The 72,089-nt window shown below is 36.1% G+C and overlaps 2 long non-coding RNA genes across 2 annotated transcripts; one reads left to right on the forward strand and one right to left on the reverse strand.

The window, feature by feature from the left end:
* Positions 1 to 21,287: 21,287 nt before the first annotated feature.
* On the reverse strand, positions 21,288 to 26,934 carry LOC149919479 (uncharacterized). Its single transcript, XR_016463602.1, has 3 exons — positions 26,841 to 26,934; positions 26,024 to 26,130; positions 21,288 to 21,349 (listed from the first exon to the last, which is right to left on the reverse strand). It is a non-coding gene; the product is annotated as an uncharacterized LOC149919479 (long non-coding RNA).
* Positions 26,935 to 26,942: 8 nt separating this feature from the next.
* LOC149919480 (uncharacterized) lies at positions 26,943 to 35,242 on the forward strand. Its single transcript, XR_016463601.1, has 3 exons — positions 26,943 to 27,078; positions 27,742 to 27,801; positions 33,600 to 35,242. It is a non-coding gene; the product is annotated as an uncharacterized LOC149919480 (long non-coding RNA).
* The last annotated feature ends 36,847 nt before the right edge of the window (positions 35,243 to 72,089 follow it).

The following is a 72,089-nucleotide window of genomic DNA, read 5'->3' on the forward strand; positions in this document are numbered from 1 at the left end:
CAAAAATAAAGTTATTTCATCCTAATTTCTGAACAAAGAGAGGCAAGAAGACACATTAGATATCCATAGTCAAAGCATTAAGCAAAATGGAAGTATTGATTTTTAAAAATCCCTAGACCCAGGCAACTTGTAAAGCAGTTTCATTAAGATGTTTCTGAATATGGATTAAGGTTGGTATAGACATCAAGTTTTTATATGGCAGAAATTAGTAAATCCAGTGTAAAAATTAATTCACTGGAAGATTAGTGTTTATACTGGGGTTCTAGAGTATGCTGTTACAGCTCTGTTGTATTATAAACACTGCATACTACAGGTTTAATTCTAGACTTATAAATGCATGGACAAAATTTTCTTTTGTTTTTAATCTCAGAGAAATTGCAGGCAAGCATCACCTTCAGCTCACAACAAAATGTTACTTTTTCAGAAGAAATGATCATTCTTTCTAGGCCTGATTGAAACTCAACTGTAGTCAATAGAGAGATTCCTTTAGACTACAATGAATTTAGATCAATCTAAGATGATCTTAGATGAATCACACTAGGACAGCATTTACTTAGCAACAACCTAAAGACTTTCTTCTGATTTTTTCCCAAGGTATGCTATTCCGTCTGGCCATTTACATCGGTGGAAGTTCTGTACACAAGACTGACAAGAAGCAGGAACTCTGATTACATTTCTTTCATCAGTCACAGTTTCAATCTTTTTCTCTGTCTCAAATCTCAAGTCTCATCCTCAGTTCAGTAACCATCCAGTTTTATATCCTGAACACCTTTGTCTTGTCCCACTGCTGTCCTGGTGTCTAGACACCACTCTCACTCATGAGAAGCCTGTACCATGTACATGACAGATATAAAACTATTTTGATTATAGAATGCCCTATTCTTTGACAACACAAAAATAAAGCCTTCAAGACATGCAGAAATCCCAGTCTGGTTTTGATATGCATGCAATGCCTCATCCATTTATGCCTAGAGGTATTCAGGATCTTGGTGGCAAATCTGAATCCAGATTTCCTGTAATCCAGGTCTGCTGGTTCTGTGAGATAGCATTCCTGTTCTGCAGATTCCTGGAGCAGAGATACATGCAGCTTTGGATATACAAAGAGTAGTATGCCTGGGACACTGGGGCAAGATGGACAATTCCAGGAGGATGCATATTTCAGAGTGAGCTGATAAAGCAAATGGAAGTGCGCATTGTCACAGGAGAACAGATTATGAGGAGAGGAATTTTTTGTAGGCAAGTGACTGAGTATGGCTAAAGCAGTACATCAGTAGATCCAGAAGTAAATAAGATTCACATTTTACATTTGTACAAACACTCTTCTGCAGCTTGTTCCTTATCTTTCCCTTCAGACTTTCTTCCCCCATCCCTCCATTCTCAGGATTACAATATCGTTATCAGATTTATTGATTTGGAGACCTACTCTACTCAAGAAGCTTGTTTTCACAGCACAGATTACCATTTGAGAGTTTAAGGCTATTGAATAATTGAAAGTGTAGACATTCAATTAGGTAAGCATGAAAACAAACTGAGTGTTATCTCCCAGCCTCACACTGTTTGAATTATAAACTACAGATTCACAAAAATAAATATTTTTTTCTTCCTTAAAATAATAGCTTTTTTTTTTTTTCTATTACTTAGAAGACTGAGATCTTGGTCAACACCTGCATAAATTGTAGCTGCTGTATGATCAGCATTTTAAGAGCTCTTTATTTTACGTACTGAAAAATAAAAAAACACATTAGAATGTCAGGATAACACAAACTTAGAGATCATGACAGGTTTTGCCACAATGGGCTTAAATTTTCAATTATTATTTTTTTAAATAGTGCTTTTAACCATATCATGATATTATTCTGTTCCTGTCTCCTTTAAATTTTTAATCTGAAGAAAACATGAAGGTAAAAAATCAGCATACTTACATACAAAATATACATATAGGTAGATATATACATGTGTATACAAACACTAATACAGATATATAAAATACATTCCCATTTTATTTCAGAAACATAAAAAGAAAAGTTTTTGTTCTGAAACCATACTGTATGAGTTATTCAGTTTTTTTTTTTCTTCATAAGTACTGACAAAATTCAAGAATCTGATAACATATTATTAGATGTAAGCTTAAACCTCTTGTATTTTGTGTTACATTATGAAAGCACAAACATTTAATATTTGCTTTCTTAATTTATTAATGATCCCCAGTTTAATTTTTGGTCTCAGAAATAATAAATTCCAGGGGTTTTAGAACAAGGATATCACAGAATGTCAAGAGCCTTTGAGATTCTTATCCACATAGGTCATCATATTCGATTAAGTTTCTGAGTGAAATGCTCTTCCATGCCAGGAGACAACTGAACATGAGGGGAGACAATTTGGAAGGTCATTGAATATAGTGATATAGAGGCTATGTGAATTTAGTAGACTGTATTGAATGAATCTGGCTGGAAATCTGGCAGAATCTCTCAGAACATCTGGACTGCAGTAATTCCTGACTGTATTTCCAGGCCCTTGGTCCACGCCCATAGGCCAATACCTATGAGATCGAAAATATTCTGCTGGAAAACTGGGCCTTAAAATGCCCTTGGAAAAATGGCATATTTTGTCTCCCATGAGCTGCAAGACATACTGTAGTCCTCTGCATTCTTCAAAAGCTACATATCCCAGGGGCATCACCAACGCAGTCAGAACTCTCTGTGCACAGAAATCCCTCCCTTTTTTTCTTAGCATAATAGATGACACCATCAGGACGCATGCAGACGTTCAGGGCAGAGCCTCTCTCTCTACTAAGGATGATTCCAATCTTCAGCCTTTGTATGTGGCTCTTCACTCAGTTGCTCTGTGCAAATTGATTCTGTTCAAGAGAACACTTTAGTGAGTATTTTGCTTTTTAAACAGTCTCTTTTTGGCTTGACCAGATCCCAGAATCAAAAATGGTTATGGTCATGCCATCTCATCTAAAAAATTGTCACAATAAATCTGAAAGTCAAGTAGTACAACCAGACTGACAAGGTTCCTGGAAACAAATTGATTTCATGACCCTTGGGGAGAAGCAGATTGAGACATGACAGCAGGATACAAGGGACCTCATGAGAAAAGCCATTGGAGTCCGTAGGAGGTATCTGCCACTCTGACTTATCTCACAGCTCATCATCATGTGTGACTGCCATAAGGATAATGAAAACAAACTCATTTATGGAAGGGTTATCTTGATCACAGCTGGGACAGAATGTAAAACTTCACGTGAGTGACAGTATTTTGAAGTGTAAGGAAAAGTCACATATTTACTTCTTCAAAGGCTTGGAATATCCCACCAGGCAAACCAGGGAAAAAAAGAGAAAAACATATATATTTAAAACTAACATGTAACTTAGCAATGTAAATCCTTTAGCTCTGGGTTTGCCTAAATAAAGAAAATTTCTTTAATTTATTTTGTAATTAGAAGGATATCATTTTTCACCACAACTAAATTCCTTCCCAAGCTCCATCAAAAACACTGCATCAAATCTAGCCTGAGACAAAGCAGGCAGCTCATTTGGAGGCTTTGAGGAAATAAAGTGGCTGTATCTTGCCCATGACATTTTGTGATATTTCAAAGCAGGATCACCACTATTGTTTGATTGCCTCTATGTAGCTTCATCACCTAATTCTGAGATGCTCCCCTCTCAGCAAACCTTGTAATGCTTTCTCTCTGCCTTGCCAGGCACAGAATGTCATGTTTATGTCCCTTGCAAGACAGATCATTTTTTCCTCCTATTTTTTTCCCAGCTCACTACCAAAATGTAATGAAAATATCTAGATTCATTTACACCTACTTTTGTCACCCACTGTTTTAGCCCCCACTCTGCCCACACTCAGAAGTAATTGCAGCCACAAGCTCTGTGAGTAAAACAGTGAAGGTGAGGGGAACTCAGGGGATCAACAAGGCCATTCTCCAAAGGTGCTGCAAACCTAAAGCACGTATCTATGTTAAACATTACCTCAGCTTTATCTCTATAATAGCTAATCACATTTTATGCCCTCTTAATCTGGTGCAGAAGTTTGAACTAGATCCTCAGGGGTTTTCCCAGATCTATCATATATATATTTCTTTCTTCTGGATTGTCACATTTTATTTTCTCTTGGTAGTTAACATAAAAATGAAATACTACAAAACATAAACTTTAGTTCCAAGAGAACACTACGTTGAAAAAAAAAAAAAAAAAAAAAAAGACAATGAAACAAGAACACAGCAGAGCAGCTAGGATTTAGATATGCCTAGGTGCTAAATCCTGTAAGAGGCAGAGGAGCTTGAAGGCAAATTTAGGTGGAGCTAGGGTGCTCCAATCAAAACTGACATCTAAAATACCCCCAGCACAGACCCATATCAAATAAAGACTCTTTGTGCTATATAACTGTTTCTCTAGGTACTACAGTTCTGTTTCTGTGCGAAATTGAGCTGGTCTGAGCAGTGAGGTATGTGAAATAATCCTTAAACCCTACCAGAATCCCTAAGAATCCCAGAATCCCATCCTGCTGGACTATAGACAGTGAGCAAACAACAGTGGAGATAGCACAAACCCCTAGCTTCTCCAACTCAGCACACAGCACAAAAAGCTGAGTCTGCCTTGGGTTCATCCTCTCAGAAGTGCTTTTGTGTATTTAGAATCATAGAATTGCTCAGGTTGAAAAAGACCTAAAAGATCATCAAGTCCAACCCCAACCAGACCATACTACCCTAACTCCCTCCTCTAAATCATGTCCCTGAGCATGACATCCAGATGGTTTTAAAATATATTCAGGGATGGTGACTCAACCATCCTGGGGAGCCTATTCCAGTGCTTAACAACCTTTTCTGTAAAGAAGTTTTTCCTGACATCCAACCTAAACTTACCCTGGAGCCATTTCCCCTCATCCTGCCACTCATCACCAGTGAGAAGAGACCAGCTCCGCTTTCACTGTAAGCACCTTTCAGATACTGGAAGAGAGCAATAAGGTCTTCCCTCAGCCTCCTCTTCCCCAGTCTAAACAGCCTGAATTCCATCCAGTCTCTCCTCATAGGACATATTTTCCAAGACCTTCACAAGCCTTGTCACCCCTCTTTGGACCTGCTTTAATTATTTAATAAAATATTTCCTCTCATGTGCTTTATATTGTGATTCTAATAATATCATGTGGACTGCTATTTTCTTTCAAGAGGCTGCTACATTAATTTCTATTTGCTTACCTAACATTAGCTATCCACAGGGCATTTCCCTGCAAAGGAAATAAAAAAGCAAGAGTCCTGTGGCAGAAGGAATCATTCTTAACAAATATGTATCTATAAACTGCTTATCAAATAGGATATCATTTCTCAAACAAAATTTAGGATGTTTCTATAGAAAGTTCATGTTTCTGATTAGAAGTGAGCTTTTGTCCTATTACATGTACAATGTAGTACAATATAGTTGTTTCTCAGAAGAGCCTGGGAAGAACTGTGTAGAAACAAGCTTTCAGGTAATGTAAGCAATGCCCAGTTAAAGCCATGTTGATTACTATATCAGTAGAAAGTCTGACAGAATCATCAAATTCAAATGGTTTTCATTCAGATATAAATGATGAGTTTTCTGAGAACTTTGTTCTCGTTTAAGAACATTCAGGCCACATTCTTCTACCCACTTGCACTTCCATATTTCAGTTAGTAATCTCCAGACTTAAAAAGAAGAAATACGTCAAAGACATAAGAGTGTTTTTGGTGTATTTTTTTTCCTGAACTGAAAATAGAACTTAAAAAAAAAAAAAAAAGCAGACAAAAATGACAACAACAACAACAAAAAACAAACAAACAAACAAACAAAAACAAACAAACAAACAAAACCAAGAGAAATCTATAGCTTCAGATAGAATCTGGAAACTATTTTTTGGTTGTATTCTTGTATTCCACAACTAATGGAAAGTCCATGCTGGAGCAGTTCACAAAGGACAGCATTGCATTGGAGGGATCCTGTGCTGAAATAGGAGGAAAGAGTGAGGTGGGAGGAGCAGCAGAAATGAAGTGTTGTTAATTGATTGCAGCCTCCATGTACCATTCACCTGAGCTGCTTTGTGGGGAGTAGATAGGGGTTTGAAGAGTGAAGGAGTAAGGTTGAGCCTGGAACAAAGCTGTTTGGGGGGGACATGCTTTTTGTTTTTTCTTTTTTCACTTTCCTACTCTATCTTTAATAGGTAATAAACTGAATCAATTTTCCCCAAGTAGAGTTTGTTTTACCTGTGATGGCAATGGCTAAGTGATCTTCTTGTCTCCACAGGAGTCATCCTGTAGCTGTATGGGCTGCTAGTGCAATGGATGCCAGCACCAGGAGCAAGCATGGTGTGTGAATCATGGTCCTGTGTATCCATGCTGCTATCCCTCATATACCTGTTGCTTAGATCTAATAAATGCACAACATCTTCATGTAGGTTTGTGTAAAACATCCTTGCACAAAAACATGATGTTGTTGGCCAAAACACACTGTAAATGGGCTTGTGCTTGAGCCCATACAAAGAGGAAAAGTTTACCTCAAACATGAAGCCTTGCTCCAAATTTCCTGAGTATAGGTTTGAATGTAATCTACTCAGACAAGATCAGAGCAGACTTAGTTCCAAGTCTAGAACTGTACTGAAATGAAAGCACTTCAGATTTCCCATCTATGCACTTCTTAGGATAGAAGAATACTTTAATGTCTTAAGTCACTTATTCTTAAGACCTAGGTCGGCTTCATCTTCAAGAATATTACTTCTTTCACAACCTTCAGCTGAATAATTTATGCAGTATAACCAAGGGAAGATTTCTTAAATCAAATATAGTAAAAGCTACAGTATGAAAGTATGAAGTATGCATATTATATTCAAAGAAGTTGCTAAAAATCTCAAAATTCTTAAGAGGTTGTACCCTTACTACCTAGTGTTGTTAAGTGGGATCTTCAAATACTCAGCATATGGATCTTCTACTTAGGAGAGATGAAATACCAGAGTGTGTGAGAATTGAGTAACTCCAGGTTATAGTATTGACAGCGCTCAAATGGTTATTAACCTTTAATCTGTCCTCCAAAACATGATTCAGCAGCGTTACCTTCTATCCATTGGCACCTGGCATTTTTACTATCTTTTCTCTGACTCTGTTCTATTCAGTCCTTCCCAGAATCTCAATTCTCGGCCCTCAGTTCTTGACATTTTTACTCTTGATCTTCTCTGATAAATTTCCATTTCTGCCAGATCTTGTTCCTATCCTTGCCTCTCCAATGTCACTTACTCAGTATCTCCTAATGAAGTATTCTGTATACATCAGCTTCTTCTTGACCTTTCTGTGGGTCAGTTGCCCTGTTATCCATTCTGTCAGCAATAAGGACTTGCAAAAGGGTTCTCACTCAGACCACAAAAAGACATATGCTTCACAGGAAGAGTAGCTTTGAGGTACCTGGCTGTCTGGGATATCTATAACAAATACATTAGTAGTCTGTAACTACATCACTGTACATTCTAACAGATGAATGATGGTCTTGTAACTAATCAAGAACGCACAGTGAGATGCATGGAAAATGACACTTAACTAAGTGACTCAGAAAAACTTTGAATATGACCAAGAAGCATTAAGAAAGAAATTCTTTCTGGATTATTGCATAATTAGCAGTGGTTTGATTCCTTCTTCTATCTCGCTGAACTTTATAGTTTTCTTTTCTTCTCTTATCTGGATCAATGAGATAACTTGTTTAGAGATACAAGGCTTGCATTTCATTTTTTATTTTACAGTTGTATATTTTCTGCTCTAAAGGATTCTACTCTTATCTTTATACATAAGAGTTGTGAGTCTCCTTATTTTTTCAGTATCTAAACTATATAAAACTTTTGGTACCATATTAAAAAAAAAAAAGTAAATAATTAAAAAAAAGAAATAATCACTGAACTAACTAAAATGCAACTTGGTTTAATGAAATCTTATAACACCTAAACCATATCTTCACAAAAAAAGATTAGTAATGCCTGTGCATAGTGGTTTCCTTTTTCTTCAATTTTATTTTCATTATTGTTTAATATTTCTCTAAAATATTTTTTATTGTTTCCATGAAAAGCTTTAAATAACAACTATTTTGACATCCCTCTGTGTTTTGGAACTTCCTATTCTGTTTCATTCATATTAAATTTATGACCAACTAATATTTTGACTTCACAATGAACTGTGAGACGATAATTTGGTTTCTGATTTAAATTGATGTCTGTGTAAGTATCTTCTCTCTGAACTGTGAAAAACAATTCACCATATACTTTCTTAACATAATTTTACTTCAAGAACTAGAAGTGTGCCATTATTATCTTTTTCTAAATAAGTTCTACTAGACGTAGTTGTTAACATGTAGAAGTTCTCCAGACTGCTTCATCTCTTTCTATCATTAGACAGATATTATTTGCAGTAGTTACTGATTTTTGCACACTCATCTATTCTTTTATAGTTTCACTTTAATAAGTGTTTAAAGCTGATCATTGCTGAGATGTACTATTTTCTTACATATTGTAAAATTAGGAAAGGCTGAGATTGTTGCTTGGGAAAAAAGCTGTTAACAGTGTGAGAGTTAGGACAAAAAAAAAAAGCCAAGATTATTACTTTTGTAGTATTTCTTGAACATGATTTGGACACTGAGAGAAAAATAGAAGTGTGTAGTTTCTACAAAAAGTTTGTATTCCCTATATGATGTAAGCAAAAAAAAAAAAAAAAAAAAAAGTTTTATGCTCAAAATAATTGGCTGGAAAATATCATTACCCATAACAGAAAGCTGAGTAAGGACTGCAAATCAAGCTTGTTATAAATAAAAGATATTTCATTATAATGGTAAAAAACAACAGAAAATTGCTATTTTCAGTGATCACCATCCTGCAAAATCAGATTTAAAAAAAAAAAAAAAAACTTTTTAGCTAATATTGGCTATAAATTGTTTTTCACATAAGGATGGATGAAATTTAAATTAAATAAATATAAGCAGTTGTAAAGCTACATATGGTCTATAGCACAGGTCCTGTTGACTGATTCTTGGGTGAGGGATCTCAACAGACATGACCTTTCCTGAACTCCACAGAAGAGCAGTAAGGACTTCTGATTTTGATCATAAATGAAGTTTTGTTGTTGTTTAAAAAGATAAATGACTCAGTCTCTTTAAGGCATTTACTCATGATTCAGAAAAAATGATTCCAGTAATTGCCTGATTCAAGATCATTGTTCCCAAATTGGCATCCCCAAACACCCCAGGAGAATAACAGTCACTTGAATCTGAATCAGCTTTTCTGTTGCTCAGTAAGTATTTACTAACAGAAAATGAAATGGTTTCAATAAAAGATACAAATAAATTCTCTTTGATACCTTGCAACATGGAAAGCTGCACTTCAAACCCCTGGAATAAGTTAGGCACAGTGGGGCTCTTGAGTTCTAACTGTGTATACCCCTAGTGTATGTCAAAACCACTTGGCTGTTGTGTAGCTGTATGGATGGTTTCACAATCTCAGCTTTTCATCTCAGCCTGAATATAGGACCATCCTGACTGAGTATTCAAATAGCTGTTGCAATCTCCTACCTGCAGTCATAAATGTCAATAAGTCATAACCAGCCCATCATGTGCAGCTGAATGTTCTTACTGCATTTGTGACTGGGTAGCTAAGAAGCTCAGATATACAGACATCATATTTTAAGGAAACATGTTTTGTATGAAGTATAAAGAAGTTCAGTCATACTTCTTAAAATCCCTTAATAGTAGCAGTATAAGAAGCTTACCACCTGTCTTTCAAGCATCACCATAGTCAGCAATAAGGATCTGAAAAATTCAGTAAACAAGCGAGGGAAATTCCAATTAAGATTCCCAAGAACAAAATTAGACAAGAACATATGTAAAACCAGGGTATAAACTAGCAATGCAAGCATACACAGAGAAAACTAAGACATAGAATATGAAAACCCCTATGTTACATGGAAGGATGAAGAATAGTTTGTTATTACTAAAGAGTAAAATATCTGTCATACAGTCCACTAAAAGTGTAATTAAAAAAAAAAAAAGAAAATAAAAAAAACATTCCTAGAATCAAATAAGTTTAGGTAATGTATCATACACAAATCATTTCTTATAACAAATTGATAAATACAGAAAAGAACCAAGAGAGTGAAAGGAGACAGATCACTAAAACTTTTTGATAGAAATAAAACTAAAAGGCAGACAGATTATCAGTAAGACCTCAGTCACCTGTTACTAATTATTTTAGCTTCAGGTTCTTAAGCAAACACAGATGCAACAAAACTAATCACTAGTGAAAAAGAAATACTCAAGCAGAATGTAGAAAAAAATCTTTATCCATTACAGTTCCCCGATATCACCCATCCTGAGAGATAATTGTTTTGAATTGAACAACTAATGAAGTCTTTTCATACCAAGGGAAATTACTCTATAATGAGGCTTAATGTGTTAGGATTAAGGTGGAAATTATTAAAAAATAAATAAAGCTTTATCCAAGATGACAAGGTAGTATATTTGATAGCTAGTGATGCTGTGTTTTGAAGGGTATTACTACCACAAGTTGTCAGAACACAGACAAAGCAAGTGGACCAGTTAAGCAAGAAAAACTACACAACAAATGAAAGCTTAAAAACAAAAGAAACAAGAAAAAAAAAAAAAAAAAAAAAAGCTTAAAAAATCCTAATCTACTTTGAATTTCTTATGATGTGATATACTAAGTTTAGCTACCAGCCTACTGGGTGAAAGGGGATCTCTGTCCTTGTGTGTCACTTACTTGATCTGTGTCGTGTTTCAGGAATATTTTCATTCTTCATAGAATTTTAGTCAAGACAACTGAGGACTTTCTATCATGAAAAACTTAATTTGAGTCAGCAGTGTGCCCTTGCAGTTCAGAAGGCAAATGGTATCCTGGGCTCCATCAAAAGAGGAGTGGCCAGCAGGGACAGGGAGGTGATTGTCACCTTCTACTCTGATCTTATGAGGCCCCATCTGGAATACTGCGTCCAAGTGTGGAGCCCCTGGAGCCCCCAGTACACAAAAGACAGGGAGCTGTTGGAGAGGGTCCAGAGGAGGGCCACGAAGATGATCAGGGGACTGGAGCACCTCCCCTATGAGGACAGGCTGAGGGAGCTGGGCTTGTTCAGCCTGGAGAAAAGAAGGCTGCGGGGTGACCTCATTGCAGCCTTTCAGTACCTAAAGGGAGCCTACAAACAGGAGGGGAATCAACTCTTTGAAAGGGTGAGTGACAGCAGGACAAGGGGAAATGGTTTTAAGCTGAGGGAAGGGAGATTTAGGTTGGACGTCAGGGGGAAATTCTTTACCAGAGAGTGGTGAGGTACTGGAACAGGCTGCCCAGAGAGGTTGTGGATGCCCCGTCCCTGGAGGTGTTCAAGGCCAGGTTGGATGGGGCCCTGGGCAGTCTGGTCTAGCATTAGGTGGGATGGTTGCTGGCCCTGCGTGTGGCAGGGGGGTTGGAGATTCATGATCCTTGAGGTCCCTTCCAACCCTGGCAATTCTGTGATTCTGTGAAGTTGAGGGAGGGGAAATTTAGGTTGGATGTCGAGGGAAATTCTTTACAGAGAGAGTGGTGAGGTGCTGGAACAGGCTGCTCAGAGAGGTTGTGGATGCCCCATCCCTGGAAGTTTCAAGGCCAGATTGGAAGAGGCCCTGGGCAGCCTGGTCTAGCATTAAATGAGGAGGTTGGTGGCCCTTCATGTGTCGGGGGGGTTGGAGATTCATGATCCTTGAGGTCCCTTTCAAACCTGGCCATTCTGTGATTCTGTGATATGACTTCTCACTAGGGAAGCTAGGAATATTAACAGTGTGTAGAATTACAGTCACGTTCTATCTCCATTTCATGTGCACCATGATGCATCACATCACTCCAGCAGAGAGGAAAGCTTTCCTCCATCTTTGATGATGCTCCAAAGCAATTCCCCACAGATGCTTAGTGCTACAGAAATCTCAAGGCGTGCAATAGGTCTTTGTGAAGGGTAAAGAAAAATTAGAATGAAAGAACAAAGTTTAAAGATTATCAGTAAAAATGCAAGGTTGACTAAGACCAAGCCAAACACAAATGAATGGTATTTCAGCACAAATTGGAATAGTAGAATCTTATAATAATGCACTCAGGGAAATAAAAGAAGATAAACAGTCAATGAAATGGATTTGAAATGGTAGAGGTCTGAAAACACTGTAGATGAAATCCCCTCTGTGCAGAGCAACACCGAAAGTTCTGTGCACTGAATGACTTGGCAAGCAGAGCACAAGTAGGGTTTATCTGGTTCTGCAGAGGAGTGAAATTCATTCAAAATTATTTGGGCCCTGGGAATATGGCCAAGATCACCAGAGCATATCTTGATATAGTACTTATATTATTTCACTGCTACTTAGGACATGAAGAATGTACAGTCTATTCATTATGGTTTTAAAAATATATGCCATTTTAACGGCTTAGAAAAGTCCCCCAAGTAATTCCAGTATGAGATCAAACAGCAGTCACGGACAGTGAACATCAAAGTTTGATTGCTATCGATACATATATAAAAATGAAGGAGTGCTATTTTACTTATCTTAAAGGAATAACATCAGTAATTAGCATAAAATAATATTTAAATCTAGACAAAGGTAATTCTTTGCACTTTTATGAGCCCTAACCACCCTCATCAGTCAGTTGGGAAAGGTATAGAAACCTTAAATGTAGAAGGCACTCTTTGAAATGCAGCTGCTTTTAGGATGCACTCTGATCACAGTTTTGATGTTCCAGTAGCTTTGGGCAAGAGCTGGTAGAAGAGAGAAGTGAAATTAACTGAAGAGAAATCAGAGGGGAAATTATCATAGTTAAACAATAGCCAAAATCTCTAATTAAAATGTATCCACAGACACTGGAGCTCATACTTACACTTCATTAAAGAGGGACCTGGGATACTTGGTAAGCATGTTTTCAGTCTCTTAGCTGTGCATTTAGTATGGATACAAGAGTCTGCAAATGAGAATTTAGATATATGTAAATAGATTGTGGAGTACATACATAATCATTTAACTACTTCTCAGTAGATTAATGGTAAAAACAGATTAAAAGTGGACAAAGCCTTAGTGTGGGGAGCCTTGCAACTAACTAGTGTGGTAGTCTTGATTTAGAGCTAATTTTTCATGAGAGTTTTAGCACATTTTTATGATAAGGGGAAAGCTAAATGTAAGTTTGAAAGCACTGGGCTTACTTGAGAGTGGAAGAAACACAAATGGAAATGTGACGTGTTTCTTGAAAGGAAAATTATCCGTCAGAACCATCTTATTTAATCTGGTTTGCAAAGTAAAATAAAACTCATTCACATTTTTATTAGATATTTACTATGAAGTCTCTCATGTCTTGGTCTTGGAACTTTAACCACTGACACAATGAAGGAAGAAAGTCTAGTATTAGGAAATACTGCTCAGTGAAGAATGGAAATTATAAAACAAAAACATGGAGGCAGTGCACTAAACTCAAGCATAACATTTTTATTTGCTTCATTTCAGCCTGTACCAAGATGCAAAAACTTCCACTGGTCAAATAAATACTTTTTCAAGTTGTGATGGGAGCAAAAGGGAATTACTATTTTTCTCCACAGATTAATACACTTCCTATTGAATGTTCCACAAAGGTGAAAAATAAGGAAGGAGTGATTCATATAGTATCTCAGCTCAGCTGAAGTTCATCTTACTTACTGAAAATGTTGGATCCTCTTTGAAATATGAAACACTGAATATTAACCTTGCACATCTAGGAGGCAAGTGTTCTCAGAGTGAGAAATGTTTGTAGCAACACTGCATGTTTAAGTTGTTAAATTGGCCAATTATTTTTTTTCTGCTGATTTTCCAAGCTTGTTTTTTTCATCTAAGTATCAGATGCCTATTTGGATAATGTTTTCAGAGAATAACAATCTTAATAGAAATCTGGAATATCTAAAGTGATAAGTTCAATGTCAAACTACAGAAAGCAGTAGCCAGAATATATTCCAATTTGTGTTGGTCCCTGAATTGTAATTATCATTTGCATTTCAATTGCATCTAGAGGTCATTTCTGTTTGCAGCAATACTAAACTTTCTCCAGAATAATTCTGAATAAATAATCTTAAGATCAAAAAACAACAGGAATTAGGAAGTTGTATTGGCTTTATTTAGAAAATGGAAGACTAAAATTAAATATCTTTGCGTACAAGAGACGTGTCAGAACTGGATTCTGGACTCACATTTTCATCACTACCGTTACACAGACCACTACATGTTTAACATTTTAAAACATTTAAAGCAAATTCTTATAGTCTGCACATTACTTGCTAATACAGATTGTATTTTCATCTTACTGCTGGAAAAAAAATAATAATAATAAAAAAAATTCAAAAACAAGTGTGAAAAATGCATCCTTACTGTAGTAGAGACATATGGAACATTAGCCAGGTGGTTTGTACCCTTTATTTATTGTTTTGTTGTGTTTCCCCTTGGAAAGCAAATAAAATTATTTGTCAGGACACAGTTTTAGAAGTTACATAAATGCCTTTAAATAGAAAGTATGTACAATTTAGGTTTTGGAGAGGCAGTGTGTGAGATCTAAATATCAGTAACATCAAACAAAGAGAAATTAAGCAACAGCAACAGGTATAGATCTAAGGCAGAGAACTACATCAGGCTGCAGAACCCAAGATCAAATACACACGATTTTCTTTTTACCCTTTGGGGTCATTTCTCTGATAAATAATTCACAGGCTGCAGTGCAAAGTAGTTTGCATACTGACAAGATTAAAAAGAATGCTTTGTCTGGGTTAAATTTACAATCTGAAACCTTCCTTTAAAATGTCAAGCAGGTAATTAATTTAAGATGGTTTGCCAAGAAGAATCTCTGACCCTGTCAGAATAATTTCATTTCTTGAGGGTGAAGGGGATATTACATTTATCTTTGTGGAGTCTCACGTTTGTTTTCTTCCTCCCTTCTCCTCACTTCTTGCCATTTATTACCTGTTTCATAACGTCATGTCAAAGTAAAAAATTAGCACTACAATCTTTTCCTCGTTAATTTGTGACAATACAGCAAACACTGGCTGCAAATTGCCAATGAATAGGGAATAGAGTACAAGTCAGACCTCTTGACTCAAGCAGAAGATGAGCATTTTCTGCAGAGAGAGCTCTCCCCTTCCTGAGCATTCAGACAAGCATTTTGAGTAGCAGTGGGAAATGCATAAATTCAACAGCATGAAGATTTGCTTTTGGCATAGCAAAACATCCTGTCCCACATATGCACAGTATTATGAATGAATGCTTAAATGTATGACAATCAGCAGGATTTTTACATCTGCTCCTCAAACCAGGTTTACTGGTGTAAAATTTTATTAGAAACTGTGTCACCTCTGCTAATCCCTGCAGGCAGTGTGGAAGAGATTAAACAATGCAGTGACACTACTTGGAGTCTAAATCCTAGGTTTGTGTGGTTAAGCAGAAGAAAGGGGGAATGGAAAACAGAAATACACCAAGAAAATTGAAAACAACATTCCTGAATATGTAGTGAACTTTCTCTTAGAAGCTGTTTGTGACATTCTATACTAATCAGTTTGGGTTTTTTTATTATTATATTCAAATTACCTCTAATTAAGAAACAATAAGGAAATCTCGGTTTTCTCAGGAGGAAGAAATTACATCAAGCTTGGCTTCCTCTGAAATCCAAAGAAAAATAAAAAATCAGAAAATCAAATATATCTAAATTGCAAAAGTAGATAGCAAGAGATATGCTAAAGTACTTGAAGTGCTTTGGACTACTTAGCTACCCTCCATATTGACTGATCTTTTGAATTTTACCGTAATTTATCATTCATATGGCTACCTGATAAATACCTATTTTTCTTTTCAAGATGTTTATTACATCCAACCAAATCAAGAATCAACCTATTGATACATTCCTTTCCCTTTTGGAAATAGCTCTAAAAAGTGAAAATAAGAGAGGAACCTTCTGCATTCTTTACAGAAACTTTGAAATGGACAGCAAGAACCCCTACTGGAAGGCTATAATTTTCAGTGGCACCTGAAAAGGTGGACTGAGACCTCTTGAATGCTGCTGTTCTCCCAGTGTTTCAAATGATGCCTCTCATACCTCCTAACAAGATTATTTTGGTTCAGTGTGGGTACTCAACCTCTTAATAAGGAGAGATCACATAAACTAATGAAGACAAAACCATGTTTCTTTTTTCAAACATCACTTATTATCAGTTTTCGAATTGCATAGCAACATAAAGTTAGGTTTTTCTTGTTCTTTCTTGTTTTTTTTTGTTTGTTGGTTTGTTTTTTGTTTTTTGTTTTTTTGTTTTTTTAATGGGTGCTGGGGTGTTTTAGAATATCACAGCTTTCACTGGCCATTATCTCTGTCTTATCCCAGAAATCTCTTTTCAGTTATTAGCTTACACAAAGGAAATCAATGAAAGTTCCATCAGAGTAGAATGAAATTTAGTTGAAAGTGTAGTCATTTCCTTCCGGGGCAAATATTTTCCATTTGGGAAGAGAAAGGATGGAGGTGGATGCAAAGCCAAAACATGATATGCTGATGAGAAGTTCTATTTGATTTCAGATGAGTGAAGATAAAGTATCTGGAGGACCTTTTTTGTAGACTCACTCATCTGAATGTCTCTCATGAGCTGTATCAATAAAATGCCTATAAAAATGGGAAAAGGGTATTGTAGTGCTTACTCCTTAGCAAAGAGAATACTTTTTACTCCACTGAAATGAACAGAGCTCTGCTACTCAATGGAAAGTGACTTCTTCATGTCCAGTGCTGTAATGCAAATCTTCATGCTGGAAAAAAAAGCTCTCTTAATCTTTCTTCTTCACTATACCAGATTTTGGAGTGAAACCACCCCATATATTTTTCACAACATTTTCAAAATATGCAAGTCTCTCTCTAAGTTGTAATTTTTCTTGATACTCTGTACTAAGGAAAGTAATTCCCCAAATCATACCCACATCTGAATTACCTCTAACTATTCCATGGTAATTACCCTACATTCAGGCCTTGATTCAGTGAGATTAAAAAAACAAAACAAAACAAAACAAAACAAAACAAAAAAAACACCTGATCTAATTTCACCCCATAAAAAATAGTACTACCATGAGTAGAAAATCTTGTGTATTCAAAGATATAATTTTTTAATAGCTAGCTTTTTGGGAATGCCTCTCTCTAAAGATCTTCAGAATAAACCTGCTGCTCTATCACAGAAGTTATCATTTTCCTCTCCATTAACAAGAATTCCAAAATTGTACAAGGAATTCCTTATTCAGTGGCAGTCATGAAGTGCTTGACTGTTTTAGAGCTGTAAGATTACGTCCCTGTTCCACTACAATAACTATACTGCAAGGTACACATACATTGCTTTAAAGATAACCAAAGCTGCTCAAATCTATTATAATGTAACAGTCATGTTGCCTTAAGAAGGTAAATTTGGAAATTAGTTTGTAAACTTTGATTTACAACAGGAATAGCTTAAACAAATATGATTTACAGTGGGTATTTACAGAAATCATGAACGAGTGATAGATCAAGGAAAAAAAATCCTTTTGTTGTGTGAATGGTAATATTGACTGTTTATACTCATTCATGAGAAAGTGATGATAACTCGTCCAGAAGATAAATGTACTTAATTAAACAAGAAACTGCATATATAGGTTTATTAGTTTTGTAAGTAGCATAGACATACGTAGCCTACTCTGTAATGATTGTTTACAGAACATTTAGCACTCTTATGCTAGATGAATTATTAGTTATGTCAAAATACCTAGGAAAAGAATAAAACAGTTTTCCCCATGCGTGAAAAGGTAGATACCCTAAGAATTTAAATGTTTTCAGGTATTCCAACAGAACACAAAAAGGAATTCTGTGATGTAAACAAACAGCACCTGGGGGATAGGAAGCTGAGAAATTATATTTTATCTATGAAAAACGGTAAACGTACTAATGCAATTAGAAAGACAATCTCAATTTATTGCACTTTTCTATTTTTCTTATGACTTTTAGCCTATTATTAGAAAATACTTCCCAGTAACTTTATTACGATCCAGTTTTCTTATCACACAATTTTATTTGCAGTGCATACTTTCAGTAATGACATCCAATAATGTCTCTTTTCAATAACAACTTATATATCCACAAAACTACAACAGTCCATTCGCTGCAAACTGTTTAATAATGCGAGAGTGAGTTCAACATGTTTCTTTCCAGAGTTTTGATCTAAATAAATACCCTGCTTAAAAACTGTGTTGTCAGAGGGAAAGTTAGCTGCATCAGAAAGATGCTCCATTCTTCCTCCATTCCACTGGTGCATGTAATGTTAAGGGAAAAGAAGGAGTAAATAGGCAAATCCATGCTTTGGCTTTCACAGTCGTAGTACAGACCTCATTTCCATTCCTTGTGTACCTGAAACCTGATGAGGAATCTTGTAAAACTAGCCATCTGATGAAGGCTTGACACTTCAAATTAAATAGCAAAATTACCAAGTAGTTTGATATTAATGCAGGTGAGAAGGAGTCTCTTAAGATGAGCAACAGTACAACTATAATACATCAGGTTAACAGATTGGACAAATCACAATGTAATGTGTTGTAGCAGCTAATATTCACTGATATTTAATGAGATGTTTTGAACTATATATCTCCTTTGAATCCTCACCTTCTCTGGAGCTTTTAGTAGTTTATGCTTTCCTTACAGGTTTTCTGTCAATGAAACCGTGAACAAATATTGTTTTATATATCAAGTTTATTAAGTCTGACAAAAAATAACCAAACTGAATTCTACAGAGTTTATGTATTTTCTAACAGTTTATAACTGATCTATTTTTACCAAATTTTCATTCTAAACTTCCATTACATACAAGAATAAATTATCATCACTAACATTAGTTTACACCTCAATATAGTTTTTAAGCGATGTTTTGAGAATACCAGAAAAGCAAAGATCTTCAACAAGAATGCATAAAGAATTAAGTACAATAACTTTATTTTAGATGTCTGATGTTATTTTACATCTTAAATGAGTCTTAAATGAGATTTTTCTGAAAAAAAAAAAGTCACTACTAAACAAAAGATTACAGAATCACAGAATCACAGAATCACTAAGGTTGGAAAAGACCTATAAGATCATCCAGTCCAACCACCCACCTATCACCAATGGTTCTCGCTAAACCATATCCCTCAACACAACATCCAAACGTTCCTTGAACACCTCCAGGGAAGGGGACTCCACCACCTCCCTGGGCAGCCCATTCCAGTGCCTGACCACCCTTTCAGAGAAGTAGTATTTCCTAATATCCAGCCTGAATCTTCCCTGGCGCAGCTTGAAATCATTTCCTCTAGTCCTATCACCAGTTATACGGGAGAAGAGGTCAACCCCCAGCTCGCTACAACCTCCCTTCAGGTAGTTATAGAGAGCAATAAGGTCTCCCCGGACCCTCCTCTTCTCCAGACTGAACAATCCCAGCTCCCTCAGCCGCTCCTCATAAGGCCTATGCTCCAGACCCCTCACCAGCTTTGTTGCCCTTCTTTGAACACGCTCCAGGGCCTCAATGTCTTTCTTGCAGTGAGGGGCCCAGAACTGGACACAGTACTCAAGGTGCGGCCTCACCAGAGCTGAGTACAGGGGAACAATTACTTCCCTACTCCTGATGGTCACACTACTTCTGATACAAGCCAGGATGCCATTGGCCTTCTTGGCCACCCAGGCACACTGCTGGCTCATGTTTAGACGAGCATCAACCAACACCCCCAGGTCCATTTCCTCTACACAGTCTTCTAGCCACTCCGCCCCAAGCCTGTAGCGTTGCTTGGGGTTGCTGTGGCCAAAGTGAAGGACCAAGGCAAGCAAATGTTGAGATTTGATTTTCAGAATATATTACCACATTCATGATGAAAAAATATCATTCATTTATATTAAAAAAATGATATGTTCTCCTGTGTACAGGTACCATACTAAATCTAGATGTGAAAAGTTGTTCTGGTCCAGAAGTTAAAGATAGTTAAAGAACAGATTTCAACGATTGACAAGTTTATATACGTTTCCCCCAAAACTCTCTTTATTATTTGTCTCACACTTTCTACAGTCTTCACTTATTATTTGTTACTTCTGTAATATCTGAGATATCTAAATAATGTGCAGCATCCAAATTCTTTAAATGAGAGCTTTCTGAATTAAGTATTCTATTTAGATTTGCACTATAACTCACTCCAAAGAAAAGCACACAAAAAATCTATTGCTTCAGAAAATAAAAACAGAGGTTTTCAAAAGTAGAAGTTAAAACTCTTCTCCCAACTTCCTCAAACTCTCCCAGATAATCTTCATCTTTCCGAAGAAAGAAGAAACAGAAAACAAAAATAAATTTACACATACAGACAGAGAAAAATTAAATTTATGTTTATTACAAGTATAATGAGACTTATTCTCACTATCCTGCTGACAGGAAACAAGACAGATGTATGTGGAAGGGTTACAATATAAAGAGAGTTTTCTGTATAGTTTTTGGCATATTCCTTTGCTCGGAGAACTTTATTTTTGGATAAGAAGAGATTCCTGAAAGAAGCATCCCTGTACGCAGTTTTTTAATCACTCTTTTACCAGGCAAAAATCACAAAAGCCTGTAAAAGACAGCAATGAACACCAGTGCAGGGGAATATTTTATTCAATCTGGATTTAGCTTGAGTTTGGCTAACAAACCAGTTCCTACAGCCAGGTGTGCCCTGTGCCCATTGTACCTATTATCTACAACAACTGACCCAGGAACCATAGAATTCCCATGCTTACATTGAAGGGCACTTAGCAGTTTGTTTGGTTTTCTTGTCATTTCACAAGTTACTTTAGAGATGCATAGACCAAATCTATCTTTGTTAACAACTTTTTCAGCTAAACCCATACGGTTATCATTGGTTTCAGTGTGTCATTCCTTTTAAGCTGAGTAGAGAAAAGTTTGTCTCAAAGGCATTACAAACCTTATGTGAAAACTTTTGATCCTTTTTCAAAGAATTCCTTATTCTCAAACCTAAGAAACAATCTTACTGCTGTTAGTCAGCTGAAATTGCCCACTTATCAAGGTAATAGAGATTTCTACTTATTTATTAATTAATTTGGGTAAGATTACAGACCAGAAGTTCAACTGTTTATGTTCTTCGTCTTTCTCTTGAGGTACTGTGAGGGTTTACTAGTTTTCATTATGATGTGTATCAAAGAGTGCAGCTATTCTCCCATTACAAATTAGGCTGAAATAATTAAATTCTGTCAATGAGACTGGTGAAGAGTAAATCATCAACGGTGATCTTCTACTGCAGCTAAAATGTGTTGTAAAATTGAAAGCAGAAATCTGTGGATAAAATAAAAATGATGAATTTGTATTTAGCCTTCTTATCTCCCAGTCATATAATAAATAAACAACTCAGTTCTCTTTATTCATCATTGAAATTTTCATAAAACATACAGTCCTTAAAACGCCTATTCTGCATCTTAATAGCAACAATTTCAGATTTTAAGTGAAAGGACTAACTCTGAGCAGACTTTTGGATCTGTAAAGAACAAACCTATTTCACTCACTGCAGTGCTTTGCAAAATCTTTGTAATTCACATATCAGACCTTCAGGAGGCATTTCTCTGATTTGTCACAAAATTCTCAGCCCCTGCAGTGAAGGAAACCTCCAGTACTATGAATATGATTAAGTGCAGAGGAATCTAAGGAAACCATCAGCAGACGCTCAGCATTCTTCACGCCCTTGCAATGCTGCAGCTAGAGAGAAGGTAAATTCTGACAGCTGATTTCACAGAGTTTTACCCAAAGCAAGATATATCTTTCCTACCAGCGATATCAAATCCTTGACCTTTGCTTCTCTTTTCTCCTTTATCTTTGATTCGAAAGATCAGAAACCCCATAAAAATACAATCTTCTCAATGCCTTGACAAATACATTGGAAAAATCATATAGAGGGAATAAAAGCATTCTGCTTAGCACATAAATAGGCAATCCACTGGGAAGCAGATTATTTGGAAATCTCCAGCCCCTCACGCATCCTCTCCTTGAGGAGAGAGAGATTCTTATATATGAGAAAGTTTCAGCTTCCACATTAGCACATTTTTCCTTGTTGTTTATTACTACTGTATTGTTACTATAGTTATTATTACTTTCCTTCCTATGCTAGATAAGCTCTTAAAATATTCCACCTGTAAGAACTCTAATATTTAGACACCAGATGGTGATAACTGACTGTATCCAAGACTGCAGGCTAAAGATAACAGCTTTTTAGTTATGTCAACAGCATTTGACTTGTCTTCAAAATCACAGAATGAAGGTGTGTCTATGAATCTATTGAGAGAGAAGTAGAATGTTCTCTCTTTGTGAGAAAAACTGCACAATATTCTGGGTCCACTGTGATTCCAAAGAAAGAGTTGCTTGTCTCTACATGTGACATCTGTTGTTTAAGAATCTCAAAGTTCATATTTGGAGGTCCATAGCTTTAACTCCAAGTATCTGAAATGCATCCCCTGCATTATATAGTATTTTTCACCACATTTTCTACGGTCAGTCAATAACATTTGTACAGGTTGTGTTCAAGAGCTGTTGAGACATGGCACTGAGGGACATGATTTAGGGGGGAAATATTGGTGGTAGGTGGAATGTTGGACTAGATGATCTTGGAGATCTTTTCTAACCTCAGTGATTCTGTTCTGTTCTATGATATGTGGAGACAAATCACAATAATAGTGTATAGAACATGCAAAATGAGGGCTACAGAACTTTTGACACTATTCACCAACTTGACTGTACAGTCATAGGAGAGGAAAAGTCTCTGTGTATAGCTTGCTTGCTCCCAAAGTCCTGAAAAAATTGTGCAACATTAAGAGGAGCTTGACATATCAGGACCTTTTATGATGTCTGACAGAACACTATGGGGTAAGAACACAGATAAGAATTTATAGCCCATCTGGCACCCTCTCTCAAGCTGTATCCCACTGAGACTGTTCAGCATGTTGATCTGAAGTCGCAGCTAACATATGAGTTAGCAAAACTACTATGAAGAAATAACTGCCTTCCCAGAAAGAAAGATAGACAGATCTAGAATGAGAATCAGTGATGACACTTGTATCCTAAATTTAGATTTTCAGGAATAAACTTACAAAAGAGAGATTACTTACAAAACTTATAGATTGACAGGATTTAGTGCCTCCTACTATTTAATTTCACAAGATATTCATATCTAAACCTTGAACTGATAAACAAAATATGATATAAAAACGAGTTATTGACAAAAAGGTTCGCATCAAAACCCAATACTTGTACCCTTAAGTAAATAACTGGGAAGGGTCTTTCTTTGCACTGTCAAAATATTAGTGTCATCTTTTCTTATCATCTGCAAAGTGGAAGCTAAAAAGTACTTTGGATTGTTAAATGTTTCATTCCAATGTTTCATTCACACCTGACTGTCACAGGAAAAACAGATGCTTAAGTGAACTAAGTCTGACAATGGAAAATGTATGAAAAGCTACTGGCTTTTCAACTGGAAATGGTCTTAGCCTACTCCCCTTTTGTCAGTTTTTCCTGATAGCTCTCTTGACAAGTACACAAATTTTCAGGAGAGATCTGGACTTATAAAGAGACAACAGAAACAAAAAATAGATTAAACTGGTAAGTATGCTGATTTATCCACTCAAGAGGATCATCAGATTGGAAGGAATCTAGCAGGTTATGCTAAGGCAACTCTTCATTATCAAAAGCTCATGGCAATCATGGAAGAGTGCTGAGGACTGGAGGAAATGAAATGTTATTCCTAGTTTTTAAAGACCAGGAAGGGACATCCAGAGAACTGCAGGTTCATTAACCTCATTTCAGGCCCTAGCATGGTGATGGAGCAAATAATTATGGAACTGAGTTTCAAACCAGGAAAGAAGAGAAGGTAATAGCAAATAGTCAGCATGGATTTATGAAAGGGAAATCCTATATGACAAATCTGACAGCATCCTAGAATGACTGTCTTGGTGGATGAGGAGAGGGCAGTGAGCATTTCTCACAACTTTAACAAACCTTTCAACACTGTCCCCCATAGATGAACTGGTGGAGTACAGACCAGATAAGTAGGCAGAGAAGCGGACTGAAACTTTGTGTACTGCAGAATGCTTAGGTTCTCAGCTGAAAATGTTTTACTCACAAATTCATTCCTTACCATGCTCAGGGTTGTGGGACTGGACACAGGAAATTAAGCAGAGTCCAGACTTGTGGGAATAATGCCAACATGAGAATAGATATAGCTGCTGTTAGCACCTCTGCTTTGAGCAAGACTTTCAGTCTATGCCTTTGCTTCTAATTATAAGATTGAAAGCAAGGATGTCCTCATTAAACATTCTGGGCTTGAGTTTACTACTTTAGCACAAACAATACATAACGAGCTTCATTCCTCATGGACATACAGAAGTCAGGAAGCCAAGCCTTTGTACCATTCTTCTCACTCATCACAAAGAGATGTACAGTTCCTAGGGACACACTTTAGTTATAGATGACATTACCCTTGGTTCAGAGTAATGAACCAGCTTTTATCTACGTACCCAACTAGCTTTTATCTACATACCCAAGCTGATTACCAAAAAGCAGTTATTAATAAAAGCATAGCTGTGAAAATATGGAGGTCAAAAAAAGTTGTAAATAATTCTGAGGTCTTCAGCACATATTTGAATTGTTAGCTTGTGCTGAACACGCAAGTGGGAGGGGCCAGCCTTGGCAGCACCAGCTTTGGGAAGGAGAGGATCTCTGTTTTGAAGGAAGAATATGAAGACTGCTGTGCTATTAGTGCAAAAAGGGAATGCTGCTTTGCAGTGTTTCGCAGACACACAATGAGAGCTCAAAACCTGCTCTTTCACTCTCAAGCACACAGCAAACTTCTTTTATTCTTTCTGTCCCCCCTCTTCTGCCACCTAATAGCTGCCCTGTACCAACACTAACAAAGTACATACTTGCTATTGATGCCAGTTTTGAAGTGAATGCACAAATACTAAAACAGCTTCAGATAATTACAGAAAATTAAAATGGCTGTTATTGTTCAGGTAAGATTTCAGTGTACATTAATATCATATCATTATCTTCAGAGAAAAAAGGAGCTCTATTAATCCTCTAAATTTTTTTTTGTGACCCCCAGATGTAGTTATTATGAATGGTACCTGAATTTTCTCAGAAATCTTCTGCCTTTCAAATTCAAAATCATTACTTTCTGCAGCCCAGAGTACACAGGCTGTAATGAGAGCGTGCCAGTGGTTTGAGAGAGATCTATTACTCAGAGAAAGAGGTATAAAACTAACATACTGTTCATGGTTTGCAGAACCTCAAAGGGAGCTACTGCTGTAGGGGGAGAAACAATTATATCAATACCAGCATGTAACTTATAGTTTCATTTGTTATCCAGCCTTTTCTTTTGTTTATATGGGTCATCATTATATTGGCTGCATTTTAAATATTACTGCTTTTCATTTTTGAGCAGTAACATAACATTAAATAAATACCTTTAAGATCTACATGGCACAGTTATTTCCTAGCATAATTTTGTGCAGCTCAGCAAGTAATTTCACCTGCTGAGAGAACTCAGGAAAGCAACCAGGCTGTCTCATAAAGCTACTAAATCAGTGTAAGTGAAGTTGCATTTAGACTGGATCAGGGAATGAACTCAAGTTCATATGCATAGAAATTTGCTGCTTATACTTCTTAATAGCAAATATAATACTAGTTGAGTTTGGCACAACTCATAAAATTCTTGTCAAGCCATTCTGGCTTTTTGTTTGTTTGCTTGTTTTAGACAAGATACTAAGAGATTGCAGGAATATTCTTTTCCTAGAAAATGCTGTTCATGATAAATAACCTCTTTCATAGGACAAACTCACAATTGTTGATTATTTCTTGGTGGTGCTTTCTCTTTCAAAAACGGACAGGGGATGAAGCCCCTTTAAACTTCAAATAATAGATCATATAAAAAGACTAAAATTAAATGAACAAAATAAACAGACTCACAGACTAGATTTTGCTGCTGTGTCCCCCATGCATCTGAGGTACTTGCTCTGCTCCTCAGCAGACCTGGTGAATGCTCAGTTGCAACTCTCAGCTCAACACATCACTACCTGCAGCACCACAAGGAAAAAAAAAGTAAAAAAAGGCCACCCTCAAGGCTTGCTCTCCATCCACCATTTAACTTAGTCAATGGCTTGCTATTTTATTTCATTTTTATGCCTCTAAATGAATTTTTCTTGGACCCAGGAAAAACATGGATTGTTCCTAAAAAGAAGGATTTTGCTTAGTATGTGTGATTTTTCTGGACATGTCCACTTTTGTCTTTGCACAGGACACAATACAAACTGTGAGCTCTAAAGAGGCAGTACATATATTAGAATAAAATCACAACAGATGCCAATAATCACCTTTTGACACAATTAGAATTCCAAGTAAAAGCAGTTAGTGAAGATGTTTTAAATATTTTCCTGACAGAAGAATGGCAAAGAGTTTAATACATTTCAAGAACATGGTAAACACTTCCTCAACAAATTAATGGATGTATATTTTTTCAACAGTGGTTTTCTGGAATTTGTTTGCATGAGGTGGATCATAGATTTTGGAAAACTAACCTAGAGGGAATAAAACACAGAAAAGTAAAATAGACAAAGATACATTACGTAGAGTTAATCAAAATAACTCTGTAATTTACCTCCTAAAAATATATGTCCTCTTTGCGTAAAAATGTATGCCATGATTGAATGTTGGGTGAATAATTTTTATTTTATTTTATTTTAGTAAATGTAGAATTATATTTGTCTTGATAAAGGTAGTGTCTTACCTCAATTTTCCAGTGCATCTGAGCTTTATTTTGCCTTTGTGATAAAGACTGATGGCAAACAGCCATTTGCAATTCCCTGGTCAATGACCCATGACTGATCAGTCTCAGTGCACGTTAAAGCAGAGATGGTTCTGCTCTAATTTATTCCACTGGGCTAAGGCCCCTATCATGCTCCTGTCACTCTTTAGCAGCCACTCTGACCCATCATCTCATGGCCTTCTCCTTCTTCATTCTGGGGGTAAGAAAAGGAAATTGAATACATTATAGCTTTGGCACATCCACCTGATGCACTCGGAAGCTCCTGCTTAAGAAATATTCTCCAACAGGGATCTTCAGACAATATGATGTGACTTTATACAGTGCAAAGTGGGGTTAACAGAGCAGAAAATGTGTGTACACATTTTCATCATTGCACAGATATACACATAGACAGAAATTCTCTTTCAGTTGTGTGGTTTACACGCCCAAAACTGAGTCTAAACCTTCATTTTCAGCATAAAAAAAAACTGATGTAGAACAGGAAAAAAATAAGCTCCTTACAATTATCCTTTATTTTATGCTATTTTTTTATATGCTTAAATCATAAGAGCAGCACAGCATAATGCTGGTGATATAGTGCTGAAAAAAAACTGTATCAATATGAATCTACATTGGGAAAGCAATTATTCTCAGATCTTTTAATGTAGGAATGTGAGTCAAACTGACAATTGACAAATGTTCAATAAGAGGTCAAAAAAACAACCATGCAAACAGAATTGTTGGGGCCTTATTTTATCTGTTTTTGATAAGTGAAACAATTGGCCTAAGTCATGTCACCTGAGGCTCTTCACATCTAACTGAAGAGCAGTCACAGAGTTGAAAAAGATTGTAATGACATTTTTTTCCTTTTGTGTCCTTCTAGGAGATCTTGCTGCATATTTTCAAAGGCAAATGTAACATCAAAGGACAGCTTGAAATAAAGGTAAAAACCCTTTTTGTTATACTTAAAAGATTAATCAAGGAGTGAATATGATTGTATAGCATATGCAGTTAGGTCAGCCAATTAATTAGTGAACCTTATCAAGGAGAAGAGAAGACTGTTTTCTAAGCACAGGTTAAACTGACTGCATAAACCACATTAAAACACAAGGATATTCACAACTTGTATCAAGTGATCTGCAGCTGAGTATAGATTGGATTTTTTAGGAATACTTTTTTTTTCTCTAAAGAGCCTTTAGGATATGAATGCCCATGGAGAATTTCCTTAATTTTCATCCATTTTACAAGGTATCCTGGAACCTTTTTCTGAATTTCTGTTTTATGAGGGTGGATAGTGATAGCACAGGGGGAAATGGTTTTTAACTGAGACAGGGGAGGTTTAGGTTAGATATTAGGAAGAAGTTTTTCACACAGAGGGTGGTGACGCACTGGAACAGGTTGCCCAAGGAGGTTGTGGATGCCCCATCCCTGGAGGCATTCAAGGCCAGGCTGGATGTGGCTCTGGGCAGCCTGGTCTGGTGGTTGGCAACCCTGCACATATCAGGGGGGTTGAAATTAGATGATCATCATGTTCCTTTTCAACCCAGGCCATTCTATGATTCTATGATTGTAATTTCACATTTGTCCCATCCATATTAGTACTTACAAGTTCTTATCTCCTCTTTCTCATTCTCCTTTCTTTCCTTCATCTTAGAAAAGTGTTTTCTTTATGTTTTTTTTCCCTAGAGGCATGAGATTGCTTGGAGATAGGTAGCTGAGTATTCCTCTGGTCTTCGATTAGGGTTTACTGTTCATAAGGAATAAATGTTTGGATAGATATACTTTTCAGGGTCAGTGATGCTGAAGAGTGAGAAATTACTCTAGCTTTTACATCAGGGAAGAGGGGAAAGTGGGAGGGAGAACAGCGTCCTAGCCTCCTGGAAAATCATCACTGAAGCAGTTGTCCTTGTCATGTCTCCCTAAATGCCACTTGGTAAGGCAAATATGAACCCCAGTACCTACAAGTACAAAACACAGAATGTGGAATAATGAAAGTGTTGTAGAAGTGGTCTATATAAGTACAAAACTGAGCACAAGCTACCTATTACAACATAAAAGAATATACATATGTAGTCACCATATATATGGGCACTCTTTGCCTTTAATTTCCTGGATTTATATACTCACTCTGAGAATCACAAGGTCATCATTTCAAAATTCACTTTTTGCACATCTTCTCCTCAAAGCCATCAGTGTTTTTTCCTATAATAATATAATTGTTTTGAATATGTTTTTTTCAGACTAAATATATGCAGTACTTTTACTTTCAGGAAACAATGCTGTAAATGCAATGGTAAGATTACAAGCATGATGGATTTCAGGAGAAAAAGAAAAATAGGAGTGCTCTTAAAAGTAAAGCACTCTCCCATCTTTGCCTCAGGGGTTAATAACATGGTTTAACAATAGGGGCTTCAAACTGAGTAGGGAATGCAAAGTAGTGTGAAGGAAGGACTGCAGTTATGCAAACTGAGCAGCATCTAATTGAATTCCTAACAGATGGCAAGTAATTAAATCATTTATTATCACTTCACAATTAGTTAACTCACAGGTATGCCTCAGACAATAAAAGGATTTTATCCAACCTTCTGCTAGGAATTTAAAGTTTTTATCATCTCATCTTCTCTAGATTTGTTGTGCAGTTTAATCAACAAGCTAGTCAATGTTAAATGATCTACTTGGTTATTAAAAAGAAACTTACAAAAACAATCAAGCAAATAAACAAAAAATAAGTATACACAAACTTCTTAAGTGAGTATCCTATTACTACCTGTTTTGAAGATATTATTTATTCATATAGAGGCTTCTACTTTCATTTGGTATTTAAAAATTTATAGGTGATATGACTTAAATATTTGGGGATATTGTATGTAGTACTATAACAAAAATATCTTGGTTTTCAGACAAGAAAATGAGCTGCACTTGGAATAGTGGTAGCCTGTTTTGGCCAGCTGCATCTATTATGATTTTTTACTGTCCTTACTGCTGTACCTAAAGACTCATTTCACAGAGGAATTTGTGCACCGGGCTTCTAAGCTTGGCAACTAGACCCCATTAGGCAACTAAATGTCTGGTGAAATTCATGTCTCTAGGTCTCTAGACTCACCACAGTATGCAGGACAAGCTAGGCATAGTAGGGTGCAAAAGACAGAACAATAAACCTTCAAAAGGTCCCTTCCAACCCTGGCAATTCTGTGATGCTGTGAAAAACAGAGGTAAAGCATAGTGTGCCTTAAAGACACAAGTGTAGCTCCCAGATCCAAAAGGAACCTCCCTCCCAGTTCTGAGGGGATATAAATATTCAGTGTGAATACTGAAACTGTGAAGTTAGTTTTTTGAGGCTCTCCCTCTGTCATCTTCTTAACATTATTTGTTCTAATATGCATACTATTGTGATATGGGAAGTGGTCTATAGTTAGCCGGGTAATGAAGATATGAAAGTTAAAATTCCTTTAGTCAGAGTAGAGAATTAAAATTAACCTTCTAGTTAGAAAATATATGTCCATATATTTTCTAACCTTCCAAGAAAGGGGTATTTGTGGATAAACTCAGAAAAAAATTATTTAGGCATTTGAAATATAATTCGGTAATCTAAGAATCTCAAATTGACGATGCTGGAAAGCCCCTATGATGTTCATCTGGTCCAGCATCCTTGCTTGAGTTAGTTACCCAGGGTCATGTAGAGTTTTGAAGATCTCCAAGGAGGGAGATTTCACAACCTCTCTGGGATGCACTGTGCTGGTGCTAGGTCACCTGCACAGTAGAAAGTGTTTCTTGATATTTGTTTAGAAGGAACCTCCTGTGTTTTGGCTAGGGCCCATTGCCTCTTGTCCTGGAGTCAGCATTCTATGAAATTCAAGCAACTCCAGTGTTAGCTAGTATGTAAGTTTTGGCTGAGTAGACCTGTACTTCAGACTTAAAATCTTTCTGTAAAAATGTTATTTAAACAAACAAACAAACAACAACAACAACAACAACAACAAAGTAGTTTTCTGAAACATCTGCAGATCATAACTATCTCCAAGACTTCTACCATCCTATGTTTATGATATCACCACTTTGTAGGCTCTAATCTCTTAAAGTTATAAATGTCTCTAGGTTAAGATTTGTCATTTACAGGACCAAGAATTTCCACATCAGTTTTTCACCAATAGACGTATTACAGCAGTAATATGAACTCTTTTTGCAGTAAATGACCTCAGTTAAGTCATAGCAATTATATTCACTGTATATATGGAATCTTAGCAGTGATAATAAGAAAGAAAAATAAGGTTAAATTGCTATCAGCTTTAGAACAAGCATGTATGTTCCTCATACCATATTTCAGCCTACTACATGGAAAAATAAGCCAAATTTCATTACTTAACCTTACTGAGATAAAAGTTTAACAGCTTTTAGGGTGGAATTTCAATTCCATTTGAAACCAGAGATTAAACTATTGCAGTCTCCATCTTGGCATATGCAAGTTCAATATTACCAAGTAAGTGCACAAAGTCTCTGAAAAAATTTTAGCATTTTCAGGCTATATCTTAATCAGGATTTTCTGCAAACACATTTTTGTTATTGAATAATTTATATTGTTTTTGAGGCTATTTTTAAGAATATAGTTTTTGACTAGGATAATTATTATATGTATATATTATTATTATATGTGTTCTGCTGCATAAATTGAGAACTGAAACAGATATGAATGAAGCATTTTAGCCTGCAGTGATAGAGATGGAGCTATTGTTCTTGGTATCTGTTGTTAAGGATTGTAGCTGTATGAGAGATGGAAGTTCAGAGAGCAAGGTAAAAGAAACGCATTTTGACACACACTGAAAAAACAGTGATGCAACTTTAAGTACATACAAAAGCTTTAGTATGAAGCAACAATTGAAAGGATATGCTGTAAGAAAGGAAGCTTACTCATACTACGGATTGTCCAGCATATGTCTATGAAGATTTTAGTGCTAGATGCAGATCAACACATTTCAGATCAGTTCTCTCACTGTTATGGCATCTGTTTCAAGAGGTTTCAGAGTAATCACTTTCAAACTTGGCAGTAAATTAATTTCAGTTACAATTTGGAATTCACTGACCTCGTGAAAAATTGCAGATATTGAATAATACAGGAAGACAAACGGGCCTTCCTGAAACTGCCTTTCTAATTCAGCTGATTATAAATGTGCAAATCAATTTGTTCATGTCTCTCTAACCTTCTGCACCAGAGGGCAGGGGTTGAACATTAAAGTGCCTAGAAATATACAGGGACTTAGCAAGCCTTATCATCCGGCCCATGCAATCTGCAGCAAATTCCCAAGACCTTGAAGATGAACCCAATGTAATTCATTTTCCTCCACTGAGTGATAGAGGCAGCCTTATTTTGGTCAATTGTAGCCATCTAGCGTGCTCATGAAGGTAACAAAATCCAAGTCCAAAAACAGGGAGAAGAGAATGGATGAAATTTTACATATAACTGAAGTGTATCCACTAACAAGAATAAGAGAGTAAGACTGCAGCCATTTGAGAAAATATCCTGCTGACCCCAAAATGTCTATCTTTCCAAATAGACACTGTAAAACATGAAAATATGATACTTGTCATTTGTTGCTTTCTTATTACTGGGTTTTAGGGAGAAAGCCTGGAATAAGGCTTGCACCTTCTTATACATCAAATTCGAACCTCAGAGCTAGTATGTTCCCAATTAACAGATTCTAATTAATAACTCATACTTTTGTATCTTTTCAAAGTGTGAGAGGGATGCTCTTTGAACACAATAATTCAGATGAGCTGCTCTTTCTTTTCCAGTTGTGAAGATTTTGCAGAACTTAGCACCTTTACTTTGGGAAGAGCAGTTTAGGAAACAGATCACCACGTCCTTGCTGAAAACCAATACTATTAGTGTGCGTGTCCATGTTAATTCATACTGCAGTTTTGGAGTTTTAAACACTACAACAAGTTCTTCTTCTACCTAAGTACAAAATAGCATATTAACTCATACATTTTTAAAATTATTTCAGTTCATTTTTAAACTTTCTAGACAACAAGTCCTCTGTCATAAATTAATAAAACATAAACGGGCATAGGAAGTCTGCATGTTTGTTTTTAAGAGAATATTAACTTTTTTTTTTTTTTTCCTTTGAAGTAAGAGGTCTAGAATTGCTCAAAATAATTTTTCAGGTGGATCTCGAACCTGGAGATGCTAGAAAGATGAATTCAACTTCTGAATATGAATTTTCGAGACATTTGTATTAAACTTATCCAAGTGGTAAAATAAAAGGTTTTAAGGGGGATAGAATCACAGAATCACAGGAGTGTATATAACATTTCTCTGTACTGTGAACTATAGTCCTAAACCACCAAGGCACTGTTTAAATAACTGTTTTAAATCTTTAAAAAAGTCATACACCCAAAACATTAAAATCATTAATAAATCATTATACTTTTTCCAATATAATGTTAAATTCCTGATCCTATTTAAATTTTTTGTTGCAGATAATTGCAGTTCATAATTTATGCATAGAGAATATAATTTTTTCACCTCATATTAGTCTGTTACTGTGTGTATGATTTTAGTTTAATTCTTCTAATAAGTGCTCTTTTCTTCAGATTATTTAATCTGAATTATTTTTTCTCAAATAGTAAGACTAAAAAAAAAAAAAAAAGTTCTTTTAGTCCATTTGTACTGATCACAATATACAGAGTAATTTTTAAACATTAATTTTCAGTCTGTTCTAATCTTATGGTTTTGTTTGATCATAGCGTTGGACATATTGAGGATCACATCAACACATTGATGAGCAGCTTTTTTCTCTGCTCCCCCAGCGTGCTCAGGCTAAATAACAGCAGTCTGTCATGTTGCCAGTCCCAGAGAGAGTCTGATGTACTGCATCAACACATTGTCCTGTTCCATGAAAAGAATGGGAGAGCAAAACCACATAATTGTATTCATGTTGGAAGACTTCCCAGGGATGAAATACAGATCCTGCACATGGAAAATGTTCTGATCTTGGAAAAGAGCTATCTGCTAACAGAAAGTGATAGTTCACACAGTTTGTCTGTAACAGTAGGATGGCACTTTGTTTATTCAAGGCAAACAAAGAAACTTTCCTGAGAGCAGATGAAGAGAAGAACTTCAAGCAACATGCGAACACATGATCAAAGGTTGAGCAGCAGGTGTTAAAGTGAGATGACGTTAGCTTCATCACTGAAAAAAGATTCGTATGGCTGCTAATTGTACAAAAGTTATATTAATTTTTTAGGGACTGCTGAGAACTTTCACAAGGTTAGAGAAGAAGGAAGGTGAAAAGCAGATCTCCATGACCTACTGGAATGAAATGCTGAATAAGAAAAGACCAGCCTATGGATTCTTGTAGGCTAAAAACAAATTTCTCCTTGATATATCTGGAAGAAAATAGGAAGTGTATTTGTGTTTGGAGTTCTTGCATGAGGTCAGTGACTGAAAGATTTTCTTTCTGATTCAGCTACAGCATTTAAACCATTTCCCTCTGCCTTCAAACTGTACTATTTCTATGTGTGAGGCCACTGGGGTTCAAAAGCTGTGAATGATTAAGCCTGATTACAGTGTTACAAAGTGACAGGTTAACTACAGAGTTCAAATTCCTGAAACAGGACTCCAAAGGCTCAGACCGAGTCTGCACTTGATAAGCATGTTTTCGGGTCCAGGTCTTTCTGGCTTCAGATCTCTTTCTTACTTCCCAAAATAACAGCAAATCTAGAAAAGGTCAAAAGAACGACCGATTTCTTGCCAGGTTTATAATTCAGCCTGTCAGACATTTCAGCTATTAATACAGTGTTTAAAAGTGAAGCTGTAGGACTGTGTGATGTGATCTATTGGCTAAATAGGAGCTGTGACATTTTGGAAAAGCCAAAAGAGGTAATTATGATGCTAAGAGCTTTTAGATTGGAAGCTGGAAGGCAATAATAAAACTGAAGAGAGGATGAATCATTACAGCCTCTATTGTTTACCATTCCACAGATTTTGCTTTTATTGGCAAAGCTTTCATTTTAGGACTTTCTAAAAAGCAGGATCAATTCTCCATTAAATATGATCCATAGAGGAAGTGTAGATGCGCTTCTTGAATTATTATTTTTTTTAATTATGCATTTATACACATAAGAAATTCTATGGGGAAAAAATTTCCTGTTTTATTCCTCTTCTATGCCAGAATAAACAGAACATAAAATTATCTGCAGAATCATATCTCAGTGCTATTTCTGTGATATTTTTACCTCATCCTACTCTAAAAAACAAGAAGTAAAACTTTCTTATTGTACTTGAAAATATTCCCGAATGGGCAGCATATTGTGAATGCAGAGTTACATCATCATTTCATCATTCATCTTCCTAGTAAGTTATCCATTATTTAAAAAAAAAAAAAAAAAAAAAAAAAAAAAAAAAAGATTATTTGGCTAATAAATACCCATATTTCTCTAGCTGGAAGGTAGGACTTTTGTTCTGTCAGTCAATACATCATTGATATCCCTGGGGTTATTCTTTAATTGGAGAAATACTTTTAATACAAGTGAGAATTACACACCAGTTTCTTCAGTAATGAGAAGAATGATTCCTTCAAGTTCCTATCACAGTGACTTAGTTAGAAACTATATAGTCCTATATGTCACAAAGATCTTCACATATATGGTCTCTCTTGCTGTTTATATTTTTTTTACTGATATTGTTTTGTTTTCTCACAGGAAGGTGTCTAGAAATGGCCACACCTTCTCTTTTTTCTTTATTTTTTTCCCAAGACAAGAATGCAGTTTCAATTTCTATGTTTATCTGTTATGTCAATTTATTGAAGAAGTCTAGAAGACTAGTTTCAAGAAACAGTTCAAGGATGTTTTGTAAAAAATATTATTCATTATTTCCTTACTGGTTCTACACTAACGCTTTCTTGTGAATGTAAATAAGCAGGTAGTAAAAAATAAAAGAAAAAAAAACCCTGTAGTTTATCCTAAATTTACGGAAAGTCTGAACTTTTTCTGTTGTGAATTGTATTTGGATAATCATGTATTCAATAACAGCATGGATAGACTGAAATGTTCTGAAATGAACACATCCAGAGATCCTTATTTTATCCAGATATAGCTTCAACTCTAAAGCTGATACTGAGTATTCAGATTCTAATTGTCATAATAACATTTTTTATCAAATTCTTTGGAAGGATCTTAATGCCAGAAGAAACTTAAACACATATCTGTTTTTAAACATGCTTAAAGTTATACTCCAGCTTAGGTGCCTTGTTAATTGGAATCTATAACATAAAACAGAGATGATTTAAAAAAAAAAAAAATCTACTTTTTAAAGCATTTTGATGCAGGGTCCATTTTGAAGGGATGCCAGGGTTTCAGTGCCTTAGTTTGTAAAGGTTATGATTCTATTTATATACATATTTAGCAAATTTTACACCAGCTACATCAAAACAGAAAACCCAGATAACTTGTAGTTTTAAGGAAGGTGAGTGCCAGCAATGAAGTGTCACTCAGCATGACTCTTGAGCAGGTTAACACCTTCCTACCTACCAAATGTGGCAATAATATCTCAAGCATTTGCAGTGGAGCCAGAGACAGACTTTTTCCTGCACAATTTCAGTTTCCAGCGCTGGTGTGTGGAATCCAAGGAGCATTGAAGCTGTTGCAAATACTGCATCTTCCCCAAACCAGATGTTAACTGCTGCCTAATGCAACAGTACTTCTCCTCATCCTTCATATGATCGTTTATCACCTCAGCAATGGCATGACCTACATAGACCATCTGAACCATTAAATACTGGGAAACGTCAAGTAATTTGGCCAGAGTCATTCAAAGAAATGAAGATGTCAGGTTACAGGTACATCCAGTGGATTTTCATACTGATATTACTGTGGTGAAAATCAGCCAAAATGTAATAAATCGAGAGTAAATCAATCTCTTCTTCCCTAAGACTTGATTTAAAATAATGGTACCTTGTCTTAGACGTCAGCAGATCTTTTACACCCTAGAAGAACAGTTCTCTTGCTCAGTTTACATGAATTTATTCCTGTCTATAGCTGAGTACGCAAAGCATGAAGGACTTCCGCAAATTACAAAAGAGTGAAAGTAGTTTCCATGATAGAAAGAAAACAGCACAAAATAATCTGAAACCAACACTCTGGCTTCTAAACTGAGATTGCTTGTGATGTACAATTGTCTTCTTCACAGCAAAGCGCATATGTCAGAGAGGAGTGAGCTACTTGTTAGCCAGAAATACTTTTGAAAATTTGTTCAGAAATGATTATCTTTATCTTCGCTGTGTCTCAATCTTGTCGTGTATGATTGTGTGTCACACATGCTTTTCCATCCTTGTGATAAATCAAAATCAATATACAATTTAATTTTTAAAATAATTTTGTTAATTAATCTCTTATTTACTGTACCTTGTGCTGGCAGGAAGCCAGAAATATGAACAATCTGTGTTGTACATAAAAGCCAAGTCTTTAATCAATAAAACAGAATATTTCCATAGTGTCTCAGTCTGATAAAAATCAGGTATTCAATTATTTTGTCATAAGCTTGGTCTGTTGTAAGCATGATCACAATCTTCCTGAAAAATCACTGTTCATAGTTTGAAAAACTGTAGAATGTTTTTGCCAACTGAATAACAAAAAATCAATGTTAAAATAATAAAATTTTGTTGCATAAATCCACAAAACCAGAACACATCAGAGCTAAGAGGAATGCATTAATCAAAGAATATCTGAATAAAATGTGATCTTACTCTGCCTTTAACAAGACCCTTTGTATGAGTACTGAGGCATATACATTTAGTTATAATCTTCCAGATGAAAGGGGAATTTTCCTTGTAATTATGTTACTAAGTCAGAATAGATATGGAATTGATAATGAAATGACAATGGAAATGACAATGTTGTAAAATGCTATATTCTGTGAAAATTGATCCTTTAATTCTTTTATTAATAGGCACGTTATTTCTGGTAATTCATTCAAAATCAACATCACTTATGGATGCAGATAAAATTGAAGACAACAAACTAGGATTGCCACATGCTATAAGATAAAAAGTCAGATTACCTAAATGATTTATTTAAAAAAATCTCAAAAGAAGTTAATTTGGTTCTCTGTTAAACTATATCTTGAGTTAAATGTATTATGTTTGTCATCAGAAATGTGATCTTTAAGGGATGCGGCTTAAGGTATTAGCATGAAAAACAGAAGAAGTGAGTTCAGAAAGGACTGTTCATCATGGAAGAAAAGGAAGAGGTGGAAAGAAAGACCAAGAAGATCTTTAAAAATACCAACAATTAAATTTTTATTAGTACAATTTCTCCATTGTTCCTACAGATAAATAATTATATCAGAGAACAAACAAATTTTCACCTCTTTTGTTCTGCACTATCAAAAGAAGTAAGGGTTCTTCTGCTTCCTTTCCAACCTACTTTTTGCCATATGCATCTCATGAAATATTCTCTTTTGTCCTGTCATAAGATTAGATGTGATAGGAACAATCCTGAGAGCGGAGGAGAGATGAGGAAATCGCAGTCCAGAGATGTTCTGCACTGTATTTGCATGTTATCAGACAGGATTCCAGTACTTCTCCCATCCCTGAGCCCTGCATCCCTACCTCTCTGGGTGGGGACTGGGGTGGTAAATCCCCTCCCGCTGTGAGTACAGAGCAGGTCCAAGACCGCCTCATGAGACTGAATGTGTACAAGTCTATGGGGCCAGATGGCGTGCATCCCAGGGTTCTGAAGGAGCTGGCTGAGGTGGTTGCCGAGCCCCTCTTCATCATATTTGAGAAGTCGTGGCTGTCAGGTGTGGTCCCGGACGACTGGAGGAAGGGTCACGTCACTCCCATTTACAAGAAAGGGATCAAGGAGGACCCCGAGAACTACAGGCCAGTGAGTCTCACCTCTGTGCCTGGGAAGATCATGGAACAGATCATCCTGGATGACATGGTTGATCACATGAGGAAAGGGCGTGTGATCCGTGACAGCCAGCATGGCTTCACCAGAGGAAGGTCATGCTTGACCAATCTGGTGGCCTTCTATGATGGAGTGACGGCATCGGTGGACAAGGGAAAGGCGACCGATGTCATTTACCTGGACTTGAGCAAGGCCTTTGACATGGTCCCCCACACGTCCTTATTTCCAAACTGAAGGGATGTGGATTTGATGGGTGGACCACTTGATGGATAAGAAACTGGTTGAAAGGCTACAGACAGAGGGTTGTCATCAATGGCTCTATGTCCAGGTGGAGGCCGGTAATGAGTGGTGTCCCCCAGGGGTCTGTCTTGGGACCGGTGCTCTTTAACATCTTTATCAATGACGGAATCGAGTGCACCCTCAGCAAGTTTGCTAACGACACCAAGCTGAGTGGTGCGGTCAACACGGTTGAAGGAAGAGATGCCATTCAGAGGGATCTCAAGAGGCTAGAAAGGTGGGCCTGGGTGAACCTGATGAGGTTCAACACGGCAAAGTGCAGAGTTTTGGACTTGGGCTGAAGGAATCCCAGGCATCCCTACAGACTGGAAGGAGTGGTCCTTGAGAGCAGCCCTGTGGAGAAGGACCTGGGGGTCTTTATGGATGAAAAACTTAATATGAGTCAGCAGTGTGCCCTTGCAGTTCAGAAGGCAAATGGTATCCTGGGCTCCATCAAAAGAGGGCTGGCCAGCAGGGACAGAGAGGTGATTGTTCCCCCCTACTCTGCTCTTGTGAGGCCCCATCTGGAATACTGCGTCCAGGTCTGGAGCCCCCAGTACAAGAAAGACAGGGAGCTGTTGGAGAGGGTCCAGAGGAGGGCCACGAAGATGATCAGGGGACTGGAGCACCTCCCCTATGAGGACAGGCTGAGGGAGCTGGGCTTGTTCAGCCTGGAAAAAAAGAAGGCTGCAGGGTGACCTCATTGCAGCCTTTCAGTACCTAAAGGGAGCCTACAAACAGAAGGGGAATCAACTCTTTGAAAGGGTTGATAACTGCAGGATGAAGGGAAATGGTTTTAAGTTGAGGGAAGGGAGATTTAGGTTGGACGTCAGGGGGAAATTCTTTACGGAGAGAGTGGTGAGGTGCTGGAACAGGCTGCCCAGAGAGGTTGTGGATGCCCCGTCCCTGGAGGTGTTCAAGGCCAGATTGGATGGGGCCCTGGGCAGCCTGGTCTAGCATTAGGTGGGATGGTTGCTGGCCCTGCGTGTGGCAGGGGGGTTGGAGATTCATGATCCTTGAGGTCCCTTCCAACCCTGGCAATTCTGTGATTCTGTGATTCTGTGATTTTGCACAATTTGGAAGGCAGCACAGCACTCACTACAATAACCATATAAGTTATCAGAAGATGGGCTAAAAGATCTTCCTAGCTCCCCCTTAGATTTCGAAGAATTATGTCCCCATGGAAATCCCAGAGGATATTTGTCTTCCTTTAGCAGCCCTTGTTCTTTGCATCAATCCTTTCTGTCTGCAGAATCAGTGGTTCTGAACACACACTAATTAAGATATGGCCATTGGCTCTTTCCATATTGCTATTTTTATATGTAATATATAATTTCATCATCAAAATGGATAGTCAAGAAGCATTCTAATTAAAAATTCCATATTTTATTGTCAGTTTTGAAGAAAATACTATTAACTCCATCTGTTGGATACATTCTAGAGAAAATTAATCTTACAACCTACAGACTACTCTTAAAATATTCAACAAACAGTTCAATCAATAATCTGTGAAAATATATTCAAATCTATGTGAAATGATGTTACCTTGTCTCAGAAATTATGTCTGGATAGAGATACTACGAAGTGCTTAAATTTCAGAACAAACAAAATCCACTCCTCTCTCTGAGACTTTGCAGCCTGGTCCCAAAGTGAAGCACGGGCAGAAATATCAGGTGAAGCCAAGACATCTTCATGTTCATCTGTTTGCTTGCACAGAACTGAAGATTAAACTGCTGCATGCATTTTTTATTCGTACTCTAAATCTTACTAAATAGGACATGGTTTCACAAATCTGATGTGGACACTTAGTTTCAGAACATGTCTGTTTATAAATAAATTACTCATACTGAAAGGCCACATATATTTTACTTTGATTTTCTTTTGGTTTGTCTAAATAATTAATTATGCTTCTCTTTATTACAGTTTTCTCACACGAGCCACTTTATTTCTTCTCAAAATGTTTTCATACAGAAAATAGATTTCACTGCCTTTCTAATTTGATTCCGCAAACACTGCATTATTTCTAAGTCGTTACTTATGTCCATTATTTTGCAGCCTGAAAGTCTTTGTCTGAGCATGTTTTCCATCATTTTTTATTTTATTTTGTGGATTGATTTTGTTTTTGTTGGTTTTTTTTTTTGCATTTTATTTTTTTTAACTCAAAGTATTAGATTCTAAGTACAGTCAGTGTAAAATGATTTGGGACCAAGTTCAGGTGGGAGTGATGGGACACAGCAAAAAGTAAATGAGTAGTCAGGAAAATATTTTCCCACAAACTTGCATATTTATATTCATATATATATAATATATAAAACACTCTTAAAGATATAAACTTACTATTAGCTAAAAATCATCCTCATGAATAAATTAATAGTCTAAATGAACCGCAAATGAAAGTTGTTGTATCAACAGGCTACCAATGTTAGGGCCTGCAGAAAGTTGCTTTGCTTGAAATTTCTAAGGGATGAATGGAAAAAGTGTGACAATAAGAACACAGCTGCTCTCCTAAGAGGCATTATTTAACTTTTTGTCATAATTCCATTGGAGATGTACAAGGACTTAGGAATGTCAAAAACCACCAAAGATCTTTTATTTTCAAGAAAAATACTCTTCAAAGCTTTGGAGGTTACCCAGAAAATGAACTTCTGGGTTCTTTCTTTCTGGGAGAAACAAAAGGAGTTCTTCCATTTAGTTCTGAGCTCATCTGTTTTATCTTTGTCTACACATGATCTCATTTCTGGATGAACTACTAGAATTGTGCTACTTCCATCCTTCTTTCCTTACCACAGATTTCCAAAACAAATTTTAATGATAAAAATGAAACAATTAAAAAACACTTTCCTGGAGTTCATTAAAAAGAGAATGGCCAGAAATTTGAAGGAGGTGTTCCTCCCTCTCTACTGCACTCTGATGAAGCCACATCTGGCATACTGTACAGCTCTGGGCTCTATAGTTCAGGAAAGACAGTGAACGTCTGGAGATGACTGGCACCTCATGAGGAAAAACTGAGACTAGGGGCTATTCAGCCTGAATAAGAGAAGACCAAAGGGGTGCTTATCAATGCTTATAAATATCTTAACTGGAGGAGTGAAGTGGATAGTTCCAGGCTCTTTTTAGTAGTGTCCAGCAATAAGACAAGGGTAAATGGGCACAAAATAGAACACAGGAAGTTCCATCTGAACATGAGGAAGAATATATTTGAGGGTGACAGAGCACTGGAACAAGCTGCCTAGGGAGCTTGTGGAGTCTACTTCTCTGGAGATATTCAAAACTCACCTCCGTGCTTTCCTGTGTAACTTAAATTTAGCAAATCTGCTTTAGAAGTGGGGTTGGAATAGATGATCTCCAGAGGTCCCTTCCAACCCCTACAATCTGAAACAACACTAGTTTCTCTCCTCCTTTAGTGAATGGATAAGTCCAGAATGAGAACAAACTACTTAGCTATACGGAACTACCCTATAACCATATAACTGTATGAGAATGAAGTTATGTTAAACTAAAAAATAGACTACTCTTTGATTATCATCACAGTCACAGAATGGTTGTGGTTGGCAGCAACCTCTTGGTTGATCTGGCCCAACTCTTCCTCCCTCAGTGACACTCAGAGCAGGGTGGACAGGACTATGTCCAGACAGCTTTTCGAGATTTCCAAGGAGGAGACTACAAAACTTCTTTGGGCAACATCAGTCCCTCTCAGCTTTAAAAATATTTCCTAACAACCAAATGGAGCCTCCCATGTTCCACTTGGTGCCTATTATCTCTTGACCTGTTACTGGGCACCACTGAAAAGAACTTGACTACATCTGAAGGCCATATCAGGTCCAGGCCAGAAGCTGTTCTGAGGCCTCCTCCTTATCCATCCTCCGTCACAGACAGACTTGGCACTGATGTTCAGCAGAGAGATGGAAGCTCAAAACGAAGGTGGACATAGGCCACAGCCACACATTATTTTGAACTAGTATGCTAGTGTCTTGAGCCCTTGAATCTCCTTGTAGGATACTGCTCATTCTAACATGGAAATAGGCTTTGGTACACATACAGAGTTCAATTCATGTTGTTGAGAAACTTTGACCAGGTCCTTCTAGCAAGTGTTCCTATTCCCAGCTAATATCCATTCTGATGTAATTTTTTTTTTTTTTTCTTCTGTTCCACTGAGAAATATTCAGTTTCCCGTGCCTGAATACATTTCTCTTGGCCAAAGGAAATAAGTATCTGATCACAACTCTTGCCCTTCTTGGTCTTCTAGCTTTCTTCTGTGCAGATTTCTCCTTAGAAAATTTATAGACAAATATCTAATTTCAAAAAACGGTTCCAAATATTTATCCACATAATTCATTCCATGGCTTCTCTCTACTTTCATTGTGAATATATATCTGTTTTCTTCTCACAAGTCAAGGGAAGAATCTCATGGTATCAAGAACAGGATTTAAACCTGATATGGCTAGTTGTACAGCATAGTATTCCAGAGTTTTCCTTTTATCTTTTCTTTCTCTATTATATTTTTGTCAATTCTTAGATGACCTATGTATGATGATATTGTTAGAAAAGAAATGCTGGGAAATTGTAAATATTACTTCTCTGCATTTCACTGAAGATGGAAACAGATATCCTGTTACTAGAAAACTGATGCATCCAGGCCTGGAAAGATGTGGAACACATCCAGAGGAGGGCCATGAAGACGATCAGAGGACTGGAGCACCACTACCATGAAGGAAAGCTGAGGGAGCTGAGCTGGGTTCAATCTGGAGGAGAAGACTCTTGGAAAACCTGGTAGTGGAATTATAATTCTTAAAAGGAACTTATAAGAAGGAAGGAAATCAAGTTACTACATGGGTAGGTAGTGATAGAATAAGGAGGAATAGTTTTAAACTAAAAGAGGAGAGATGAAGATTATATGTCAGTGGAAAATGTTCACTGAGAAGGTGGTGAGGCACTGAAACAGGCTGCCCAGAGAAATTGTGGATGCCCCATCCCTGGAGGTGTTCAAAGCCGGGTTGGATGGGGACCTGGGCAACCTGATCTAGTGCTTGATCTAGTAGTTAGCAGATAGGAACCAGATAATCTTTGAGGTCCCTTCCAACACAAGACATTCTATGATTCTGTGATGAGCTGTTGAATTTTTAATAATATACTTTAATCCTTTGATATTTCTTCTTTTTCTTTATTTTGCAATGTAACAGCTGCAGTTTTGGTGGGAATGTGTTTGAAAAGAATACCTATAAAATATTAGAGTGAAAATAAGAAAACTTTCCAAACACTTCTAAGGGGTTCTGTTCTCTTGGATAACACTCACTGCCAATTTATGCTGCATCATTTGTGCGAATCTCTGTAAACATTCCAATGCCAAAAGAAGGCAACATTTATGTCTTTTCAAAGGAAACTGTTGTTTGGATGCTCTATACCAACTGCCTTCACATTCATCCAATACAAAAATCACACATACTCAGTGATTAAAAGAGGTGATCATCAGGAAAGTCAATTACATTACTAGTAGTGAACACTTAATGGCGTGAAAGTCTAATATTTAAAAAAAATGTTATTACCCTAATCTGCTCTGTAAAATGATCCATAGTACAGAGTCAAATAAGTATGTTGAAACACACATTCAGATGAATTTAATTACAGTTCCTAGCACACACAGTCTCAAATTCAAGGAGAAACTCCCCCAGAATATCATAATTTAGGGTCATAATGCAATTTTACTCTTTTTACAACATCTACCTGATAGTTCATTAATTCTGTCTCTGAATGTGGGAAATCATTACTACACCCATGAGCAACACACAAACTTCTTCACAGAACACTTACTTCCTTGTAATATTCTTCAAATCTCATGTTTTATAGGTGGTTCTTTGCTTTCAAGTTAATGGCAAGTTACATAACTCAGGGCTGAACTAAAATATCAAAATCACACCACCTTCATCCTAAGTAGTTCTGAATAGTGCAATATTTTGAGAGAAATCTGATGATGAAAGTTGCTCTTTATGTTAATTTATGTCTTCCTGGCTACGTATATCTCTCTAGCAGCATAATGCAGCTTGATTACATCCCTCACTGAAATTGGAGGTTATGGAGACTTAAGGTTTATTAATGTTATGGAATCATGTCCCTAAAGAACTTAAACTATGTAAAGACCAAGGCCAGGAATCTGATGTATCTGATGTAGTCATTATTTCCACAGGTGTTTATCTGATTCCCTGATCACAGGGGCCTGTAACATAAAAGACAAGATATTACATAATACCAGACAACAAAAAAAAATATATGATTTTTCAAAAATTGCTAAATGGCAAATATACTGTCCGATTGTTCTCAGTGTGAGCAAGGTGACACTGTTACTGTAGACATGGTGCTATCAAATTCATTTCACTCAACATGAGGTAAAAAATTATCTAGATAGCTATCAAAAAAGAAATGGCTTTGTTACTTCAATGTTGCTACTACTCTGACTCTTATGCCTTATGTTTTATGTCTTATGCCCTGAGCTGATTAAAGGACTCTTGATGTTGAGGGCCAAAGTGCTTTAGTCCAAAGGATCACTTCAAAGTGCTTGGAACAATGAATATACAGGCCCACTTGCACAGGACCAGTCTACCAATTTAGACCAATGGTGTGTAATGTTCACAGGCAGATATTTACTGGGAACATGCTGTGGGGCCCAGTCTTACTAACTGTGCTGCATGTAGCTGCTGAGGCGAACCAGAAGTGCCAGACACAGTCTACATCAGCTTAGCATGGTTAAGTCAGGGCTTGATCATCATAGCAGTTTGGAAAGTCAAATTCAGCATATGATCATTGCAGCTCATAAGCATCAGACTCATAGTAATTTAGGTTAGAAGGAACTTCTGGAGGTCATTTGGTCTAGCCCCCTGCTCAAAACTTCCACTTTCCTTTCAAGTTTCTAAGTTAGATGCAAATTCAAAGGTATTCTGAGTTTCATGGGCTAGTGATGTGAAAATAAGGAAGTGTGAGAGTATGCTGGAAGAGAATTCTCAATCAATTCAGTTGCCTAAACATTAAATGTCCAGAGGCATGTAGAAGATCAAGGTTAAATTGTTGGCCTAAATATTAGTAGTTAACCAGTTGAAGGTCTCTGAGAAAAACATCTGAGAGAAAAAACAAAAACAAAAACAAAAACAAAAACAAAAAACCCACAAAGATATGAAAGATGGCAATTCAGGAAGAGGGAAGATTAGCCTGGATGCTATGGAGATTATCACTTTGCCACGCAGCTGACATGTGTCTGATGCCTGATCAGCAGAGTCATCAGAAGTCTATCTTATAAGTGTTAAGAACATATGAGTTAAACCTAGAACTACAGTCCAACTCTTTGCTGGCTCTACTAGCCAATAAAGGTCATTGTTAGGCATTCATAAATTGTGTACATCTTTGCAGCATAAAATACCTAAAGGTTTGTAAGCGTGGCTCCAGAAAGGTTTTCTTTGGCTATAGCATTTGCTGTCTGCATAAGATTGTCTTCCAAACCTGGGAAGTCTCAAAGGGTACAAAACGCCTTTTAGTAGGAAAATAAATCAAGACATTATTCTTTCTTGTTAACAGAGAGATTTATGTTATTTTGTAGCGGAGTGGACGTGAAAGAAAACTTTTGCCATGAATCTGTATTATACAAATTCTATTATACAAAGTCTTTAACCATGGCCTTGCATCTTTACCGGACAGAAATCTCTCTTTTCCTTAGGATTAACTTGATAAGTGTGTTACACTGAAAAATTAGCATGCTGTGCAAGTCTTGGGATATATGGGCCTGGATGGGTGCAAACGTGCCATCCTATTTTAAACTGATCAGAGATGTGCAGTTTGACCCAGGAGCTATATGATTACAGTGTCATATCTCAATGTCAACCCAATAGATTCTCCAGAGTGAGGAGGAACCTTCTTCTCTTTATGTCTCTCTCTGTAGACATATCCTGTAGACATACATTGTATGTATGCTGTAAAATATAGACACCAAAGATAGTGTTTTTTCTTCTGTGTATGTTCTCAGAGCCTGACAATTACTTCTAAAGTAAAGCAGGAGCTTATGAATAATATGATGAATTTTTCTGCTTGTCTGTGTCAACAATTGTTAATGTCAGTTTTGTTCATTGTGTTTCATATGTACCTATGCAGAACTGCTGTAACACAGTTTATTTGAAGCCAGAGGGATTCCCCGTGGAGAAATCTCTCAAGTGTCACTATTAGATAAACAGTTCAATGCAAGACACTAGCTATGCAGTTATTAGGTAGTATTTTTGTCTTCATGGACATCTACAAATACAATATAAAAGGAAAAAACTCACCATCCTCTATGCCATTGAAAGACTAGAAATAAATAAGTCCATAAAAGACTTTCTGAATGTCACTTCAGCTTTTCGCATTCCAGTGTTTCATATACTGAGAAGAAAAACAAAAGAAAAAGAACAAGTAATCAAAATTTAAGAATTTGTGATGTTTATATTTTATTATGCTTTATATTCAATAATAAAATATTTTGAATGATTTTTTTTCTAAAATTCCACTACAAGCAATTATTTTCTTTGACAACAATAACACTTGAAAATCCATAACAGAAAATAATAATAAAAAAGTATCAACCTTTGTCAGCAGAACAAACCCCAAAGGCGAGATGATGAACAGGTTCTGAAAACATTTTACATCTCATGATTTTATACAATATGATTTACAGAAGAGAATCTGAAGTGCTTTGCTTAGTATCTTTTTCTTATAACTACTGTATGTCATTGACAACTGACAGAGATATCAGATGTTTGTGACAGTATAATTTCCACTACAGACATTAGTTTGAATTACTGGAAAAAAAAGCTTTCTGAAGTACTATTTTCTTTTATTGTAATTCACTTGCTGTGAAATGAATCACCTTATTGATAAAGGTAGTAATCTAACTATGAACATGAAGATTCTCCTTTGAGTGTGACTGGATGCAATCTTCTGTTATTAAACCTGTTAATAAATAAACACAGTGGGTTATGTTAAACTAACATGTAGGTCCTTGACTTAAGGGGAAAGAGAAGCAGAAGAGAGGGGAAAGAGAAGGGAAAGGGAAAGGGAAGGGATGGGACCTGGGCAGTCCTTCTCTCATCTGATATAATTTCTCACTAACTAAATCTCATAAGAATTGATGACTGATTAGCCTTATATATGCTAGGACTAGCAGAGTGGACTATAGGATGAATGTCTACATGAATACTGATTTTATTTCTCCTTTTTGCATATTCTCCAGTTTCATTCTCATTTGGTTTGGCTTTAGTTATCTGATCTGAAGAATCAGATCTGGGAACAGCCATGCAAACATGAGTTTCACTGGTTAAACTTCCATCTGAATGCGTATGAATAGCATCTGTAGTCAAGCACACAAAGCACTCAAACTAAGTAGCAGCAATATTTTGAAAAGTATTCTTATCTTTTCTATGAAGAATTACTCTTTGATTCCCAAAGTGGATTCAGAATATTGCTGCTGGTCTACAGAGATCTAAGGTAATGTCTGCACCAATTTTTGATGCAATACTGAATCAGATTTTAGAAGGAAAGGCACTCAGGAAAAACTAAGGATGATGATATAAAGTAATCAGATAATGACAGAGAGTAGTTTGACTGGACCAACATTTCAGGAACTTGTGATACAAGTTCTTGGCTTTGTGGGTTTGTGTGGTTTTTTGTTTGTTTGTTTGTTTTTCTTTCTAGTTTGTTTTGGTTTTGTTGTGTATATTGTTAAGATTATGAATTATTTATTATTATTTTTAAGATTATGAAAAGATATTATGTGAGAACCCGTTTTAAATTTGAACTGAAATCCTGTAATTTTTATCTTAACTTGAATTTCAACTTTTTCTACTCCAACCACACTGAGGTAAGTATACATTAAAAAAATATCCTCAAAGTCCATCCATGTCTTTAACTTGAGTCTCCCTTGTTATTACCTCTCAGAAAATATATTACCACTGTATTTCTTAGGGAGAATACTGATCCTCTCCTTATAGTGACCAAGATTGTCCTAGAGTGATGGGTCCTGTCCTTAATATCCTACTGGTTAAAGCAGTGGCAAACCCTACCCCTGAACCTCCCATTACCCTGTTCCATGAGCTGCAGAAGACTACTCAGATGGTATAAATACAGACTTCTGCCTCCTGTTCACCTCTTTTCAATTTCCTCAGAAGGGGACATCTGCAAAGGACAGCTTTAGTGATCTCTGAATGATGTTAGCAGCAGAAATGAAATATTTTGTGTTAAGTCAGAGTGTGCATGCACAGCAACTAGAAATTCTTTATTGTTAACTGGAAAACTGACCTGTCTTTTACCCTACAGTACAATAACTTGTGTCCACCTGATATTTCTTCTGATAAAGAACAAAAAAATTATCATTTGAACCTTGACACTTCATGAGGGCTCCCAGTAGCTACATCTCATCAGGAGACATGACATATTATGACACACTGACAGAAATGTCCAGCAAAACACAGTTTTTGCAGAACTTGGACTCTGATCAAACAACTAGCACTTTTTATTTTTTCCTTCTTCTTGAGTTGTACCTGCAGAGCTGATAAATGTATAAGTCTGTCTGAACATCTCATCTGGAGAGTAATCCAGACACACACAGCACTGTATGGGATGGATGTCTAATCCGAGTTGGGGTTGAAATAAAATGCTCACAACTTACATCAATTGTGTACTCCATAACAATTGCATGGTCTAGCTATTAGACATTTTCTAGGTACTCCTCAGTCCTGTAAGCCTGCAGATCTCTCCAAATAACTTCAAGCCTTTCTAATGTTAACTTATCTTTCAAAGTCAGTACTCCTGTATTTCGTATAAATAGCATCCTTTTCTTCAGTTTTAAAAACAGTTTTTGTTTTTTTGTTTCTTTTTTTTTCAGTATCAATACTGCCCATGCAGTTGCCTATTATTTTGTTAGTAGTAAGATGAGTGTTAGTCAAATGAGAAATCAGAACAATACATTGTTCAGAGCAAATGTCACATTTGTTGTGATTGTTTGCCAATCACAACATAGTTTGCTGGTAATATATGATTTCAAGTTTACAGTTTTCTCAAAATGTTTGCAATTTAGACAAGATGCAAACCCTGTCAAAATAAGATGTTCTTACTAATCAGAAATATCAGCAAAGTTGTCACTTTCCAAGATAAAGTGGCATAAAGTGACCATGCAGCACAGCTGGTAAATGAGTTTAAAATATTTCTGTAAATAACAAAAGAAATCTGAAGTTTCTTCAGGAGCCACTAGGAGTGAAATTTTTCAAAACACTATTAATATCTGGAATGTTATCTAAGGCAATAATTTTTAAGAGTTACAGCCTTCTCAGAATAATTCTTTGAAAATAAATGGAGAAAAAAGCTATAAAGATAGCAGGTGACCCACTTGGTAGATTAATGAGCTTCAGAGATCAGAATTTCAGTTCAGTTTGTATGTCCACATAAGACTTGGGATTTAATTGCTGAATTCCATTCAAATATATATATATAGGTGTGATATACATATATATATATATATATATATATATATATATATAATGGGGCCAGAAAAAGAGCATGGAAAATTTGACAGCAAAAGTTTTCACCTTTCTGCTTTTATTAAAACAATAACTTCTCCCAAAGAGTTTTGCTTTTTGCTTTTAATGATAAGTGAAAAAAAGACTAGGAATTGCAAGCATATTTGATTCTGAAAACATAATAAAGCATAATAAACTCTGTAGTCTCTTCAAGTTTGGAGTTTTGAATCATCCACTTCTTTATCTGGTTGGTGAGCTTATATCTTTATTAATGGGAACTGCATATAGTGTGTTCCTGGTGTGATCTCAGAAGGATCATATAGAAATAACGTCATTTCCCAGCTGGCTATTCCAATAGCTGTGCTTATGCAGCTTGAAATTGATTTTGCTTTCACCACGATGTACTGCCAGGATAGATGCAAGCTGCTGTTCAATATTAGGTCTTTCTGAGAAGCACAGCTTTCAGGGAACTTTCTTACATTTCAGTAATTCTGATTATGGATACTTTTCCTATGGGAATTATCTTATACTTTTTTTTTTTTTTTTTTTTTTTAATGAGATCTTATTTCTAACCTTTTCATATCACATCATACTAAATGAAGATGTTGAAAGTTAGGTGGATCCATTAAAAAAGGCTCACATATATGAAAGTAAATCAGGGAATGATCTTTTGGGATGAGATAAGAAGAGTAATTCCTTTCTGATAGCATAAACCCTAACTAGAATCTGTTGTCATTACCACTGTGTTTTATAAAGGTATAACAATGTATAGAGTATATAAAGACATACTTTCAAGATATGAGAAACTTGGAGTGAATATCAGGAAGAATTTCCTAGACAATGAGCTAGAAACATGGCTGGTCTAGTAGATTTTCTGTACAGTGTACACCATATACAGAGCTACATAACTACTGAGCATCTCCAAAGTGCTAATGTGGTTGGGGTATATGAGGTCTGCAGCACACAATTTTAAAACTCTGTCCGGTTTTCTCATAGATTGTAGAGAGAAGACTGCACAGCTCCAGTGGCAATCCTGAGATACTGATTTGATTTTCATTCTGTTAAAATGTTGATAAACCGTATTTAAGGTTCAATATTTTCAGTGTTGCAGTTTGATGCAAGTGTTTTCCAAGTCCAGAATGGAAATTATATCTACCTTCTATCTAACAGAGAAAAAAGGATACTGCATTTAAGGAAGTAGCTGGAGGATAGGGAGGTGGGAGAAGAGGATAAGTAGTCCAAGTGTATGATACATATCTCCCTGCTCAGGTACCACTTAGAGCTGCCTAGGTAACATGGCTCACATGGTTATCTTAAGTTATTAGAGAAAACATGAACAAAAGAGTTAGCTTTGTGGGGTCAGTAGATTACTACCTTATTTTTCCTCTGAAGAGTTTCAAAAGCTAACTTAACTCTCCCTCTAACAATAACTTGCCTCCATGTACATCTTGACAATGTGTGAAAAAAATTGATATCAGTGAAAAAGACAAAATTTCATGATGTATCTGGCTGAAAAAGCAAAGATTAAGTAGAATTTAGGACAAATGAAAAGGGAGATAGAAGTTTCCTCAAATCAAAATGCTATGGGAAGGACAGAAGAGACTTCAGAAAACAAGGAGGAATGAGTCCAAGCTCGCACTTCCTGACGTTGGACATTTTGACCTTCTGCTTTGCAAGGAGAGCATAAGAAATTATGCACAAGTGGTAACAAAACAGTATATTCAGGTTTAACTTAGTATTTAACACTTAGTAAGCAAAAGGCATGGCTTTAAAATAATATTATTGAAAATAAAAAATAAAAAAAGATATCATGCTTACAGCTTTTGAAAGAAGATTGAGTACTTATTTAATAAACCTGAAAACATACAATGGGAGATATAAAATGCATACAGAATTAAATCAAGCAGGTACATTTATCACTGACAATGGAATAAATGCACCCAAGTACCAAACATTTATTTTAATGACCTAAGGCAGCATGAGGATAATGACATAAGATAAAGAATACTGTGAAAAGTTTTTGTGTTTTTCTTCTGTAGCCTGTAGCACAAGGGCAAACAGATGCTGACATATAATAGCACTTAACTTGACACTTTTTTGACTGTGATGGAGAACTAAGGTAGAAGGGTGGTTATCCTCTTAACAGGTTAATTGCAAATCCATACATTTTAGATGGCCAGTCTTTTTTTATTGTGTCACTATTGGCAGGACAACATGTTATTTTACGTTCTCAATGCCCTCTAAAAAAAAATAAATAAAAATAAAAAGAAAAGAAAAAGAAAAAAAAAAAAAAAAAGCTTAAAAAATTGAGCATATTTTAAGATCTGAAAAGGCACCATAAAGTAATTTTAATTTCTTTTCTCTCAGTAAAGCAGTTTTTAGAACTCTTGTGTAGTAAATAAGTCTGTATCACATAGGGTTATTTATCTAAAATCCATAATGAATTTAAGAGCCTAAATGTTAAATTCAGAAATGGTTCTCGATTGGTATTATCTCTAGTGCTCTGTTTCCCTATCAAGTGTTATTTTCTTCACATTTGCCTCATAGATTAATGTATTGCTTCAGAAGTTAATAGCTATTTCCAAATACTGTAAAGCTGACATAAGAAATTGAATGTAATGGGTTTTTTAATTTGTTTTTGTTTTTGTTTTTAAAGTATCCTGAAGTTTTTGGCTTTTTTGTTGCTGTTTGTAGTAGTTGTTTTTTCTTTTGTTGTTGTATCTGTAATAGACTAGCATTCAAAAATAAAAACTCTTACTGAGAGTACTGCTGGCTTTATTACTGAAGTCAGAATTCCCTGCAATTTCAAACTGTTGATGTAAATTCTGAATTCGAGGATTTAATTTAAGTTTCTAAATTATAGATCAGGAGGTAAGGGAATTAATCCTGGTTCATGTTCCTGTCTATGATAGTTACTTATCACTTGAATTCACCTAGGTTTAGAGAAACAGGTCTTCCCTTAGACAAAAATTCATCAAAGATCTATAGAACTGAACTTAGCATTGTGGAGAAGTCTCACTTTGGCCTCAGAATAAATGATAGAAATGTTGAAATCAGAAGCTTAAGCAGAAAGCACACAGAGACAAATCTGTACTCTGAGCAGCATAAATAACTCTTTTGACCAACACTTCTAGCCCTACCAAAAATAAGAAACTATATGGGAGGGACTGGGAAATTCCTAAAGTTTGCTTGATTGTTGGAGTTGACTCCAGCTTGATGACTGATGGCTTTTAAGTCCTAATACCCATTTTCCTCTTTTTGCTCCAGGCTTTACCTTAATGGCATTCTTTTTTGTGTCTGCTGTTAAGAAGAGTAACAAGTCTATTCAGCCTTAATCAACCCATTGTCCTTTGCCTGGCAATGCCATGCTAGTTTGTACAAATATATAAAAGCATCATAAATACTCTCTTTCACCTCTCTGGCTTTGAGCAGTTAGCAGATACATGTTTCTAAATTATTAACTGCATATGACCTTCAGCATGTGTGTTGAAACCTCAAAATCACATCTCAACAGCAAGACCTAAGACTTCTGTCCCTGCAGTATTTATTCTACCTTCTGTCCCGGTAAGATTAATTGACACTCCAGCTCAGACCGTTTTAATTGTTGGTTAAGATTCATCCCACCTAACCTTCACCACTTGCCTGCATCAACAGTTACCATACATTTAACGAGAAAAAAATAGCTCTAGTTGTGGATTCAATCCATTCAACTTGAATAGCAGTCCATAAGAAGCTACCTGTCTCTATACAGGGAATCACAGCCAGGTATGCTCCTGACTTAAATATTTTAACTGTGCTCCCCATAATATATGGGACTCATATGATTCACTGTGAGAGAAATGACCACACTAAGATAGCTATCAGCTGTTGGCATCCAGAAAACCTGTTAAGAAACAACAATAATGTGAGCAGTGATGCATGGTAAAGGGAAAGCAGAGTAACTTTCACTATGTAGGAAAATCAATGTAACAAAACTCAGCAGGAGTTCTTATGTGAGGAGACAGCGATTTTATTGAACAGCATCTCTGAGCATCTTACTCCCTTCAGATTATCAACAAAAAATCCTAAAAATGATCTATCCACCTCCACACACAAAAGAAAAAGGAAAAGGAAAAGGAAAAGGAAAAGGAAAAGGAAAAGGAAAAGGAAAAGGAAAAGGAAAAGGAAAAGGAAAAGGAAAAGGAAAAGGAAAAGGAAAAGGAAAAGGAAAAGGAAAAGGAAAAGGAAAAGGAAAAGGAAAAGAAAAAGAAGAAGAAGAAGAAGAAGAAGAAGAAGAAGAAGAAGAAGAAGAAGAAGAAGAAAAAGAAAAAGAAGAAGAAGAAGAAGAAGAAGAAGAAGAAGAAAAAGAAAAAGAAAAAGAAAAAGAAAAAGAAAAAGAAAAAGAAAAAGAAAAAGAAAAAGAAAAAGAAAAAGAAAAAGAAAAAGAAAAAGAAAAAGAAAAAGAAAAAGAAAAAGAAAAAGAAAAAGAAAATACAACAGAAGACAATATAGTAAAATAAAACATGAATCCATCATGTAAAGAAAGAGTCGGAAAGTTACTGAAAACTACTTCTTGGCTATTTCTATTCTATTTCTATTGCATAATCAGAAGAAAAAAAAAATAAAAAGACATTCATCAGCATCAACTCTTTGGAAAATGGAAAGGTTGTAACATCACATATGTGATGGAATACATGGTTTATACATGGTATTTGGAAACAGACATGAGAGCACACCAGGAAATCGGAAAATAAACAATAAAAAGTGACACAAAAAGAGATAATATATAACATAATATTGAAACTTACCTGAAGTGCAAGCACCCTTCCCCCTACAGCTATTACCATTGCCCTTGTTGGTACATCTTCTTACCTAATGTTGGACATCTTCTTACCATCCAGATGCCTAAAAGACCTGGTTTTCATAGGAACCAATGTTGTGAGGGGTAAATGGGCTCTGTGGTTAATGGAACCGGCCTGAGTGCAGCCTGCTTGCAAAAGCCATACAGATAGCTTGTGCTATGCCTTGGCAGGGACCTAAAGGGTTCACAGTTCCTTTGAAAGTACTCTTCTTTATTTTTTTTCCCCAAGATACAACCTAATAGACTTTCTGCTTCATATTTTCACCTGTAAAAATGAAATAGCATTACTTTCCCTCACTAAGTGTGTGTATAAATTCACCACAAACCCCCATAAGGTCTGATCTTGAGCACTGCATCCATGTCTAGAACTCCCATCTGGAAAGATGTGCAGCTGCTGGAGAGGATCCAGAGGAGGGCCACGAAGATGATCAGAGGGCTGGAGCACCTCCCCTATGAAAACAGACTGAGGGAGCTGAGTTTTTTCAGGCTAGAGAAGAGAAAGCTGATACGAGACCTCATTGCAGCCATCCAGTTTTTAAAAGGAGATTATAAATAGGAAGAGAAACAACTTTTTACAAGAATAGACAGTGGTAGGACAAGGGGAAATTGTTCTAAGCTCATGGAGGGAAAGTTTAGACTGGATATCTTGGAGAAGTTCTTTATACAGAGAATGGTGAGGTGCTGGAACAGACTGTCCAGAGAGGCTGTGGATGTTGCAACCCTGAAAGTGTTCAAGATGAGGTTGGATGAGGCCCTGGGCAACCTGGTCTATTGCCAGATCTGGAGGTTGGTGGCCCTGTCTGTGGCAGGGGGGTTGGAACTTGATGATCCTTGGGGAGCCTTCCAAGCCAAGACATTCTACGATTCTATGAAGTTGAGACGATAATGAATTAAGGAAAATTAGTTAGGTTAAAAGTTATGTGTCTTCATGGGGTGCTGAATCGTCATCTGTAGATGTGACCTTGCTAAGCCAGGTTCTCACTGATAACAGACGCTTTTTCTACAGACTTAGACTAGACAACTGTTAGTACAGACAGCAGGTCACCTTTTTTTTTTTTTTTTTCTCAAATAACACTGTTAGCTCCCCTATCTCTGGAATGCGAGACAGCAAATTAGGACGGTAAACCATAAATTAATAAAGATGCAGATTGGTGGATGGAGTTGTAGCCAATGAGACGATCAACCAGAGCCAGCCAAGTGTCCTCCAACCTGACCCAGGCCTTCATCAGAAAGACCACCAAACAACAACTAAGAGATATGCATGTATAAATGAACTGATACTCAGGGCAGGGGGATATGTCAATCATTCTTGGGACTTGTTGTAATAACCCAACCTTTTCTTGGACATCTAATACATATGTAAGCAGCTTGCTCTTTAAATATGTGCCTTTCTTGCCCTCTGGTGTGTAGGCTAGGTGGGAATACCACCTCTGCATCCGGCATGTTTGCAGCGCTGATTAAACAAACATACCTGCTTTATAACTACTCTGTGGTTATAGAGTTTGATTTCCACACATCAGTACCTCAGCTGTAAGTTAGATGCTTAAATGGTCTGAATAGTCATTCCCTGGCAGAGTATATTTCTCTCCACTGAGTGCAACGGGATTCTAACATGACTTGCTCAGGCTCAAACATCTATCTTTCTGACATTTAACTTCGGCAAGTGACTCTTGTGCCAAGGATGTTAAAAATCATGCTAATGAGTTGCAGTAAACTACTGGAGAAGAGAAATTTCATTTGAGTTTCACCAAAAGGCATATTTTGACCCAAATGATTTCTTTCAGATTTGAGTTGCAACTTCTTTTCTGCATGGTCAGAATACAGCATAATTAGAATACAGAAATGGACAGTGAACAAATAAAGGGAATTAAGAAAAGATTCAATGCCAAGTTCATTAAAGTCTCTGAATTGTAAAAAGAAATATTCATTTCTGCTTGCTTTCCAGTTTTGTTTTTTTTTTTTTTTTCATTCCTATATTCCTATATTCTTCCTTATAATACAATAAATAAATCAATGTTTTTACATAGTTGCAAAGATGTTCTACTGTGCTCTCTGAAAAGTAAAACCAGGAAGCTAATAATAATTTCAATATTCAAATAAAACTGAGGTTTGAAAACCCTGCAAGAAAAGCCACAAATAAAGGTTATTTGTAGGTGTTGTGCAGATCAATGCAGTACCTGCATGCTTCTCTAGTTGTTATATATTCAATAGCACAAGCTTTGAAAAAAGATTAATTAGCAATCGTATTAGGCATAAGATGTTTCTTCAGAAAAAAAAATGTTGTCAGTTGTGAAGTATTATATAAGCTAATGTGAAACCTCCAGCCTGATAAAGCTCTACATGTTCTTCATCAGACTATTTCTTAATGCTTATTGCTCTCTATTTTCAGAGTGAACAAGCAGATGAGGAGAATGAGTCACGGAAGTACATAAGGGAGATAACCTAATGTGTCCTGCAGGGAGAACTACCGGGTTGTGTGTGGGGATGAAGAAAGATTTTGTTTCTCCCCCACACCTCCTTGTTCCTCCTTGTTTTGGTTTGTTTTTGTTTTTGTTTGTTTGTTTGTTTTTGTTTTTGTTTTTGTTTTTTTGTAGAAGAAGGAGGAGGCAAATTACATATAGTGTGTGAAGCTTAAAGGGGTTTTCAATATCTTGAGTGGAAAAAAAGAATCTCTGGCAGCGGGGAGAAAAGAAGAGAGAATCTGACAGAAATTTCAGATAATGGGCAAATATTGCAAGATTTAATCAAAGGGAATGTCCTATAAAATCTAAATCCTTGATAGGTTTCAATTTAATATTTTTAACATAAAACATAAAATAGTATGAAAGACTTAGTGAATGAGATGAAAAAAAGAAAAAAGAAAAAAAAAAGCTATTAAAAAAAAAAAAGGTGTCAGACAAAACAGACAGAAAATTAGTTAAGACAAAAATGAGAAGAATCTGTCAAATTAGTTACAATTTGAACTAATCTTCTAGGAGAACATAGGTGAAAATTCTAGCCAGTTTAAAGGTACCTTTTTTTTAAAGTATTGTATTATGTATTATTCTATGAAGTTAGACTTAATGACTCAAGGGTCCCTATTCTTGCCCTGTTATCTGAGTTCTTAAATACAGCGGCATGTGCTCAATCTCAAGTGGAAGCTGCTCTTTTCCATCTAGAATAACAACAAAACATCTATATTTTTTATTGTTTTCAATTTCAGAGGGAAAGATTAAGTACTTGTGAAGAGAAGTGCAACAATAAAAAGTCTGGTGTGCTAACATGATGACCTATGTGTGTGGTTTCAAGCAGTAATCTGTAGTTCTAGGTGGTGGAAACTGTATGGTGTCATGTTAAATATAAGGGTGTTGATTAAAGATAACAAGTGGGAAAATGTACTTCAGCCTTCTAATGTTTAGGGGGCTGATTTCCTACCACTATAAAACAAATGAAAGATTTGGCTAGTTCTGGTAGACCTAAAATGTTAATAGAAGTTTTACAGAGCTAATTGATGGATTCTACTCCTGGACTCCAGTCTCTCTCATTAAGCCATTTATCACTGTGTGCCATGGATGTGAATTCCAGCAGCAGTTTAAATGCAAGCCTTGTAATCATTTCCCTTATCCCTCTGACCTGCCAGCTGTAGCTTTCCTTTTGCTCTCTATTGAGGTTTTGAAGAGCATTAAGGGGAATATGTCTGAGCACTGTGAAGCCCTAGCAGGGAAAGGCTCCAACTAGAGCACCCTGATGTCAGACACTACCTGCTGATGGCATCCCAACTGGGTTTGATTGCTGTGCAAAATTCAGCTGGGCAGAGACAGGAAAATTCAGCTTTGGAAATCATACACATTATCTCATCTTTGATGTTATCTTGACAGATGAAGCAAATGAGCAGTAGCCTCTGAATTAGGAAATAACTCATTAGCAGCTCCAGCTGATATTATTTGCACATATAGTGCTGCATGTTATAATGTTACAGCATGTGGTCTCAGAATAAAATTCTTCACAGAAAGTGCATAGCTGTATTTTTGAGTATGGAGCACTCTGACACAAACTATAACAGTTTCTGAACAGTGGATGAAGAAGTTAATTTGGTTAGGATTTAATGAAAATTCACCCTCTACCAAACTGTATAACTCCTGGCAGATAATTTATTTTTCACAGAATCATAAAATCATTGAATTATTAAGGTTGGAAAAGACAACCAAGACCATCCAGTCTAACAGGCTGACCTACCACCAATATTTTCCCACTAAACCATGTACCTTAGTACAATATCTACACATTTTTTGATCCCCATCATTTCAGGGATGATAACTCAATCATCACCCTGGGCAGCCCATTCCAGTCCTGACTGCTCTTTTGGAAAAGAATTTTTTCCTAACATTCAGCCTAAATCTTCCCTGGCACAATTTGAGGCCATTCCTTCTAGTCCTACTGATAGCTACGCAAGAGAAGAAGCTGACCCCCACCTCACCACAAACTCCCTTCAGGTAGCCGTAGAGACTAGTAAGGTTTCCCCAGAGCCTCTTCTTCTCCAAACTAAATGATTCCAGTTCCCTCAGCCGCTCCTCATAAGGCTTGTGCTTCACACCCCTCATCATCTTTGTTGCAATTCTCTGGACACGCTCGAGGGTCTTGATGGCTTACTTGTAATGAAAGACTCAAAACTGAACACACTATTTGAGGTGCAGCCAGAATACCAGAAGTGAGTACCAGGGAACAATCACTTCCTTGCTCATTCTAGCTACACTATTTCTGGTACAAGCCAGAAGGCCATTGGCCTTCTTGGCCACCTGAGCACACTGCTGGCTCATGTTTAACTGAGCATCAACCAACAACCCCAGGTCCATTTCCTCCACTCATTCTTTCAGCCACTCTGCCCCAAGCCTATAGTGTTGTGCGGAGTTGTTGCGGCCAAAGTGTAAGACCTGGCACATGGTCTTGTTGAACTTCATCCCATTGACCTCATCCTAATGATACAATCTGTCCAGATCCCTTGGAAGGGTCTTCCTATCCTTGGGCTGGTTGCCTTTCTCCCACCTTGGTGCCATCTGCATACTGAGAGCGCACTCAATTCCCTTGTCCAGGTCATCAACAAAGATATTAAATAGAACAGGCCCCAGTACAGATCTCTGGGGAACACCACTCGTGATTGGTCACCAGCTGGATTTAATTCCATTCACCACCAATCTCTGGGCCCGGCTATCCAGACAGTTCTCAACCCAGCCAAGAGTGTACCTGTCCAAGCCACAGGCTGTCTGATTCTGCAGGAGAATACTGTGGGAGACACTGTCAAAGGCTTTGCTAAAGTCTAGGTAGACTGCATCAACAGGCTCTTCCTCATCCACAAGGGGGGTCACTTGATCATAGAAGGAGATCACATTGGTTATGCAGGACCTACCTTTTATGAATGCATGCTGGCTGAGCCTGATCCCCTGGTTGTCGCGCACATGCCATGTGATCTCACTTGTTGTTCCCAGACCCTCCTTGCAACACTACTTGTAAATGGAAGTCACATTTGCAAGCCTTCAATTCTCTGGGACCTGTCCAGTTTACCAGTACCACTGGTAGACTGTGAAAAGTGGCTTGGAATCACCTCCACCAGCTCTCTCAGCACCCTCAGGTAGATTCCGCCTGGCTCCCATTTTCTTAAATAATTCTTGATAAATGAACAATGCATAAACTTCAGAATTTTCTGGCAGCTAAAACTCACAACTAGTAGAATATGGGCTACATCTGGAATGCATGTATAGTGTTACACATTATTTCTCTTATTATTTTTCATAATTTAAATTTCTTCAATAGGAACCAATAAATTACTTTTGTAACATTTCTAACAATCAGAATGAAAATATTAATAACATAAATATTAACCATGTAAACTGTTTTTTATGTTTACTTGCTTATTTCAAAATACTAATTTGGTAATACTTTTCTTTTACTTTTGGAATTTGAACAATTCCAAATTCTTTTTCTTTTCCCCTGTATTCTTGAGACATGAGAAATTGATTTTTTTTAATGAAAGAAAGGATTCTCATGAATTTTTAAGTATCATTAAATATCACAAATGAGTCTTACTCTAAAATTACACAGATAAACTTTAGCCACTTTGGGATAACAATCTCTGACCCATCTAAGGAGCACATCTTATTGCAGATACTTATTCTATTGAGTGGCCACTGAAATATAGCAAAATAACTTTTTGTATGGGCTATTACTGACCACAGTAGAACAGTGTAATTTTGGTAAGTTATATGAGCAAAATTGCTTCTGTATTTCAACATAACTAATGTACAAATCTGTGCAAAAGAAATACTGTGAATAAAATTGCAAAATTTCAGCACCTTTTCATATTATTGGAAGGCTATTTTTAGAATGCTTTTATTAAGAAAAGCATTTGATTAAAAATTACATTTATCCTACTGTTTCTTTTCCCTTCAAATTTCTTCATATATGCAGGAAGAAAGACCTTTTCAGCTAGGTAGGAACTGACATAGTAATACTTCTGTTCAAATTAAAGCCCTGAATTTGACTATCAGCACTTCCATCATGCGTACATGTTATAATCAGGAGACTATTTGGATTGTCTTCTAATGTTTTTTTTTCTACCCTTAAGCATCCTTCTAGATCAAAATATTCTTTTCAGAACAGATTCAGACTCAAAAAAAAAAAAAAAAAAAAAAAAAAAAAAAAAGTTTCCAATTAAAAAAAGGTGTTGTTGACAGCATATGTGCTTAAGTATGCAATGATAGAATCAGTCATATTTTAGTCCTCAGTTTGTAGGGCAATAAAAATAAATTAAAATAGCAGATACAAGAATAAATACTGTAAATATATATATATATAAAAAAAACATAAGTATATGTAGACACATTAAATACTATACATTTTATAGATACAGTTATTCTAGCACAGTGTAAATTTAGATTTCCAAGAAATCTTACACTGCACAGTGTTTTCCCACTGGAAAGAGAATGCTGAAAATACATGGCAAGTTTTAAAAACAGTGAGTACACTAGCAGAAGATCTCAATCACACTGAGGCTGAAAAGCAAAACAGAATTTAAAACTGGATGGATACATTTTCAGCTACCTGTAATTATAAATTTCCATTCTGCAACTTTAAATTGGAAATTCAGATTATGATCACTTATTTAATTTGACTTCAAATTTCAATAAATATATATCCCATCTGTTTTATTTGAAATATATATATATATATATTTGTCAAATGAAAAGTGTTATGAAATTCTCATATTTTCTTAGGAATTGAGAGATAAAAGCGAAAGCTTTGCTAGAAAAAGAATGTATTTATTTAAATTTCTAAAGGGGAGAAACAAATATTTTATATATAAAATATATATTTTTATCTATAAATGTAACTCTAAACCACATATGGTTGAGAATGACACTTCTTAATATTCTTAATAATCTTGGCAAATGTCTGTCATCTGGGAAAATAAAATAAAATAAAACAAAAAATATATATTTCACATACATATTTTGCCTTAAACTTTTACTATTGGAAATTTCCAATACTTTTTAGTAGTGGAAAAGCAATTATATTAATAAATAATTATTCAAAGTAATAAAGGCACATTGCGAAAGTATGAGGCGATAAATATTTTAGCTCACCGTATTTTCTGCAGAATAATATATGCTATACATATATTTATAAATGCTTATGTATCTATTGAAAATATAACATTGTTGGAATATTAAATTCTATGATGTCTACCGAAAATATAGAAAAAATATTGTTTAAAAGAAGATTGAGAAAATCTTGAAAACATTTGGTGTGCTAAAGTGCTTTGTTTTTCACTACTGCTCGAAAATATTCTTGAGTTATCTCCTGTTAATGCTTATCATGAACATTTGTTTCTGTGAATTTACAAGTTATATTTTTACTTGCTAATGTCTGTCAGTCAGACATCTAATATTTGGGGGAAATAATATATTTGCAGTACAGTGGAAATATCAACACAACTCTTCTGGCTTAGCTAGCAAGAGTGTCACTATCAGAGACTGTATTTTATTGAGACATAAAGGATGGGCTCAGTTGAAAAAATCTTTGCAGCATCTGGGATCCAAAATACTATCAAGCTTAAGTATTCTGGAAGTAAAGTTACATGAGATGGCTGAACTCACCTGTAAAGAGTGTTTTGTTTGTTCTCCCCTTGCCAATGCTCACTTCCCTTCCTCAGTGTATTTTGCCCATGCCCAACTTTTCCCTCTATCACACTCACCCTGGTGGTTCACAAATCCTTTCTTAACTGAAAGAATTCAGCTCATTACTCCTGAGGAAAACTAATCCTATTCATTTATTTGACAATAAAATATTTATTATTTATTCTATTTTTCTATCTTATTTATTTATTTATTTATTTATTTATTTATTTATTTATTTATTTATTTATTTATTATTTATTACTGGGAATTAACTGAGCATTTAACATTTCAGACATTTTAGAAGTGCCACAATAGCGGTACCCTAAATGAGCGATACCTTTTGGCATCTTAGGGTTAGGAGGTTGGGCAACAGTGAGAAATAAGCCCTTCTCCTCTTCAAAATGCTTCTCTTATGATAGGTCTGATCCAGTCTAAGTACCAAGTTCTGTCCTAGTACAATTCCCAGGCAAGCAGGTAAGCTTTTCATTAAATAAGTAGGCTGCAAGCTGCAGTAGCTCAGGAGCTGCTCCATTTTCTGTGTAGCGTTGCTGTTCCAAAGCAATGGAAAAGAATATGGTTGAATGATACCTGCTTCAACCAGTTACTTGTTCATTTACAAAAGCATAACAGCTGACATTTTTACTCTCTCTGAACACTATCTAAGATACCTTTCTAACTAATAAAATAACACCACCATCACTACCACCATCTATGTGGTATCTGATGAATATCTGGGGGACAGGAGGCATGCATATGAGGGAATTGTCATTGTATTGAGCAATCTAGACCAATTTCTGACCATGCCTGGAAAGCATCATTTGATAGCAAAGAAAAAAAATGCTATGATGAGTAGCTCCTTTCAAGAGCAAGAAGAACATTTCAAATTGTAAAAGATGAGATGTTATTTTGTTCAGGATATAAAAATCAATATCAGAATTATTTGTGTCACAATGGCCATAAAGATATCCATGCAGAACCACAGCATATCTTGGAGACTGTGCACAGAAAATCAAGAACCAGTAGAAGAAACACATAGATAGACAGGGTAATTAAATTCCACATTTCCTTTGACTATTGCTGTATAAGAATTTGGTGTCTTCTATGAGATAGTAATTTAAATTCTCTCTGTAGGATGAGTACAATGAGTTGTGTTCACAAACTTCTATGAGCTGTGGAATGCAAGGTGCACATCTTTTATCCTACTGTGTGTAATGCAGTTAGTAGTAGAACACAGTACAGATGCTCAGCAAATGTTCTGCACTGAGTTAATTCTTACTGAACCAAAGAATACAAAACCAATATACTTCCTTACGAGAATTGTTAAGTTTCTCTATAGAATCAGGTAACTGAAAAAGTGTACGTTTGCAGTTGAAATTCAGCCTTAAGCCACTGATCTATAAAAAGACATCTAGGAAGCTGCTGAAGAATGTAAACATAGAGAAAAAGAATGAAAAAGTACTATCTCACATACATGGTGAAGCCCAAATTCCCAACAGTGAAAATGGAGTAAAAAAAAGTGGAGTAAAAAAAACCCTACGGAAAGCACAAAACTTTGTTGAGGATACAAGACAAAAACCTTAGATTTTAAGTGCCAACAGAAAGGCGGTAGGGAACTATGAAGAAATATATTATCTTCTGTTGCAATTTCTTCTTAGGCTCTAGGGAGCATAATTTGTACTTCTTTGTAATTCTTAGTAAACCAAGAAAGATCACGACCCAAAGAAGTAGGTATCAATTTTTCCTCCTAGAGGAAATAGCCCTAAATAGAACCCTAAATTTGGGTAATCACATAGGTTAGGCAAAACAAACAGAAAAACCTTGGAAGAACACAGATAAAATACTCAATGAATTATTATAGCTTTTATCTACTCATTACATAATAATGGTACTGATTGGTACTTGTGGCTGCCTATGCTAAAAGACAAGCTGTCAATGAATCTACATGTAAGATGTGAAATGAATGGGATTTACAAAATTGCCTGCTTTATGCTTTCTCTGTGCTGCAAAGTTGTTACTGGAGTATCAAGGACAAAATCCACTTGATAGAGAAGATGATGATTTAAATAGGAGCACTGTGAGGTCCTAAAGGCATTGACAGACAAATAACTGAAAAACACATTCAAAAAAACACCAAAAATTGAAAGAACAAAAGAGCTTTCCCCCTAGAAAACTAAATAGCAACTGTTAGTCATGCAAAATGTGGTATACACCGTTTGAAAACAAGCCATTTTTTCTATCATAAGACAAAAAGAAATTGAAGCTGTGACAAGATTATTTCTGATAGTCCTAAAAATAAAAGAAGCATAACCAATTGAACCTTTGTTATCCGGGGAAAATGCACATCTGGGCTATCAAATTGTAGAACATGTTTCAATGACACTATAATCAAAATTAATCTCCATATGATCAGCTCAGTCTGAGTCATTTTTCCCTTACATTTGTATTTTAACTCCTTTTAGTAAGGGCATGAAATGAGAATGCATGATAATTAACTATGCTAATCTGCATGCTTTGCTCTAATAAAATAGGAAAGTAGCTTTGTGTGTTATAGCAGCTATGAATACCAATCCAGTTTGTCTGTAAAAGTTTTCCAGAACACGGGAATCATTTACCAAGGCTTCAGCCCAGAATCCTCTATTTTGGCTGTGAATAAGTGTAACTGGTCTTCTCCAGCACATATTGCTTTCAAGCTAATTTGCAGGAAGGCTTTCTAGTCAATAGAGCAGTTCTTCTCATTACTGTGAGGTTTGCAGAGTGCCTGTCCTTGGTAGGATCTCTAATGGGATAAAGCTGCAAAAAAGCACCATCTGCCTTCAACAGTCCTTCCGATGATAGTGCTGGTAAAGTATGCAGTTACCATTAGTGGCCAGCTGGCCTCATGCATTGTTATATGTTACAAATGTTTTACAGCAAGACAATATAACATAAAATTACATTTTTTAAAAAACCATTGCGTGCTTTGAATAGTAAAAGCATCTTTAAAGCGAAGGATTGGCTGTGATTCTGAAGGCAGCCCATCCAGGTTCATATTTGTTTATGCAAGTCTTTTAATTCTAAATTTGGTTTTATTACATTTTTCCAAAAAAAGTAATAAAAAATAAAATGCTGATGGAAGAAAAATATCTTATACTTTGAATATGAATATAAATAAAAACTGTGCACAGAATTTGGATCTTTGGTCCTTTGTTTTCGCATAATGAAGTGCAATTATTTGCTCAATATACTATTGTTATAAAATTTGTGGTATGATAAATCTTTATGCAACAGAAAATAAACCATGTTTGAGATGGCATTTTACACTATTGAACACGTATCTCAAAAAAAAAAAAAAGAAAAGAAAAAAAAGAAAAAAAAAAAAAGAAAGAAAGAAAAAAAAGCCCACAATGAAAGCCTACAAGATAAACAGTGGAAAACTGCCAGTTGGTAAACTCCATAAACAATAATTTCAAGTAATAAGGGAAATTCAAGGAATATGCTAATTTCTATTTCCCTTCTAAAGTATACCAAGTTATTTTTTTTTTCCCCACTAAAACACAGCAATTCATCTAGCACTGTTAAACCATTCCAGAAGCACTTAATGCCACTGCCGAGTCCCACTAATTCCTAACAATTAGCAAATGTTTGAAAATGCTGAAAGCTGAAAGCTGTAGGTAGAAATTCATTTTTGTTTTAACTCACAATAAAGTGTTTAGTGTTTAGATTATGGAAAAGAAAAATCAAGACTGAGACACAGATTAACAACTGGAGAGTAAGCCCCACATCACCCTCATTTTTTTTCTCTATCTCTGGTAGGATGGGATTTGTCAGTCCTGCAGTTCTTAGTCCTCACTTGAGAAAAAAAAAGCCTTGGAAATCAGCTGACTTATACACAAGCCAGTGAACTCTAACAAAAAGAAAGCTCAAATAATAATAATAATAATAATAATAATAATAATAATAATAATAATAATTACTATCAAAAAGTAAGAAAAACGGGCTTACATTGTTCCAGAAATAAATAAAGAATCCTTCTTCCTCCCTCCCTCCCTCCCTCCCTCCCTTCCTTCCTTCCTTCCTTCCTTCCTTCCTTCCTTCCTTCCTTCCTTCCTTCCTTCCTAACAAAAAGTGACGTTGTGATTGTTTCAGAAGATAATTTTTTTATTTTTTTTTTTTTAAATCGTGGTTGGAAATAAACAAAGCTTTTCTTAATACTCAGGGGAAAAAGAAAGAAAACACCTTTTAAAATTCTGCAGTGATGGCATAAGGTCAGTATTTTAGCAAGGTTTTGTTTGTGTTCTCCATATGTGTCACACCAAAAGTTTATGATCAATATTATTTTTTAGTAGATAACTCTTGGCTAGTCAAACAATTGAGCCATTGTTAAGTATACTCTAAGAACATGAGACATTATATTGCCATTGACTTCCGATATTGGAGCTTGCTTTTTTTTTTTAACACTGAGGTGCCATGAGAAATAGTACCTCTATGGTACCATTTAGGGTAAATATATGCAGTTGCTTCAACCCACTGAAATTAATTGTAGAGTTTGCTGTTATTTATTTATTTTCAAAAGAGCCCATAATGCAGTAGGTACATTCAAACATTTAAAAAGGCACATTTACAGCTTGTTTGTTTTTACATTCTAAAAATCTCTAGCCTTCTGTCTCTGAAAATAATGGTCAATGTAATGAACTCAGCTTCTCTTTGAAAAATATCCTGGCTGGTCCAAGATTTGATTTTATTTCTATTTCTGCCCTGTTGATTAGGTAGTATTCTTACTGATTGACTGAAAAACAGGGCTTGAAATGGAAAGGATACCTCTGACTGGTTGAAAGCTGACAGGAACTGCTTAGTATCTGAGAATTTCCTTGAAAAGTATACAAAATTGTCTTTCATGGGGGCACAGAAAAAAAAAAAATGTAGTGCATTTCAATAGTCAAACAACAAATTAGAAGCAAAGTATTCTGAAAATGCTGTGAAATTATGGTGGAGCGTTTTCAATTTTTTGATACAGTGTAACCGGTGCTCAAGCCGAACTGTAATAGGAGGTGATTTCAATGATGTTATTCCCTTGTATGACTTTATCATCAAAGAAAAAAGTGTTTATTTTTAATGGCTTACACATAAGCAATGACATGAACCAGTGTTGTAATTTATACTCCACAGGAAACTCTTCTCTGTAAGTTTCACTCCTACTCTACAAAATTTGAATTTTTTTGAGTTTCTTGCTATTATCAAACTGAGCTCACATAATTTTCAGACAAGGTTCAGTGCTATAGGAAAGGAATAAGCAACAATGAATAAGGATGAGAGCGTGGGATCACTCAATTCTCATATTCTTATTCATCATTCTACTTAGTCCATGGTTTTCCAGACCTGAAATTGAAAGGGAACCTGGCCATCCTTGGGCATCATATAAATCAGAGATTATTGGACTTATAAATTCCTGAATCATGTATTATTTTTTATTGATTTGGTTCACACACAAGTGAAAGATAAGCTAAAAATATCTAATCTTGATTAAAATGTGGCAAGTGATAAAATTGAATTATTCTGGTATTAAGCATATTCTCCCTATTCTGAGCATGAAACTTACTATGAGCTTATTTCAGATCACAAGTATTTGAATGGGTGTTTCTTCCTAAAGCTGGCATAGGAGTTTGCTTGCAAACTTTTGACTCATACACCAACTGTAAGCAAAAATAATGCATATGCTTGCCACCAAGTGGCAAAGGTTTGTTTCTTTAGAATTTTAATGAAAGTCTTGAAAACAAACCAAACAAAAATCCAGCATACCACCAGCTGTAACAGATCAGAAATACATTTCTGAAGTGTGAAATATCTCTGCAACATATGCTACCCAAGAACTGGAGGAGAAAAGTTACTTCTACTGAAGATCAGTGACTTCAGCACTACTTTTGGCTTAACTTTTTCAATAACAATATTGCACTTCAAGATCTCCCTTCATGTCATACGAGAGAAGAGATTGAAACAACTTGACACAATGACTTTCCACTCCATAGGGAAACTGTCATTCTTTTAAATCCAAAAAAGTAAATATATTGCAGAGTGATGACAAAAAAATTGAAGTGAAAAAGGTAAGAATCAGATTTACATCACTACCCACTCCAAATATTCTATATTCACCAGCTGAAATTTTTTATGCATTTTCAACAAGTCACACAGCCATCAAAACCTGGTCTTAATGTACTTATTATTAAATCAATGATACAAATTTATCTACCTACCTAAAAAGATAAGTAGAATGTCCTACAAATTAAGGAAGCGATTATTTCCATGAGCCATGGGTTGTCTTTGAAGGTGTAGAATGGTATGCCTGACAAGGCCTGGGTTATAATTAGCTGGTTTTTCTTCTTACTTTTCATAAAATAGTATAAAATAATAAATTAAAAGTAATAAAATAAAATTATGTAAAATAATAAAATAACTAAATTAATTTTATGCTCTGACAGAAATCCTCCAAACACTTTCCAGACATCCTGCATCTTAATATCTGTACAATTTATCAAGCAGATACATACAGTGCCCATCCCACTGGTATGCCCATACCATCCCAAGTTTCTTGTTTCAAGCAGGTGTGATAACCTTGGAATTATATTCTTACAGAACCCTTTTTTACAGATTATAATGGCATTTACAGGTAGCTATCTCCTTTATGTGACATCTTGAGACAAATAAGTATAAATCCTGATGTCTGAGTTGTTTTGGGGGAACTTATGGCCAATGTCTATGCTAGTAAATTTAATGAACAGAGGCTCATTTTCCTGCCCTCATGATAATAGCTACTGCAGGGTCATAGCCATACAGCCAGATACCATCTCTTACTTTTTCCCCTGAAGAATTGGCATCCATACAGTCTCCACTGCTTTTCAACCCTACGTTGTGCTCAGAAATAACTCAGTGGTTATGCTATGCTAGTTTGAACACCCCAAAACTATGCCCAGGTTTTATCCTATTCATGCAACTCTGAGTAACTGTAAGGATGGCTTCAGCCATTTCTCAGCCCTGAACCTCATCCACTTTAGGTTACCAGACCACATACGACTGTAGAATAATTTGGGGGCACTGAGGAAAACACTGAGCCAAATTTTGAAACTAAGGTGTGACAGTATTAAAGTGGAAATAAACATATAAATGATGAGGCAACTTGTGAGGAAGGAAGAGAGATTTGTACACCTCACTTAGTCTGGCTGTTAGCACCACTAGTTTAGATCAATAAAATCTATTCTCTTATTACATCTGTGTCTAGCCTTACATCTTCCCTTTCCAGAGGGGAATAAACACACCATCTGTTATCTTGTGTCCGAGCTCTCCATCAGCCCCTAGGTTGGTTTTCTTTGCCTTGTAGATCTCTGAAGAGAGATGGTTACAGACTACCATTACTCTAGTGCTCTACTCAGCACTTTCCCATGATGCTGTCTGGGCCTGTGGGTCCTCTGCAGACTCTTCCAGTCTGCTTATGGAGGAAGATCAGAATGTCTATCATTTTTTTTATACTGGGCTGCAGCTTCTGAAAATATTGCCATCAGAGATAACAGCTGCAGTGCCTGTGCTTTGTTATTATACTCATAGACATTTTTTTCACAGCTGTGAATGCACTTATCCTTTAGTAAAATATCCCATTTACATTTGCAGACTCAATTTGTTTAAACCAATTCACGCTAGCCCTGTTTTCAGCATGCTTCAGACCCTGAGGCATTCCACAGGTCAGGCTCCACTGCTGGCCCCTTTTCTTGCTTAATACTGGTTTCAGTACTTGCTTGGTACAAATATCTGAGTCAATTTATTAACCTGTTAAGATATTATCTGTTTTGGCTTGGTTTAGTTTGGATTCTTTTATTAGATTTTTTTTTTTTTTTCCTAGCTTAATGAGGTAAATCAACTTGCAGTGCTATCAGACAAATACGAGATCAGGCACTGCAGCAGTGGCAGATCTCCGAAGAGCAGAAAAGGGATGGATGTTTAAGGACAGGATGTGGAAGATAAGAAAAGAATAGAATCTCCCCTTTTTTCCTTTGGGAATCTGTTAAATACTAAGAGTAGTTATAAAATTGAATCTTTAATTTCAAGGTAGGACTGTTATTCCTCGCCTATTTCCTCTGCTATTTTCCTTTCTAAGGATCCTTCTGAAGATTTCAACATTGTTTTTCATAATAACTAAGGACTTTGATAGTCTTAGTTTCTTCATATTGTGCCTAAATAATTCTTTTTTTCTTTATTTTTCTTTCTTTATTTTTCTCAAACTTTATCTTGTGGAAATATAATTGTGACCCTATATCTATCATTATCAAAGCAGTGATGCCATATCTAACAGATACAGATCTTGCAAGATTACATGTATGAAAATAATTTTCTGTAAAAACATTTCATGATAGTGAGAATAAGAATGCAAACACATGACTTTTTTCATTCTAGGATATGCAAACGAATGTATGCCAGTCTTGGACAGGAAAACCACAGTTTCATTAAACTTATCTACCTGCAGAGCAGTGATTTTCTATGGTTTCACTCACCTTCTTTAAAACACATCAGTGTTTGT

Source organism: Phasianus colchicus, chromosome 1 (assembly GCF_987193195.1).
Source record: "Phasianus colchicus chromosome 1, bPhaCol1.hap1.1, whole genome shotgun sequence".
In the NCBI taxonomy this organism is placed as follows: Eukaryota; Metazoa; Chordata; class Aves; order Galliformes; family Phasianidae; genus Phasianus; species Phasianus colchicus.